The 71,256-nt window shown below is 44.9% G+C and overlaps 4 protein-coding genes across 6 annotated transcripts in view; 3 read left to right on the forward strand and 1 right to left on the reverse strand.

Annotated features, from left to right (window-relative positions):
• The first annotated feature begins 6,879 nt into the window (after positions 1 to 6,879).
• Positions 6,880 to 42,014, forward strand: LOC139424410 (arf-GAP with dual PH domain-containing protein 1). The gene is made up of 11 exons (XM_071176188.1): positions 6,880 to 7,283; positions 15,776 to 15,909; positions 16,446 to 16,537; positions 21,277 to 21,359; positions 21,468 to 21,580; positions 26,194 to 26,340; positions 26,503 to 26,586; positions 26,673 to 26,735; positions 39,411 to 39,482; positions 41,372 to 41,603; positions 41,807 to 42,014. Exons 1-11 carry the CDS (start codon positions 7,196 to 7,198, stop codon positions 41,833 to 41,835), a joined length of 1,137 nt encoding a protein of 378 aa, XP_071032289.1. The 5' UTR covers positions 6,880 to 7,195; the 3' UTR covers positions 41,836 to 42,014.
• A 3,070-nt stretch (positions 42,015 to 45,084) lies between these two features.
• Positions 45,085 to 47,007, forward strand: LOC139424409 (urotensin-2 receptor-like). The gene has a single exon (XM_071176187.1). The coding sequence runs from the start codon at positions 45,903 to 45,905 to the stop codon at positions 46,986 to 46,988; it is 1,086 nt and encodes a 361-aa protein (XP_071032288.1). The 5' UTR covers positions 45,085 to 45,902; the 3' UTR covers positions 46,989 to 47,007.
• A 5,708-nt stretch (positions 47,008 to 52,715) lies between these two features.
• LOC139423758 (galectin-2-like) lies at positions 52,716 to 57,106 on the reverse strand. Its single transcript, XM_071175387.1, has 4 exons — positions 57,024 to 57,106; positions 54,496 to 54,575; positions 53,690 to 53,849; positions 52,716 to 53,224 (listed from the first exon to the last, which is right to left on the reverse strand). The coding sequence occupies exons 1-4, from the start codon at positions 57,024 to 57,026 to the stop codon at positions 53,078 to 53,080; spliced, it is 390 nt and encodes a 129-aa protein (XP_071031488.1). The 5' UTR covers positions 57,027 to 57,106; the 3' UTR covers positions 52,716 to 53,077.
• A 577-nt stretch (positions 57,107 to 57,683) lies between these two features.
• The window catches only part of LOC139424411 (GTP-binding protein 1-like), a 14,953-nt gene continuing 1,380 nt past the window's right edge, over positions 57,684 to 71,256 (forward strand). The window contains exons 1-16 of one of the 3 annotated variants that reach the window (XM_071176190.1): positions 57,684 to 57,730; positions 57,984 to 58,044; positions 58,265 to 58,457; positions 59,296 to 59,407; positions 60,623 to 60,803; positions 61,014 to 61,197; positions 61,401 to 61,565; positions 61,717 to 61,840; positions 62,018 to 62,132; positions 63,903 to 64,047; positions 64,145 to 64,327; positions 64,646 to 64,781; positions 64,976 to 65,154; positions 65,366 to 65,491; positions 69,490 to 69,540; positions 69,876 to 71,256. The exon at positions 69,876 to 71,256 is cut by the window's right edge and continues 1,380 nt beyond it. In XM_071176190.1, the coding sequence (XP_071032291.1) occupies positions 57,712 to 57,730; positions 57,984 to 58,044; positions 58,265 to 58,457; positions 59,296 to 59,407; positions 60,623 to 60,803; positions 61,014 to 61,197; positions 61,401 to 61,565; positions 61,717 to 61,840; positions 62,018 to 62,132; positions 63,903 to 64,047; positions 64,145 to 64,327; positions 64,646 to 64,781; positions 64,976 to 65,154; positions 65,366 to 65,491; positions 69,490 to 69,540; positions 69,876 to 70,004 (2,103 nt within the window). In that variant the 5' untranslated portion in view covers positions 57,684 to 57,711 and the 3' untranslated portion in view covers positions 70,005 to 71,256. The remainder of the gene's footprint in view (positions 57,731 to 57,983; positions 58,045 to 58,264; positions 58,458 to 59,295; positions 59,408 to 60,622; positions 60,804 to 61,013; positions 61,198 to 61,400; positions 61,566 to 61,716; positions 61,841 to 62,017; positions 62,133 to 63,902; positions 64,048 to 64,144; positions 64,328 to 64,645; positions 64,782 to 64,975; positions 65,155 to 65,365; positions 65,492 to 69,489; positions 69,541 to 69,875) is intronic. The other 2 variants (XM_071176192.1, XM_071176191.1) reach the window with 2 other exon arrangements.

Raw genomic sequence — 71,256 nt, forward strand, 5'->3', positions numbered from 1 at the left:
CCGTGAGGTGTTGCTGTATTTGTTTATTGAAGCCAGGTTGTTCACTTGCTCTGTATAAGATGGAAGGGAGCTCCATGCACTCCTGGCTCTCTATAATACTGTGTATAAGATGGAAGGGAGCTCCATGCACTCCTGGCTCTCTATAATACTGTGTATAAGATGGAAGGGAGCTCCATGCACTCCTGGCTCTCTATAATACTGTGTATAAGATGGAAGGGAGCTCCATGCACTCCTGGCTCTCTATAATACTGTGTATAAGATGGAAGGGAGCTCCATGCACTCCTGGCTCTCTATAATACTGTGTATAAGATGGAAGGGAGCTCCATGCACTCCTGGCTCTCTATAATACTGTGTATAAGATGGAAGGGAGCTCCATGCACTCCTGGCTCTCTATAATACTGTGTATAAGATGGAAGGGAGCTCCATGCACTCCTGGCTCTCTATAATACTGTGTATAAGATGGAAGGGAGCTCCATGCACTCCTGGCTCTCTATAATACTGTGTATAAGATGGAAGGGAGCTCCATGCACTCCTGGCTCTCTATAATACTGTGTATAAGATGGAAAGGAGCTCCATGCACTCCTGGCTCTCTATAATACTGTGTATAAGATGGAAGGGAGCTCCATGCACTCCTGGCTCTCTATAATACTGTGTATAAGATGGAAGGGAGCTCCATGCACTCCTGGCTCTCTATAATACTGTGTATAAGATGGAAGGGAGCTCCATGCACTCCTGGCTCTCTATAATACTGTGTATAAGATGGAAGGGAGCTCCATGCACTCCTGGCTCTCTATAATACTGTGTATAAGATGGAAAGGAGCTCCATGCACTCCTGGCTCTCTATAATACTGTGTATAAGATGGAAGGGAGCTCCATGCACTCCTGGCTCTCTATAATACTGTGTATAAGATGGAAGGGAGCTCCATGCACTCCTGGCTCTCTATAATACTGTGTATAAGATGGAAGGGAGCTCCATGCACTCCTGGCTCTCTATAATACTGTGTATAAGATGGAAGGGAGCTCCATGCACTCCTGGCTCTCTATAATACTGTGTATAAGATGGAAGGGAGCTCCATGCACTCCTGGCTCTCTATAATACTGTGTATAAGATGGAAGGGAGCTCCATGCACTCCTGGCTCTCTATAATACTGTGTATAAGATGGAAGGGAGCTCCATGCACTCCTGGCTCTCTATAATACTGTGTATAAGATGGAAGGGAGCTCCATGCACTCCTGGCTCTCTATAATACTGTGTATAAGATGGAAGGGAGCTCCATGCACTCCTGGCTCTCTATAATACTGTGTATAAGATGGAAGGGAGCTCCATGCACTCCTGGCTCTCTATAATACTGTGTATAAGATGGAAGGGAGCTCCATGCACTCCTGGCTCTCTATAATACTGTGTATAAGATGGAAGGGAGCTCCATGCACTCCTGGCTCTCTATAATACTGTGTATAAGATGGAAGGGAGCTCCATGCACTCCTGGCTCTCTATAATACTGTGTATAAAATGGAAGGGAGCTCCATGCACTCCTGGCTCTCTACAATACTGTGTATAAGATGGAAGGGAGCTCCATGCACTCTTGGCTCTCTATAATACTGTGTATAAGATGGAAGGGAGCTCAATGCACTCCTGGCTCTCTATAATACTGTGTATAAGATGGAAGGGAGCTCCATGCACTCCTGGCTCTCTATAATACTGTGTATAAGATGGAAGGGAGCTCCATGCACTCCTGGCTCTCTATAATACTGTGTATAAGATGGAAGGGAGCTCCATGCACTCCTGGCTCTCTATAATACTGTGTATAAGATGGAAGGGAGCTCCATGCACTCCTGGCTCTCTATAATACTGTGTATAAGATGGAAGGGAGCTCAATGCACTCCTGGCTCTCTATAATACTGTGTATAAGATGGAAGGGAGCTCCATGCACTCCTGGCTCTCTATAATACTGTGTATAAGATGGAAGGGAGCTCCATGCACTCTTGGCTCTCTATAATACTGTGTATAAGTTGGAAGGGAGCTCAATGCACTCCTGGCTCTGTATAATACTGTGTATAAGATGGAAGGGAGCTCCATGCACTCCTTGCTCTCTATAATACTGTGTATAAGATGGAAGGGAGCTCCATGCACTCCTGGCTTTCTATAATACTGTGTATAAGATGGAAGGGAGCTCCATGCACTCCTGGCTCTCTATAATACTGTGTATAAGATGGAAGGGAGCTCCATGCACTCCTGGCTCTCTATAATACTGTGTATAAGATGGAAGGGAGCTCCATGCACTCCTGGCTCTCTATAATACTGTGTATAAGATGGAAGGGAGCTCCATGCACTCCTGGCTCTCTATAATACTGTGTATAAGATGGAAGGGAGCTCCATGCACTCCTGGCTCTCTATAATACTGTGTATAAGATGGAAGGGAGCTCCATGCACTCCTGGCTCTCTATAATACTGTGTATAAGATGGAAGGGAGCTCCATGCACTCCTGGCTCTCTATAATACTGTGTATAAGATGGAATGGAGCTCCATGCACTCCTGGCTCTCTATAATACTGTGTATAAGATGGAAGGGAGCTCCATGCACTCCTGGCTCTCTATAATACTGTGTATAAGATGGAAGGGAGCTCCATGCACTCCTGGCTCTCTATAATACTGTGTATAAGATGGAAGGGAGCTCCATGCACTCCTGGCTCTCTATAATACTGTGTATAAGATGGAAGGGAGCTCCATGCACTCCTGGCTCTCTATAATACTGTGTATAAGATGGAAGGGAGCTCCATGCACTCCTGGCTCTCTATAATACTGTGTATAAGATGGAAGGGAGCTCCTGGCACTCCTGGCTCTCTATAATACTGTGTATAAGATGGAAGGGAGCTCCTGGCACTCCTGGCTCTCTATAATACTGTACGTTTCCTTGAATTTGTTCTGGACCTGGGGACTGTGAAAAGACCCCTGGTGGCAGGGTAAGGTAAGTGTGTGTGCCAGTGCTGTGTGTAAGTGGACTATGCAAACAATTTGGAATTTTCCAACACATTATTGTTTCTTATAAAAACAAGAAGTGACTCAGTCAGTCTCTCCTCAACTCTTAGCTAAGAGAGACTGGCATGCATAGTATTAATATTAGCCCTCTGATTAGGTCCTATGATTGAGTGTCGTCTGGCCCAGGAGTGTGAAGGTGAACGGAAAGGCACTGGAGCGACGAACCGCCCGTGCTGTCTCTGCCTGGCTGGTTCCCCTCTCTCCACTGGGATTCTCTCTCCACTGGGATTATCTGCCTCTAACCCTATTACGGGGGCTGAGTCACTGGCTTACTGGTGCTCTTCCATGCTGTCCCTAGGAGGGGTGCTTCACTTGAGTGGGTTGAGTCACTGATGTGATCTTCCTGTCCAGGTTGGCACCCCCCTCGTGGTCGTACCGTGGGGGAGATCTTTGTGGGCTATACCTTCTAGTGGTGTGGGGGCTGTACTTTGGCAAAGTGGGAGTCGGACAGGGTATCGTTGGACGGGGCCACAGTGTCTCCCGACCCCTCCTGTCTCAGCCTCCAGTATTTATGGTGCAATAGTTTATGTGTCGGGGGGCTAGGGTCAGTCTGTTATATCTGAAGTATTTCTCCTGTCTTATCCGGTGTCATGTGTGAATTTAAGTATGCTCTCTCTAATTCTCTCTCTCTCTCTTCCTCTCTTTCTCTCTTCTCTCAGAGGACCTGAGCCCTAGGACCATGCCTCAGGACTACCTCCTTGCTGTCCCCAGTCCACCTAGTCGTGCTACTGCTCCAGTTTCAACTGTTCTCCCTGCGGCTATGGAATCCTGACCTGTTCACCAGATGTGCTGCCTGTCCCAGACCTGCTGTTTTAGACTCTCTCCCTCCACCGCACCTGCTGTCTCTAACTCTGAATGATCGGCTATGAAAAGCCAACTGACATTTACTCCTGAGGTGCTGACTTGCTGCACCCTCGACAACCACTGTGGTTATTATTATTTGACCCTGCTGTCTCTAACTCTGAATGATCGGCTATGAAAAGACAACTGACATTTACTCCTGAGGTGCTGACTTGCTGCACCCTCGACAACCACTGTGGTTATTATTATTTGACCCTGCTGTCTCTAACTCTGAATGATCGGCTATGAAAAGACAACTGACATTTACTCCTGAGGTGCTGACTTGCTGCACCCTCTACAACCACTGTGGTTATTATTATTTGACCCTGCTGTCTCTAACTCTGAATGATCGGCTATGAAAAGACAACTGACATTTACTCCTGAGGTGCTGACTTGCTGCACCCTTGACAACCACTGTGGTTATTATTATTTGACCCTGCTGTCTCTAACTCTGAATGATCGGCTATGAAAAGACAACTGACATTTACTCCTGAGGTGCTGACTTGCTGCACCCTCGACAACCACTGTGGTTATTATTATTTGACCCTGCTGTCTCTAACTCTGAATGATCGGCTATGAAAAGACAACTGACATTTACTCCTGAGGTGCTGACCTGTTGCACCCTGCTGGTCATTTATGAACATTTGAACATCTTGGCCATGTTCTGTTATAATCTCCACCTGGCACAGCCAGAAGAGGACTGGCCACCCCTCATAGACTGGTTCCTCTCTAGGTTTCTTCCTAGGTTCTTGAACAGGTCAGAGTCAAACCTCTGTATAGGGAAGACAGAGAAATGGCACTCAGATAGGCCATGGCAGTCTTGAACAGGTCAGAGTCAAACTTCTGTATGGGGAAGACAGAGGGGAGAGTTTTTCCTAGCCACAGTGCTTCTACATCTGCATTGCTTGCTGTTTGGGGTTTTAGGCTGGGTTTCTGTACAGCACTTTGTGACATCAGCTGATGTAAGAAGGGCTTTATAAATACATTTGATTGATTACAATGAAGCGCAAGACGTGTTGCTCTGTTCTGAGCCACCTGCAGCTTAACTAGGTATTTCTTTGCAGCACTCGACCACATGACTGGACAATAATCACAATAGGATAAAACTAGAGCCTGCAGAACTGGCTTTGTGGAGTGTGGTGTCAAAAAAGCAGAGCATCTCTTTATTAAGGACAGACCTCTCCATCTTTACTACCATTGAATCTGTCTGTTTTGACCGTGACAGTTTACAATCTAAGGTAACGGCAAGTAATTTAGTCTCCTCAACTTGTTCAACATCCACACCCTTCATTACCAGATTCATCTGAGGTCTAGAACTTAGGGAAGGATTTGTACCAAATACAATGCTGTTAGTTTTTAGAGATGTTCAGGACCAGTTTATTACTGGCCACCCATTCCAGAACTGTAAGAAGAATTGTTAAGAGTCTGAATCTAAAATCTAAATCCCCTTCTACATTCCAGAGGGCGGCAGCGGCTCGAAGATAAAACGCTAGCCTATACTCAGTCCCGTTTCTCACAAATGAGCTTTCGGTAACGGGCCGTGGTGAACATTAGCGTTTGCTGTCACCGTGGAAATCCGGTGTGGTAGAACAAAGTCACGTCAAGCCCGGTTTGCTCATCTAGCCGTTAAATGAAACCCATTTGTCTCACTTATTGCCATGACGCCTCCTGCTCAACGATAACAAATGTTGCACAACAAATACATTTTTTTCACCACGGCACTTAAAATAACCATTAGTTACTCCAGTGGCTCTGTATAGACACAACAAAACAACTTTCTAGCGTATTGTGCTGTAATGTGCTTTGGCGCATGGGGCAGATTGAACAAAAGCAAGAGGCTAGATTTAATTATTTACTCTCAATACCAATAAAGGCATAAGGTTGTCAGCCAACATAACCATGTATAATACAATTTATTTTTGTTACGTCTTATAATATACCCAATATTATGACTGTCCCTCACATACAATTGTGCATGAACATACATTGGGCTTGGTGGGGCAGATGGCTATGTGAGCCATGGATGCCTCTTGGCAGTGTTGGGGAGAAGTCAACTACATGTAGTTCAACTAGTAACTACATTTGGTAATAGCTTGGTGGTAGTTGAACTAAATTTAAATCTAAGTAGTGTTTTCAGTAGTTAATTAAGCAATATACCACTGCTAAGGGCTGTTCTTACCCACAACACAAGGCAGATATTGGCCATATACCACAAACCCCAGAGATGCAAAATGAAATATGTGTGAGGTAGGGAATCATGTTGTTTATGTTTCAGCATAAGACCTGCCTAAGAACAGTTTTTGTGTTTAATAGACTATGGGAACATTTGACCCCAGAGGGATTTGTTCTTGCAATTTGTAGTCTATGACATTTCAGATTTAGATATGACAATTTTTCAGGAAGTAGTTTGGATGTAAACTACTTTTTCAAAGTAACTTAAGATAAGTATGTCATATTTTTCTTATTAAGGGTAAATTTAGTGAATCTTAACTTTTTCCAGTGGGAAGTAGCCTATTTTGTAGCTTGGTAAATTGTATTTTCAGAGTAGCTTCTCCAACACTGTGTCCTGGGATTCCATCACGCTTGATTCAGCGCCATGGAGAACCCCCCCCCCCCCCCACACACACACACACACACACATCTTCTGACCACACTTTTCGATCGATAGGGTGCAAGGACAGGTCAGAGGAGCAATAGAGAGTACAAGGTCCTGTAATAGCCTACACTCAATACGAAACAGCGACTTAAAAAGACAACGCATCCACACACACTCAACATTATTTGGTTTCCTTGGAGCGCTACTGAGCTATGCGCTGACTTCTCCTTGCTGGTGGACTGCTACCATCTTGCGGTGGAATATGGTACTACAACCTTTAGAGAACAGTCATTTTGTTATCTGATTGAGCACCCTACAATTATGCGGAACAGCAAGTCTGAACAAAACCAGCAGTTCACTTCCGAGTGTAGGTCAGGCTCCCTCCCCTCACACACACCCTCCCTGAAAGGTGTCGGAGAGAGAGGCTCAACCAACAACAAGTTGTGACAAATCCTTTTTTAACAAGGACAGGGAGTTCGCACAAAACTCAGGTTGGGCGGTGAGAACCATGCAAGTGTTTCACTGAATGGACCGAACGAAAGAATCGATTTGAGTGGAAGTTTATTTCTCTTCTTCTTTCAGTTGAGCCTGACATACCTCCTCATCCTCTCGTGTAGGCTACCGCCTGCGTGTGTAGGGAGCCGAGGACCCACCCGAAGACACACTTTTATGCTGTGATTTTTCGGTTGTCTTCCCGGTTCAGGACTGATTTAAAGGATTGGAAATGCCTGGGAACGAGAGAGTTTCTCGTCTCTTGAAAGTGATCATTCAAAAGCCAGGGAACGACGCGTGCGCAGACTGTGGTGCGCCTGGTAAGTTGAAATGTGATGCTGATGTTATAACTTTGCTGCAAAGAACCTTCTAGCCTAGACGTTCTAGATGAGAGAGGGTGGGAGTTGGCATGCAACAAGTCCTGACATGTATAGGTAGAAAAATACCTTTAGCCTATTTTAGGTCTATTTGAGTTGCTCTGGGAATGTTAGGAGCAGAATAGGCCTACTTGCATTTTAAATCGACTTTTCATTTGTAACCTAACGGTGAACCAGAATCTGGGCTTCCACGAAACGTTGATTCAGAAATGTAAGGATATTGTTTCCAAAAGTATGTATTTATGTGGGCTTCAGTCTGCAACGTGGTCTCAGAGCATTTCGTATTATTCTGTACTTAAATCCGAAACACCATTTAGTATGATATGTTATGTTTCGTATGCATTTGTGGATGTCCGTCTCCATTTCGTATGGTATGTTACGCATTGCAATTCGTCAATATGTTCTGAAATGCAATTCGTACAATATTTTACGAATTTGCTAAATTTATGACATGTTACGAATTCCAATTTGTTGTGGCTAATGTTAGCTAGCTCTATTTGTTAGGGGTTAATGTTAGGAGCAGAACAGGTGTTGTGCCGAAAATCTCCCCCCTGCCAGAACCCCCTCCCCCCTTCTATTTTCCTTATTTTTGTGGTTAGAGTCAAAAACTTTCGGTGGCACACATCAGAGTCAAATACTTCTATAGAACCAACTTCACGTTGGCAACCGAAAGGCAACCGAAATAAATAATTCATATATGTGTGTTATATTAAACATAGAGGAGATAGTAGAGCGGCATCTTGACGCCCCGGGGTGTGGGCGGGCGCTGAACGGGGAGTTCTCCCAGGGCGCCATACAAGCTAGAACCGCCACATACACTTGAAACAAATAGCCAAACCCAAAAACCGCAGACAAAACTGCTTTCTGCTACTAAGATCCGTGAAATGTAGGCTAAACTGACAATGGAGTGAAAAGCAGAAATCTCAACTAGCAAGTCGCAGCAATGAAGAACGGGAAGGGGGCAGAATTCTGGCAGGGGGGAGATTTTCGGCACAACACCGGCCCGTTTATTAGGCAGGATTAGGTGGCCGCCTATGCATGGCGATAAGCGAGGGTGGCTTTTCTGAGCTAAACTGACCAAGACCCACCTCCAACAACACATAAGACCTCACATAATTCTGCCCAAAAACAATGACATATTCTAACCAATGGCATAATTATGGGCTTTTTATGTGATCGCTGATGCCTATCTGTGATAGCAGTGCCCACTTTGTCAAAGGCAGGGAGGCAAGATATGTATGTATAGATATGTATAGCGGTAAGAATACTATATCCAGAGTCAGTACATAGGGGTAAACATACTATATACAGGGTCAGTACCATATTATAATGTACAGGGATACTGGATCTATAGAGGTAGATATGTATAGGGGTAAACATACTATATACAGGGTCAGTACCATATTATAATGTACAGGGATACTGGATCTATAGAGGTAGATATGTATAGGGGTAAATATACTATATACAGGGTCAGTACCATATTATAATGTACATTGATACTGGATCTATAAAGGTAGATATGTTTTGGGGTAAACATACTATATACAGGGTCAGTACCATATTATAATGTACAGGGATACTGGATCTATAGAGGTAGATATGTATAGGGGTAAACATACTATATACAGGGTCAGTACCATATTATAATGTACATGGACACTGGATCTATAGAGGTAGATATGTATAGGGGTAAACATACTATATACAGGGTCAGTACCATATTATAATGCACAGGTATACTGGATCTATAGAGGTAGATATGTATAGGGGTAAACATACTATATACAGGGTCAGTACCATATTATAATGTACAGGGATATTGGATCTATAGAGGTAGATATGTATAGGGGTAAACATACTATATACAGGGTCAGTACCATATTATAATGTACAGGGATACTGGATCTATAGAGGTAAACATACTATATACAGGGTCAGTACCATATTATAATGTACAGGGATATTGGATCTATAGAGGTAAACATACTATATACAGGGTCAGTACCATATTATAATGTACAGGGATACTGGATCTATAGAGGTAGATATGTATAGGGGTAAACATACTATATACAGGGTCAGTACCATATTATAATGCACAGGGATACTGGATCTATAGAGGTAGATATGTATAGGGGTAAACATACTATATACAGGGCAGTACCATATTATAATGTACAGGGATACTGGATCTATAGAGGTAGATATGTATAGGGGTAAACATACTATATACAGGGTCAGTACCATATTATAATGTACAGGGATACTGGATCTATAGAGGTAGATATGTATTGGGGTAAACATACTATATACAGGGTCAGTACCATATTATAATGTACAGGGATACTGGATCTATAGAGGTAGATATGTATAGGGGTAAACATACTATATACAGGGTCAGTACCATATTATAATGTACAGGGATACTGGATCTTTAGAGGTAGATATGTATAGGGGTAAGGTGACTAGGCATCAGGATATATGATTAACAGAGTAGCAGCAGTGTATGTAATGATTGTATCTGAGTGGGAGTGTGTAGTCTATAAATGTGTGTATATGTTATGTGTGTTTGAGTAAATGATGGAGGGAGTGTATTTGTATTTATTGTGAATCCCCATTAGCTGCTGACCAAGCAGCAGCTCCTCTTCCTGGGGTCCGACAAAATGAAGGCAATTTATGCCATTTTAAAAACATTACAATACATTCACAGATTTCACAACACACTGTGTGCCCTCAGGCCCCTACTCCACCACTACCACATATCTACATTTCAATGTGTATGTATAGTGTGTATGTTATCGTGTGTGTGTGTGTGTGTGTGTGTGTGTGTGTGTGTCTGTGCTAATGTATCTGTTGCTTCACAGTCGTTGTTCCATAAGGTGGATTCTTTTTCATCTGTTTTTTAAAATCACATTTTACTGCATCAGTTACGTGATGTGGAATAGAGTTCCATGTAGTCATGGCTCTATGTAGTACTGTGTGCCTCCCATTGTCTATTCTGGACTTGGGGACTGTGAAGAGACCTCTGGTGGCATGTCTTGTGGGGTATGCATGGGTGTCTGAGCTGTGTGCCAGTAGTTTAGACAGACAGCTCGGTACATTCAGCTTGTCAATACCTCTCATAAATACAAGTAGTGATGAAGTCAATCTCTCCCCCACTTTCAGCCAGGAGAGATTGATATGCATATTATTAATATTAGCTCTCTGTTTTAGAGGTCGACCGATTAATCGGAATGGCCGATTAATTAGGGCCGATTTCAATGTTTTCATAACAATCGGTAATCTGCATGTTTGGACACCGTTTATGGCTGATTACATTGCACTCCACGAGGAGGCTGCGTGGCAGGCTGACTACCTGTTATGCGAGTGCAGTAAGGAGCCAAGGTAAGGTGCTAGCTAGCATTAAACTTATCTTATAAAAAACAATCAATCTTCACATAATCACTAGTTAACTACAGATGGTTGATGATATTACTAGTTTATCTAGCTTGTCCTGCGTTGCATATAATCGATTCGGTGCCTGATAATTTATCATCGAATTACAGCCTACTTCGCCAAACGGGTGATGATTTAACAAGCGCATTCGTGAAAAAAGCACTGCCGTTGCACCAACGTACCTAACCATAAACATCAATGCCTTTCTTAAAATCAATACACAAGTATATATTTTTAAACCTGCATATTTAGGTAATATTGCCTGCTAACATGAATTTCTTTTAACTAGGGAAATTGTGTCACTTCTCTTGCGTTCTGTGCAAGCAGAGTCAGGGTATATGCAGCAGTTTGAGCCACCTGGCTCGTTGCGAACTGTGTGAAGTCCATTTATTCCTAACAAAGACCGTAATTAATTTGCCAGAATTGTATGTAATTATGACAACGTTGAAGGTTGTGCAATGTAACAGCAATATTTAGACTTAGGGATGCCACCCGTTAGATAAAATACGGAAGGAACTGTTCCGTATTTCACTGAAAGAATAAATGTTTTGTTTTCGAAATGATAGTTTACGGATTTTACCATACTAATGACCTAAGGCTCGTATTTCTGTGTGTTATGTTATAATTAATTCTATGATTTGATAGAGCAGTCTGACTGAGTGATGGTAGGCAGCAGCAGGCTCGTAAGCATTCATTCAAACAGCACTTTCGTGTGTTTTGCCAGCAGCTCTTCGCTGTGCTTCAAGCATTGCGCTGTTTATGACTTCAAGCCTATCAACTCCTGAGATTAGGCTGGCAATACTATAGTTCCTATAAGAACATCCAATAGTCAAAGGTACAGTGCCTTGCGAAAGTATTCGGCCCCCTTGAACTTTGCGACCTTTTGCCACATTTCAGGCTTCAAACATAAAGATATAAAACTGTATTTTTTTGTGAAGAATCAACAACAAGTGGGACACAATCATGAAGTGGAACGACATTTATTGGATATTTCAAACTTTTTTAACAAATCAAAAACTGAAAAATTGGGCGTGCAAAATTATTCAGCCCCCTTAAGTTAATACTTTGTAGCGCCACCTTTTGCTGCGATTACAGCTGTAAGTCGCTTGGTGTATGTCTCTATCAGTTTTGCACATCGAGAGACTGAATTTTTTTCCCATTCCTCCTTGCAAAACAGCTCGAGCTCAGTGAGGTTGGATGGAGAGCATTTGTGAACAGTTTTCAGTTCTTTCCACAGATTCTCGATTGGATTCAGGTCTGGACTTTGACTTGGCCATTCTAACACCTGGATATGTTTATTTTTGAACCATTCCATTGTAGATTTTGCTTTATGTTTTGGATCATTGTCTTGTTGGAAGACAAATCTCTGTCCCAGTCTCAGGTCTTTTGAAGACTCCATCAGGTTTTCTTCCAGAATGGTCCTGTATTTGGCTCCATCCATCTTCCCATCAATTTTAACCATCTTCCCTGTCCCTGCTGAAGAAAAGCAGGCCCAAACCATGATGCTGCCACCACCATGTTTGACAGTGGGCATGGTGTGTTCAGGGTGATGAGCTGTGTTGCTTTTACGCCAAACATAACGTTTTGCATTGTTGCCAAAAAGTTCAATTTTGGTTTCATCTGACCAGAGCACCTTCTTCCACAGGTGTGTCTCCCATGTGGCTTGTGGCAAACTTTAAACAACACTTTTTATGGATATCTTTAAGAAATGGCTTTCTTCTTGCCACTCTTCCATAAAGGCCAGATTTGTGCAATATACGACTGATTGTTGTCCTATGGACAGAGTCTCCCACCTCAGCTGTAGATCTCTGCAGTTCATCCAGAGTGATCATGGGCCTCTTGGCTGCATCTCTGATCAGTCTTCTCCTTGTATGAGCTGAAAGTTTAGAGGGACGGCCAGGTCTTGGTAGATTTGTAGTGGTCTGATACTCCTTCCATTTCAATATTATCGCTTGCACAGTGCTCCTTGGGATGTTTAAAGCTTGGGAAATCTTTTTGTATCCAAATCCGGCTTTAAACTTCTTCACAACAGTATCTCGGACCTGCCTGGTGTGTTCCTTGTTCTTCACGATGCTCTCTGCGCTTTTAACGGACCTCTGAGACTATCACAGTCAGTGCAGGTGCATTTATACGGAGACTTGATTACACACAGGTGGATTGTATTTATCATCATTAGTCATTTAGGTCAACATTGGATCATTCAGAGATCCTCACTGAACTTCTGGAGAGAGTTTGCTGCACTGAAAGTAAAGGGGCTGAATAATTTTGCACGCCCAATTTTTCAGTTTTTGATTTGTTAAAAAAGTTTGAAATATCCAATAAATGTCGTTCCACTTCATGATTGTGTCCCACTTGTTGTTGATTCTTCACAAAAAAATACAGTTTTATATCTTTATGTTTGAAGCCTGAAATGTGGCAAAAGGTCGCAAAGTTCAAGGGGGCCGAATACTTTCGCAAGGCACTGTATATGAAATACAAATGGTATAGAGAGAAATAGTTCTATAATTCCTATAATAACTACAACCTAAAACGTCTTACCTGGGAATATTGAAGACTCATGTTAAAAGGAACCACCAGCTTTCATATGTTCTCATGTTCTGAGCAAGGAACTGAAACGTTAGCTTTTTTACATGGTAAATATTGCCCTTTTACTGTTTTTCTCCAACACTTTGTTTTTACATTATTTAAACCGAATTGAACATGTTTCATTACTTATTTGAGACTAAATTGATTGTATTGATGTATTATATTAAGTTAAAATAAAAGTTAATTCAGTATTGTTGTAATTGTCATAATTACAAATATATATATATAAATCGGCCGATTAATCAGTATCGGCTTTTTTTTGGGGTCCTCCAATAATAGGTATTGGCGTTGAAAAATCATAATCGGTTGACCTCTGCTCTGTGTACATCCAAGGGCCAGCCGTGCTGCCCTGTTCTGAGACAATTGCAATTTTCGTAAGTCCTTTTTTGTAGCACCTGACCACACAACTGAACAGTAGTCAAGGTGCGACAAAACTAGAGTCTGTAGGACCTGACAACACTACTGAACAGTAGTCCAGGTGTGACAATACTAGAGTCTGTAGGACCTGCCTTGTTGATAGTGTTGTTAAGAAGGCAGACCAGCGCTTTATTATGGACAGACTTCTCCCCATCTTAGCTACTGTTGTATCAACATGTTTTGACCATGACAGTTTACAACCCAGTGTTACTCCAAGCAGTTTAGCCCCTCAACTTTCTCAGTTTCCACATTATTTATTACAAGATGTAGTTGAGGTTTAGGGGTTAGTGAGTGTTTTGTCCCAAATACAATGCTTTTAGTTTAAATATTTAGGGCTGACTTATTCCCTGCCACCTATTCTGAAACTAACTGCAGCTCTTCATTAAGTGTTGCAGTCATTTCAGTCTATGTAGTAGCTGACGTGTGTAGTGTTGAGTGTTGCAGTCATTTCAGTCGCTGTAGTAGCTGACGTGTATAGTGTTGAGTGTTGCAGTCATTTCAGTCACTGTAGTAGCTGACGTGTGTAGTGTTGAGTGTTGCAGTCATTTCAGTCGCTGTAGTAGCTGACGTGTATAGTGTTGAGTGTTGCAGTCATTTCAGTCACTGTAGTAGCTGACGTGTGTAGTGTTGAGTGTTGCAGTCATTTCAGTCGCTGTAATAGCTGACATGTGTAGTGTTGAGTGTTGCAGTGATTTCAGTCACTGTAGTAGCTGACGTGTATAGTGTTGAGTGTTGCAGTCATTTCAGTCGCTGTAGTAGCTGACGTGTATAGTGTTGAGTCACCCACATACATAGACACTCTGGCTTTACTCAAAGTCAGTGGCATGTCCTTAGTAAAGGTTGTGTGTGTGTTGGAGCGTCAGTGTGTGTAGTGTGTAGGGCTCTGTGAGGGTGCTTAGAGACAGTACAAAAATAAGAACAAAGGACAACATAGATAGTCTGTGTAGCCATTGTGTTAGCTATTTGGCAGTCTGATGGCATGAGGACAGAAGAATGCTGGTCAGATGCTGGATACTGCAGTAGTCCCTGGACAAGACATGCACTGACTACACTCACACGTTAATATTGGCATCTGCCAAGTCACTCGTGAAGTCACTCATAAAATGTCATTTATGTATGGGGAATAGGCCAGTTTAGTACCCAAAGGTCCCAATACACGGGGCAATAACATGCATTTATAAGTAGCATTCAAATCTTTTTTGAAATTGATTCCCCCGCAGTCTGAAATGAGTGTTGGTTATTCAGGCACATCTAGATGTGAAACAGGCCTCCTCAGCGCTCCAGACATCATCATGTGATTATCAGAATGAAAGAAAGTAGGATATGAAAGGGAACAACAGTAAGACATTCTGTAGGTTAACACTACTGTAGGCTACCAGATCACTTCCAACAGAACAGACCTATAGGCCTACCGCAATGTAGACCAACGCAGGGTTTCTGTGGCCTACGCTGACTTTGTCATAGGGGATACAACGGTGTAGTAGGTTAAAGATACACACACACACACACACACACACACACACACACACTCTGTGGGTTGGTAGCTGGCCCTGCACCAGGCTGTGTCAGGTAGATAAGATGGGTGTGGTCAAGCTAAAGTAAACACAGGTATGAGCCAATCGAGGGAGATGGGAGACATTCAGTACAAATGTTAAATCAAAAGGAAGGTTTCTCTTCCCTGACTGCCTTCATATCTACCCTGAAGGTATGTGGTCCAGCACTTTGTACTGAGTTGTAGTGTGGTATGTTGTTGTACGTCCTATACACCTTATCATTGGATCTTCACAGAGAATCTGCTCCTTGCTCAAGAGGTCAAAGGTCAAAGCAAGCATTCCAAGTGTTTTCGATGTGAAATGTCGACTTTTCTAAAGGTATTGCATTTGATCTAGTACCACAAACTCCCAATGAAACCACATACTTCTCTCTGTTGTTCTCTGTTCTTCTTCTCTCTCTCTCCCTCCTTGCCTCCATCCATCCCTCCATCCCTCCATCAGATCCTAGTTGGGGCTCCTGTTCCTTAGGAGTGTTCATCTGTGTTCAATGTTCCGGGATCCACAGGAATATTCCCGACATCGGAATGAAGGTCAAATCCCTCAGCCTCTCCCGCTGGGAAGACCAGGAAGTGAAGGTGAGCTGCTCACCAATATGACCCAAATCCCAATATTTCTTCAAATCCAATCGGCTCTGGGTTCATCGCTATTTTTAAATCATTTCACATGCTTTATCTGTGATTGATTGAGCTTGCCTGGCTTGACAGACCGACAGAGTCGTCCCAAAATGGCAAACCCCGCCCATCTGTCACTCCAGGCAGGCTAGAGCTGACGCTCAAGGTACTTGAAAGATTTGAAATCGTTTTTGAACCCAGGTCTGAATCCATGACTATACATAGTCATGTATGACTGAGTCATAACTCCGTGATGAACCTGACATGAATATGAAATGAAACAGGCTTTTGTCCCGTCCATCCTGAAGAATAGGACATTATCCTGTAGGAAATGAATGGTCGTGCTGCATATTTCACATTCAAAACAATCCACTGGAAGGAATTGTCTGTGTTTAGCTAATACGTGGTATGACACATGCAATCATGACTCATCCGCCCGTCTGTTCTGTCTCTCTCAACTTCTCTCTTTCTCTGTGTGTGTGGGTGGGTGTGTGTTACAGTTCATGGCGGAGAATGGGAACGAATTGATGAAGCAGAAATATGAGGCGTTTGTTCCTGTCTACTACTACAAACCTACTCACAAAGACTGCCAGTAAGTGTGCCTGTGCGTTTGTGTGCGTGTGTGTGTGTGTGTGTGTGTGTGTGTGTGTGTGTGTGGTGACCATGGCAACGGGACCATTGTAATAATGACATTGTGATGATTGGGATATTTTTGGGGACTCATGGCAAAGAGGCACTGGCTAAGGCAGGATACTGAAAGGAACACACACACACACACACACACACACACACTGTCTATTCTCTATCATGATCAATCCATTAGAAAGACATTAGGATGAAGTGCACATTGTAATAGGTTCCATAATAACATCAGAGGTTGATTTCCTGTGATGTTTAATGTGTAGGAGGAGGAATCATTGAGTTTCAGTCATGTGTTTTAGACTAGTTATAGGATATGTTTCCTTGTTCATTATTTCCTCGCTTTCTCTCTCTCTCTCTCTCTCTCTCTCTCTCTCTCTCTGTCTCTCTCTCTCTCTCTCTCTCTCTCTCTCTCTTTCTCTCTCTCTCTCTCTGTCTCTCTCTCTCTCTCTCTCTCTCTCTCTGTCTCTCTCTCTCTCTCTCTCTCTCTCTCTCTCTCTCTCTCTCTCTCTGTCTCTCTCTCTCTCTCTCTCTCTCTCTCTCTCTCTTTCTCTCTCTGTCTCTCTCTCTCTCTCTCTCTCTCTCTCTCTCTCTCTCTCTCTCTCTCTCTCTCTCTCTCTCTCTCTCTCTCTCTCTCTCTCTCTCTCTCTCTCTCTCTCTCTCTCTCTCTCTCTCTCTCTCTCTCTCTCTCTCTATTCATTTTAAGGGCTTTATTGGCATGGGAAACAAATGTTTAAATAAGGTAGATAATAAACAAAAGTGAAATAAACAATAAAAAATGAACAGTAACATTACACTCACACAAGTTCCAAAATAATAGAGACATTTCAAATGTCATATTATGTCTATCTACAGTGTTGTAATGATGTGCAAATAGTTAAAGTACAAAAGGGAAAATAAATAAACATAAATATGGGTTGTATTTACAATGGTGTGTGTTCTTCACTGGTTGCCCTTTTCTCGTGGCAACAGGTCACAAATCTTGCTGCTGTGATGGAACACTGTGGTATTTCACCCAGTACATATGGGAGTTTATCAAAATTGGATTTGTTTTCTAATTCTTTGTGGATCTGTGTAATCTGAGGGAAATATGTGTCTCTAATATGGTCATACATTGGGCAGGAGGTTAGGAAGTGCAGCTCAGTTTCCACCTCATTTTGTGGGCAGTGAGCACATAGCCTGTCTTCTCTTGAGAGCCATGTCTGCCTACGACGGCCTTTCTCAATAGCAAGGCTATGCTCACTGAGTCTGTACATAGTCAAAGCTTTCCTTAAGTTTGGGTCAGTCAGTGGTCAGGTTTTCTGCCACTGTGTACTCTCTGTTTAGGGCCAAATAGCATTCTAGTTTGCTCTGTTTTTTGTTAATTCTTTCCAATGTGTCAAGTAATTATCTTTGTGTTTTCTCTTGATTTGCTTGGGTCTAATTGTGTTGCTGTCTTGGGGCTCTGTGTGTTTGTGCATGTGAACAGAGCCCCAGGACCAGCTTGCTTAGGGGACTCTTCTCCAGGTTCATCTCTCTGTAGGTGATGGCTTTGTTGTGGAAGGTTTGGGAATCGCTTCCTTTTAGATGGTTGTAGAATTTAACAGCTCTTTTCTGGATTTTGATAATTAGCGGGTATCATTCTAATTCTGCTCTGCAGGCATTATTTGTTGTTGTACGTTGTACACAGAGGATATTTTTGCAGAATTTAGCATGCAGAGTCTCAATTTGGTGTTTGTCCCATTTGGTGAATTCTTGGTTGGTGAGCAGACCCCAGACCTCGCAACCATGAAATGCAATATGACTGATTCAAGTATTTTTAGATCCTAATTGGTATGTCAAAGTTTATTTTCCTTTTGATGGAATAGAAGGCCCTTCTTGCCTTGTCTCTCAGATCGTTCACAGCTTTGTGGAAGTTACCTGTGGCGCTGATGTCTAGGCCGAGGTATGTATAGTTGTTTGTGTGCTCTCGGGCAACGGTGTCTGAATCATTCTTGCGCCTGTCTCCCGACTCATTCATACCAGCGTGACTGAAATAGTGAGATAACAGTCTCAGGTGTCAGTGTGGTTTGTGTCTTGGCCCCTTTCACCAGGGTTTTAGACAAAAAACATCTGCTGTTATGTGGCAGGTAATCTTGGAACTATCTTGAATCCTTATGTTATGTTTTAATGTGTCAGAGATACCTGATGTTTTCTGTGTGTGTGTGATGGTTTGTTTGAATGCGTGTCCTGTGTTGTGTTTATCTCACGCTGGGACCGATGGCTTGTCTCGTCCGTTTTGTCTCACCGTCGTCTCGTCTTCGTCTCGTAATCAGCAACGCTAATCCTTTCATCAGCTCTCTGGGCTTCCCAGCAGTCATCAGACAGCACTCAGCATGGACACACACACACACACACACACACACACACACACACACACACACACACACACACACACACACACACACACACACACACACACACACACACATAGACATAGACACACGCACACGCATAAACGCACACACCTCCCATCTGGTTATTATGTAGTCTGGCTGATTGCAGTACTTGACATGGACGGTTGTGTCTGAAGAGATGGAGGGAGGGAGGAGGGAGGGAGAGGGAGGAGGGAGGAAAGAGGGGGGGAGGAGGTAGAGAGAGGGGGGAGGGAGAGAGAGGAAAGAGGGAGAGTGCTTCTCTTTGTCTCTGAAGCTGTACACTGATCCCAGCTCTAATGTTAATGAACACTTCACATTTTCCTTGCTGCCAAATGTCACATATTACACACACACACACACGCGCACACACACACACACACACACACGCACGCACGCACGCGCGCGCACACACACACACACACAGACACACACTGGAGTGATAGAATCCAACCTGATCTGGGAATTTGCAGTAATATGGATGAATGTTTATTTTTGACCTATTAATTCCACGTGGTTACAGATAATGAGCTGTTTCCATCAGTATCATCAATAACTCTCTCTGATTGTTAGATCATTGTGATCTGCTGTGGTACAGTGGTATCAGTAGTGTTCTCTGAGCCTCGTGAGGACAGGCCCAGTGCTGTGGTACAGTGGTATCAGTAGTGTTCTCTGACTCTGATCCTCGTGAGGTCAGGCCCAGTGCTGTGGTACAGTGGTATCAGTAGTGTTCTCTGACTCTGAGCCTCGTGAGGTCAGGCCCAGTGCTGTGGTACAGTGGTATCAGTAGTGTTCTCTGACTCTGAGCCTCGTGAGGTCAGGCCCAGTGCTGTGGTACAGTGGTATCAGTAGTGTTCTCTGACTCTGAGCCTCGTGAGGACAGGCCCAGTGCTGTGGTACAGTGGTATCAGTAGTGTTCTCTGAGCCTCGTGAGGACAGGCCCAGTGCTGTGGTACAGTGGTATCAGTAGTGTTTTCTGACTCTGAGCCTCGTGAGGTCAGGCCCAGTGTTGTGGTACAGTGGTATCAGTAGTGTTCTCTGACTCTGAGCCTCGTGAGGTCAGGCCCAGTGCTGTGGTACAGTGGTATCAGTAGTGTTCTCTGACTCTGAGCCTCGTGAGGTCAGGCCCAGTGCTGTGGTACAGTGGTATCAGTAGTGTTCTCTGACTCTGAGCCTCGTGAGGTCAGGGAGTATCTGTCCTACACCTGGCCTACAGAGAGTATCTGTCCTACACCTGGCCTACAGAGAGTATCTGTCCTACACCTGGCCTACAGAGAGTATCTGTTCTACACCTGGCCTACAGAGAGTATCTGTCCTACACCTGGCCTACAGAGAGTATCTGTCCTCACAAATGGTCACGATAACACTCACTGTAACACTCACTGTAACACTCACTATAACACTCACTATAACACTCACTATAACACTCACTGTAACACTCACTGTAACACTCACTGTAACACTCACTGTAACACTCACTGTAACACTCACTATAACACTCACTGTAACACTCACTATAACACTCACTGTAACACTCACTGTAACACTCACTGTAACACTCACTGTAACACTCACTATAACACTCACTGTAACACTCACTGTAACACTCACTATAACACTCACTATAACACTCACTGTAACACTCACTGTAACACTCACTGTAACACTCACTGTAGCACTCACTGTAACACTCACTATAACACTCACTATAACACTCACTGTAACACTCACTATAACACTCACTATAACACTCACTATAACACTCACTGTAACACTCACTGTAACACTCACTGTAACACTCACTGTAACACTCACTGTAACATTCACTATAACACTCACTGTAACACTCACTGTAACACTCACTATAATACTCACTATAACACTCACTGTAACACTCACTGTAACACTCACTGTAGCACTCACTGTAACACTCACTATAACACTCACTATAACACTCACTGTAACACTCACTATAACACTCACTATAACACTCACTATAACACTCACTGTAACACTCACTGTAACACTCACTGTAACACTCACTGTAACACTCACTATAACACTCACTGTAACACTCACTGTAACATTCACTGTAACACTCACTGTAACTCTCACTGTAACTCTCACTGTAACTCTCTGTTCTGCTGTTCTCACAGTGACCGTAATTAGTTAATATATGTTTGTGTGTAGAGCTTTCGTGTAGTTTGGTCGTCTGGGGATTTTGAGAAGTTTTCCTGATTTTTAATATATCATATCTGTGTGTGTGTGTGTGTGTGTGTGTGTGTGTGTGTGTGTCCAGGGTCCTGAGGGAGCAGTGGATCAGAGCGAAGTACGAGAGGAAAGAGTTTACAGGGGAAGGGAAGAAACAGACCTATGAGGAGGGTGAGGACACACACACACACACACACACACACAGACACACACACACACACACACACACACACACAGAGATATGCACTGATGAGAAACTTGTCACTGTGTCACTGACAGGAACGAGGGATGGAATGTTGATGAAAAGGGGGCGGGACAACGGCCAGTTCCTCAACCGACGATTCGTTCTCTCAGAAAGAGAGGGGACACTGAAATACTTCACCAAGTATGATGTAAGTCTGACTATTTATTGCTGTCTTCATCTCACAAACACTCTCTTCAACATACAGAAAGTATTCATTCCCCTTGACTTTTCACATTTTGTTACGTTACAGCCTTATTCTAAAATGGGTTCAATTAAAATGTTTCCTCATCAATATACACACAATACCCCATAATGACAAAGTGAAAACAGGTTTTTAGAAATGTTTGTAAATTCATTACAAATAAAATACTGAAATACCTTATTTACATAAGTATTCAGACCTGTTGCTATGATACTCAGGTGAATTTTGTTTCTTGTTTTTCTACAACTTTATTGGAGTCCACCTGGGGTAAATTCAATTGATTGAACATTATTTGGAAAGGCACACACCTGTCTATATAAGGTCACACAGTTCACAGTGCATGTCAGAGCAAAAACCAAGCCATGAGGTCAAAGGAATTGTCCATAGAGCTCCGAGACAGGATAGTGTCGAGGCACAAATCTGGGGAAGGGTACCAAAAAATGTATGCAGCATTGAAGGTCCCCAAGAACACAGTGGCCTCCATCATTCTTAAATTAAAGAAGTTTGGAACCACCAATACTCTTCCTAGAGCTGGCCAGCCAAACTGAGCAATTGGTGGAGAAGGGCCTTGGTCAGATAGGTAACCAAGGATCCGATGAGTTCCTCTGTGAAGATGGAAGAATCTTCCAGAAGGACAACCATCTCTGCAGCACTCCACCAATCAGGCCTTCATGGTAGAGTGGCCAGATGGAAGCCGCTCCTCAGTAAAAGGCACATGACAGCCCGCTTGGAGTTTGCCAAAAGGCACCTAAAGGACTCAGACCCTGAGAAACAAGAAGCTCTGGTCTGAATGCCAAGCATCACATCTGGAGGAAACCTGCAGTGAAGCATGGTGGTGACAGCATCATGCTGTGGAGATGTTTTTCAGTGGCAGTGACTGAGAGACTAGTCAGGATTGAGGGAAAGATGAACAGAGCAAAGTACAGAGTGATCCTTGATGAAAACCTGCTCCACAGTGCTCAGAAACCTCAGACTGGGGGAAGGTTCACCTTCCAACAGGACAACAACACCAAAGCACACAGCCAAGTCAACGCAGGTGTGGCTTCGGGACAAGTCTCTGAATGTCCTTGAGTGGCCCAGCCAGAGCCCGGACTTGAACCCGATTGAACATCTCTGGAGAGACCTGAAAATAGCTGTGCAGCGAAGCTCCACATCCAACCTGACAGAGCTTGAGAGGATCTGCAGATAAAATTAGGAGAAATTCCCCAAATACAGGTGTGCCAAGCTTGTAGCGTCATATCCAAGAAGACTCGAGGCTGTAACAAAGTCCTGAGTAAAGGGTCTGAATACTTATGTAAATGTGGTATATTGTATTTTTTTTTAATACATTTACAAACATGTATAACAAACAGTTTTTTCTTTGTCATTATGGGATATTGTGTGGAGATTGATAAGGTAAAAAAGTAATTTAATTATTTTTATAATAAGGCTGTAACGTAACAAAATGTGGAAAAAGCCAAGGGGTCTGAATACTTTCTGAATGCTCTGTTATAATCATACAAATACTGAGACAAACTCTTTTAGCTTTGATACTTTTCTGCAGCCTGCCCTACCCTGTAGGACACACAACACACACACCTTCCTAACCACTGAGTCACAGGAAGGCCTGCAGCCTGCCCTACCCTGTAGGACACACAACACACACACCTTCCTAACCACTGAGTCACAGGAAGGCCTGCAGCCTGCCCTACCCTGTAGGACACACAACACACACACCTTCCTAACCACTGAGTCACAGGAAGGCCTGCAGCCTGCCCTACCCTGTAGGACACACAACACACACACCTTCCTAACCACTGAGTCACAGGAAGGCCTGCAGCCTGCCCTACCCTGTAGGACACACAACACACACACCTTCCTAACCACTGAGTCACAGGAAGGCCTGCAGCCTGCCCTACCCTGTAGGACACACAACACACACACCTTCCTAACCACTGAGTCACAGGAAGGCCTGCAGCCTGCCCTACCCTGTAGGACACACAACACACACACCTTCCTAACCACTGAGTCACAGGAAGGCCTGCAGCCTGCCCTACCCTGTAGGACACACAACACACACACCTTCCTAACCACTGAGTCACAGGAAGGCCTGCAGCCTGCCCTACCCTGTAGGACACACAACACACACACCTTCCTAACCACTGAGTCACAGGAAGGCCTGCAGCCTGCCCTACCCTGTAGGACACACAACACACACACCTTCCTAACCACTGAGTCACAGGAAGGCCTGCAGCCTGCCCTACCCTGTAGGACACACAACACACACACCTTCCTAACCACTGAGTCACAGGAAGGCCTGCAGCCTGCCCTACCCTGTAGGACACACAACACACACACCTTCCTAACCACTGAGTCACAGGAAGGCCTGCAGCCTGCCCTACCCTGTAGGACACACAACACACACACCTTCCTAACCACTGAGTCACAGGAAGGCCTGCAGCCTGCCCTACCCTGTAGGACACACAACACACACACCTTCCTAACCACTGAGTCACAGGAAGGCCTGCAGCCTGCCCTACCCTGTAGGACACACAACACACACACCTTCCTAACCACTGAGTCACAGGAAGGCCTGCAGCCTGCCCTACCCTGTAGGACACACAACACACACACCTTCCTAACCACTGAGTCACAGGAAGGCCTGCAGCCTGCCCTACCCTGTAGGACACACAACACACACACCTTCCTAACCACTGAGTCACAGGAAGGCCTGCCACGTTACAATACAGCAGGTTCAGACAACTCTCCCCCCCTCCAACTCTCCGTCTCAGTTTAACAGGACTAAACAAATTAGAGACCAATCCTGTGCTGAGTACTGCAGTTGTCACATTAAACTTTGTTAAGTAACTTTGTGTCTAATACCTAACTCTTCTGGCTTCCAGAAAGTATTTCACTTTGTATTTTACAACAGTGAAAGGGGATTGAGTGTGAATGTGTGAGTGAGTGTTTGTGATGCAGTGTGGGTGCTACTGTGAGTCGAGGCGATTGCCTGGGGGAAGGCAATGCCTACTTACACAGTCAGCCGAGGAAGTGTTTAGTTGTCGTTCTCATGGAAACCTACCAATTGGGTTGAACTTGGAGAGTTCTGAAGTCTATCAGATGTCCAGGTCTGCCTCCTGGGGATTTGAAAGGGGATTAAGCCAACTTGTCTAAATTACTCTTGTGTTCGTTCCACTTAAGATGTTGGAGCCCATTTGTTCCCCTTCTAAAGTGCTAATTCAACCCCCCCAATGAGTCCTTGGCACATACAGTAACTACTGTTGGCAAAGTATTATTCATAATATGCAAAGGCAGTGCTTGTGTCAACAAAGATGTGCAGCTCCTCCACCGGGTGCACCCTACCCCTCTCCCCCTTACCTCCACTCCCCCTTCAGCCTCCCATCCCACACCTTACCTGCCACCTTACCCTCCAATGTCCCTCCACCACCCCTCTGTCCTCCTCTTTCCATCCCCCTCTCACCACCCCTAACTCTCCCTCCCCTCTCTCCCCTCTCTCCACCCCTAACTATCTAACTCCTTCCCCTCTCTCCACCCCTAACTCTCTCTTTCCCTCCCCTCTCACCCCCCTAACTCTCTCTCTCCCTCCCCTCTCACCCCCTAACTCTCTCTCCATCCCCTCTCACCCCCCCTAACTCTCTCTCCCTCCCCTCTCACCCCCTAACTCTCTCTCCATCCCATCTCACTCCCCTAACTCTCTCTCTCTCCATCCCCTCTCATCCCCCCTAACTCTCTCCCTCCATCCTCTCTCACCCCCCCTAACTCTCTCTCTCCCTCCCCTCTCACCCCCCTAACTCTCTCTCTGTCCCTCCCCTCCACAACCTCTAACTCTCTCTCTCCCTCCACTCCACCACACCTAACTCTCTCTGTCCCTCCCCTCTCACCCCCCTAACTCTCTCTCTCCCTCCTCTCTCACCCCCTAACTCTCTCTCCATCCCCTCTCACCCCCCTAACTCTCTCTCCATCCCCTCTCACCCCCCTAACTCTCTCTCCCTCCCTTCTCACCCCCTAACTCTCTCTCCATCCCCTCTCACTATCCTAACTCTCTCTCTCTCCATCCCCTCTCATCCCCTCTAACTCTCTCTCTCCATCCTCTCTCACCCCCTAACTCTCTCTCTGTCCCTCCCCTCCACCACCTCTAACTCTCTCTCTGTCCCTCCCCTCCACCACCTCTAACTCTCTCTCTGTCCCTCCCCTCCACCACCTCTAACTCTCTCTCTCCCTCCCCTCCCCTCCTCAACCTCTAACTCTCTCTCTCCCTCCACTCCACCACCCCTAACTCTCTCTGTCCCTCCCCTCCACCACCTCTAACTCTCTCTCTTCCTCCCCTCGACCACCTCTAACTCTCTCTCTCCCTCCCCTCCACCACCTCTAACTCTCTCTCTCTCTCTCCCCTCCCCTCCACAACCTCTAACTCTCTCCCTCCCCTCCACCATCCCTAACTCTCTCTGTCCCTCCCCTCCACAACCTCTAACTCTCTCTCCATCCCCTCTCACCCCCTAACTCTCTCTCTCCCTCCCCTCCACCACCCCTAACTCTCTCTGTCCCTCCCCTCTCTCTAGGCCAAGGAGCCTAAAGCGGTGATCAAGGTGGACTCTATCAACGCAGCCTTCCAGCCAGAGAAGATAGGTAACCCCAACGGACTACAGATCACCTACCTGAAAGACTACAACACCAGAAACATCTTCCTCTACCACGACAACGGCAAGGTAGCTGTGTGGGGGTGTCTGTCACTGTATATGGAGGTGCATGGATCAATTCAGCAAGGTAGCTCACTCCTCCCCCCTCTCTCTCTCTCTCTCTCTCTCTCTCTCTCTCTCTCTCTCTCTCTCTCTCCCTCTCTCTCTCTCTCCCCCCCCCCCCCCCATCAGGATATTGTAGACTGGTTCAACTCTATAAGGGCCATCCAGCTCCACTATCTAAAGGTGGCCTTCCCAGGGGCTAATGATGCGGAGGTGAGTACACACACACACACACACACACACACGGACGCATACAAGTACACACACAATATCACTCTGTATTTAATCATATTTTTCAGCTGATGCCCAAATTGACCCGCAACTTTCTGAAGGAGGGGTATATGGAGAAAACAGGACCCAGGGTAAGTTTAAACACCCATGTGCGCGAGAACACACACTCACACGTTGTGGGAACCAAACAAATGATTCCCATTCAATATCCTATTTTACCTAACCTCTCCTCTTTGGTATGTGGTATTATATTAAGATCCCCATTAGCTGTTGCAAAAGCAGCAGCTCCTCTTCCTGGGGTCCAACACAGAACATGAAACATGACATAATACAGAACATTAATAGACCAGAACAGCTCAAGGACAGAACTACATGAATTTTAAAAGGCAAACGTAGCCTTCATATCAATACATACACACACTCTATCTAGGTCAAATAGGGGAGAGGCGATGTGAGGTGTTGCTTTATCTGTTTTTTTAAGGTTTGCTGTTCATCTCAGCAATATGAGATGGAACGGAGTTCCATGCAATAATGTCTCTGTATAATACCGTACGCTTTCTTGAATTTGTTCTGGATTTGGGGACTGTGAAAAGACCCCTGGTGGCATGTCTGGTGGGGTAAGTGTGTGTGTTAGAGCTGTGTGTAAGTTGACTATTTATTTTATTTATTTTTTATTTCACCTTTATTTAACCAGGTAGGCTAGTTGAGAACAAGTTCTCATTTACAACTGCGACCTGGCCAAGATAAAGCAAAGCAGTGGGACACAAACAACAACACAGAGTTACACGTAAACAATTAACAAGTCAATAACACTGTAGAAAAAAAGAAAAAAAAAGAGTCTATATACATTGTGTGCAAAAGGCATGAGGAGGTAGACGAATAATTACAATTTTGCAGATTAACACTGGAGTGATAAATGATCAGATGGTCATGTACAGGTAGAGATACTGGTGTGCAAAAGAGCAGAAAAGTAAATAAATATAAACAGTATGGGGATGAGGTACGTAAATTGGGTAGGCTATTTACCGATAGACTGTGTACAGCTGCAGCGATCGGTTAGCGGCTCAGATAGCAGATGTTTGAAGTTGGTGAGGGAGATAAAAGTATCCAACTTCAGCGATTTTTGCAATTCGTTCCAGTCACAGGCAGCAGATAACTGGAACGAAAGGCGGCCAAATGAGGTGTTGGCTTTAGGGATGATCAGTGAGATACACCTGCTGGAGCGCGTGCTACGGGTGGGTGTTGCCATCGTGACCAGTGAACTGAGATAAGGCGGAGCTTTACCTAGCATGGACTTGTAGATGATCTGGAGCCAGTGGGTCTGGCGACGAATATGTAGCGAGGGCCAGCCGACTAGAGCATACAGGTCGCAGTGGTGGGTGGTATAAGGTGCTTTAGTAACAAAACGGATGGCACTGTGATAAACTGCATCCAGTTTTCTGAGTAGAGTATTGGAAGCTATTTTGTAGATGACATCGCCAAAGTCGAGGATCGGTAGGATAGTCAGTTTTACTAGGGTAAGTTTGGCGGCGTGAGTGAAGGAGGCTTTGTTGCGGAATAGAAAGCCGACTCTAGATTTGATTTTAGATTGGAGATGTTTGATATGAGTCTGGAAGGAGAGTTTACAGTCTAGCCAGACACCTAGGTACTTATAGATGTCCACATATTCTAGGTCGGAACCATCCAGGGTGGTGATGCTAGTCGGGCATGCGGGTGCAGGCAGCGAACGGTTGAAAAGCATGCATTTGGTTTTACTAGCGTTTAAGAGCAGTTGGAGGCCACGGAAGGAGTGTTGTATGGCGTTGAAGCTCGTTTGGAGGTTAGATAGCACAGTGTCCAAGGAAGGGCCGGAAGTATACAGAATGGTGTCGTCTGCGTAGAGGTGGATCAGGGAATCGCCCGCAGCAAGAGCAACATCATTGATATATACAGAGAAAAGAGTCGGCCCGAGAATTTAACCCTGTGGCACCCTCATAGAGACTGCCAGAGGACCGGACAACATGCCATCCGATTTGACACACTGAACTCTGTCTGCAAAGTAGTTGGTGAACCAGGTACGGCAGTCATTAAAAAAACCGAGGCTACTGAGTCTGCCGATAAGAATATGGTGATTGACAGAGTCGAAAGCCTTGGCCAGGTCGATGAAGACGGATGCACAGTACTGTCTTTTATCGATGGCGGTTATGATATCATTTAGTACCTTGAGTGTGGCTGAGGTGCACCCGTGACCGGCTCGGAAACCAGATTGCACAGCGGAGAAGGTACGGTGGGATTCGAGATGGTCAGTGACCTGTTTGTTGACTTGGCTTTCGAAGACCTTAGATAGGCAGGGCAGGATGGCTATAGGTCTGTAACAGCTTGGGTCTAGGGTGTCTCCCCCTTTGAAGAGGGGGATGACTGCGGCAGCTTTCCAATCCTTGGGGATCTCAGACGATATGAAAGAGAGGTTGAACAGGCTGGTAATAGGGGTTGCGACAATGGCGGCGGGTAGTTTCAGAAATAGAGGGTCCAGATTGTCAAGCCCAGCTGATTTGTACGGGTCCAGGTTTTGCAGCTCTTTCAGAACGTCTGCTATCTGGATTTGGGTAAAGGAGAACCTGGAGAGGCTTGGGCGAGTAGCTGCGATGGGGGCGGAGCTGTTGGCCGAGGTTGGAGTAGCCAGGAGGAAGGCATGGCCAGCCGTTGAGAAATGCTTGTTGAAGTTTTCGATAATCATGGATTTATTGGTGGTGACCGTGTTACCTAGCCTCAGTGCAGTGGGCAGCTGGGAGGAGGTGCTCTTGTTCTCCATGGACTTTACAGTGTCCCAGAACTTTTTGGAGTTAGAGCTACAGGATGCAAATTTCTGCCTGAAGAAGCTGGCCTTGGCTTTCCTGACTGACTGCGTGTATTGGTTCCTAACTTCCCTGAACAGTTGCATATCGCGGGGACTATTCGATGCTATTGCAGTCTGCCACAGGATGTTTTTGTGCTGGTCGAGGGCAGTCAGGTCTGGAGTGAACCAAGGGCTATATCTGTTCTTAGTTCTGCATTTTTTGAACGGAGCATGCTTATCTAAAATGGTGAGGAAGTTACTTTTAAAGAACGACCAGGCATCCTCAACTGACGGGATGAGGTCAATATCCTTCCAGGATACCCGGGCCAGGTCGATTAGAAAGGCCTGCTCGCAGAAGTGTTTTAGGGAGCGTTTGACAGTGATGAGGGGTGGTCGTTTGACTGCGGATCCGTAGCGGATACAGGCAATGAGGCAGTGATCGCTGAGATCCTGGTTGAAGACAGCGGAGGTGTATTTGGAGGGCCAGTTGGTCAGGATGACGTCTATGAGGGTGCCCTTGTTTACAGATTTAGGGTTGTACCTGGTGGGTTCCTTGATGATTTGTGTGAGATTGAGGGCATCTAGCTTAGATTGTAGGACTGCCGGGGTGTTAAGCATATCCCCGTTTAGGTCATCTAACTGAACAAACTCTGAAGCTAGATGGGGGGCGATCAATTCACAAATGGTGTCCAGGGCACAGCTGGGAGCTGAGGGGGGTCGGTAGCAGGCGGCAAACAATTTGGGATTTTCAACACATTAATGATTCTTACAAAAAGAAGAAGTGATGCAGTCAGTCTCTCCTCAACTCTTAGCCAACAGAGACTGGCCTGCATAGTATTTATATCAGCCCTCTGATTATAATGAAGAGCAAGACGTGCCGCTCTGTTCTAGGTCAGCTGCAGCTTAACTAGGTCTTTCCTTGCAGAACTCGACCACAAGACTGGACAATAATCAAGATAAGACAAAACTAGAGCCTGCAGGACTTGCTTTGTGGAGTGTGGTGTCAAAAAGCAGAGCATCTCTTTATTAAGGACAGACCTCTCCCCATCTTAACAACTATTAAATCTATATGTTTTGACCATGACCAACATCCACACAATTTAGTCTCCTCAACTTGTTCAACATCCACACCCTTCATTACCAGATTCATCTGATGTCTAGAACTTAGGGAAGGATTTGTACCAAATACAACACTCTTAATTTTAGAGATGTTCAGGACCAATTTATTACTGGCCACCCATTCCAAAACAGACTGCAACTCTTTGTTAAGGGATTCAGTGACTTAATTAGCTGTGGTTGCTGATGTGTATATGGTTGAATTATCAGAATACACACATGCTTTTTTAAATGCCAGTGGCAGGTCATTGCTAAAAATAGAAAAGAGTAGAGGGCCTAGAGAGCTGCCCTGCGGTACACCACACTTTACATGTTTGACATTATAGAAGCTTCCATTAAAGAAAACCCTTTTGAGTTATATTAGATAGATAGCTCTGAATCCACAATAAGGCAGAGGTTGTAAAGCCATAACACATACGTTTTCTCAACAACAGGTTATGGTCAATAATATCAAAGGCTGCACTGAAATCTAACAGTACAGCTCCCATAATCTTCTTATTTTCAATTTATTTCAACCAATCATCAGTCATTTGTGTCAGTGCAGTACATGTTGAGTGTCCTTCTCTATAAGCATGCTGAAAGTCTGTTGTTCACTTGTTTACAGAGAAATAGCATTGTATTTGGTCAAACACAATGTTTTCCAACAGAGCTGGCAGCAAGCTTATAGGTCTGCTGTTAGAACCAATAAAGGCTGCTTTACCACTCTTGGGTAGCGGAATTACTTTGGCTTCCCTCCAGGCCTGAGGACAAAGACTTTCCTCTAGGCTCAGATTAAAGATATGACAGATAGGAGTGGCTATAGAGTCAGCTACCATCCACAGTAGCTTCCACCTCTCCCACACTAACTTTACACAATTCAAACTTGCAATGCTTTTCTTTCATTATTTGTTTTTTTATGCATGAATACGATGGTTAACTGTTCGTTGTTGTAATTTCCTGCCTAAGTTTGCCCACTTTGCCAATGAAGTAATCATTAAAATAATTGCCAACATCAAATGGTTTTGTGATGAATAAGCTATCTGATTCGATAGAAGATGGAGTTGAATTTATCTTTCTGCTCATAATTTCATTTAAAGTACTCAAGTTGTTTTCCTTCATTCTTTATATAATTGATCTTGGCTTCATAATACAGTTTCTTATTTTTTGTTGTTGAGTTTAGTCTCATAATGTATTAATTTGCCGTAAGTCAGCCAGTCAGATGTGCAGACAGACTTATTAGCCATTCCTTTTTCCCATCTCTTTCAACCGTACAGTTTTTCAATTCCTCATCAATCCATGGAGCCTTAACAGTTCCAACAGTCAGTTTCTTAACAGGTGCATGTTTATCAAAAATTGGAAGAAGCAATTTCATATATTCATCAAGTGCAGCGTCTGGATGCTCCTTGTTAATCTCAACAGACCAACAAATATTTTTAACATCATCCACATAAGAGTCACAGCAAAATCTTTTGTATGATCTCTTATGCACAATTTGTTCTTGTAGTGTTTGTAAACACCCTGGTAGGTTGATTGATAACCTAAACCAGATTACAGGCACTGGTTACAGTAAGAAGCTTCCTCTTGAGCGGACAGCTTGAGGAAAACCAATCAATATTCAGGTCCCCCAAAAAGTAGACCTCTCTGTTTACATCACATACACTATCAATTATTTCACACATATTATTTAGATACTGACTGTTAGCACTTGGTGGCCTATAGAAACACCCCAAAATAATAAGCTTTACATGAGGCAGATGAACCTGCAACCACAGCACTTCAATAACACTTGACATAAGATCTTCTCTAAGCATTACAGGGATATGGCTCTGAATATATACAGAAACACCTCCCCCAAAAACATTCCTATCTCTTCTAGAAATGCTATATCCTTGTATTGCTACTGCTGTATCATCAAATTAATTATCTAAGTGAGTCTCGGAAATGGCTCATGTATTAATGTTATCTGATATTAATAAGTTATTGATTTTGTGAACCTTATTTCTAAGGCTACATTTATTAATATGTGCTATTTTCAGCCCTTTCCTGGGTATCTTCTCAGAGATAGACATAATATGGAAAAGATCAAACAAATGAATCAATCATTAATCAATTGGTGTGTGTGCGCTGCGGGGTTGAGGCTACGAACCCATAGGCTTGGTTCTCTCATCCCTTCCAGGCTTCTGGGAGGGAGGGTGGATAATGAGCCTGTCATAGGGAGGGTGGATAGTGAGCCTGTCATAGGGAGGGTGAATAATGAACCTGTCATAGGGAGGGTGGATAGTGAGCCTGTCATAGGGAGGGTGGAAAATGAGCCTGTCATAGGGAGGGTGAATAATGAACCTGTCATAGGGAGGGTGGATAGTGAGCCTGTCATAGGGAGGGTGGATAATGAGCCTGTCATAGGGAGGGTGGATAGTGAGCCTGTCATAGGGAGGGTGGATAGTGAGCCTGTCATAGGGAGGGTGAATAATGAACCTGTCATAGGGAGGGTGGATAATGAGCCTGTCATAGGGAGCGTGGATAGTGAGCCTGTCATAGGGAGGGTGGATAGTGAGCCTGTCATAGGGAGGGTGAATAATGAACCTGTCATAGGGAGGGTGGATAATGAGCCTGTCATAGGGAGCGTGGATAGTGAGCCTGTCATAGGGAGGGTGGATAATGAGCCTGTCATAGGGAGGGTGAATAATGAGCCTGTCATAGGGAGGGTGGATAATGAGCCTGTCATAGGGAGGGTGGATAATGAGCCTGTCATAGGGAGGGTGAATAATGAGCCTGTCAAAGGGAGGGTGGATAATGAGCCTGTCATAGGGAGGGTGGATAATGAGCCTGTCATAGGGAGGGTGGATAATGAGCCTGTCAAAGGGAGGGTGGATAGTGAGCCTGTCATAGGGAGGGTGGATAATGAGCCTGTCATAGGGAGGGTGGATAGTGAGCCTGTCATAGGGAGGGTGAATAATGAACCTGTCATAGGGAGGGTGGATAATGAGCCTGTCATAGGGAGCGTGGATAGTGAGCCTGTCATAGGGAGGGTGGATAATGAGCATGTCATAGCAGATATAAGACATGTCTCTACGCGCTCTGGCAGCTTTCATGGCTGGGATCAGTTCTTTCCCCTTCTGACGTACAGCTTCAGGATGGTCCTCGTTGAGGAAAATATATGTTCCTTTCTAGTTCTTGGCTCTTTCCAGGACAGCTACCTTGTCATTGAACCTCAGGAACTTGACCACTATCGGTCTGGGCCTGTCACCTGGGCCGGTGGTGGGTTTTCCAGTCCTGTGGGAGCGCTCCACCTCAATCTTCCTGTGGTCCATCTTCAATTTCTCAAAGTTCATTTTCCTCACGTTGTCCTCAGACACCGTCCAGGTCTCATGTGGATATTCTGCAATTCTGTCCACAACCATGTTGTTCCGCCTTGATTGTCCCTTGAGGAAGTCTGATTTATCCGTCATTGTTATCATGGATTCACACACAGAACTGATGTCCTCTCTCAGTGACTTACAGATTGCTGTCATCTGCCATTTTCCTGTTTAAACTCATCGAGCTGAGACCCTGGGAGAACTACAAACTGGTTTCAGGTCCTGGACCTCTCAGGTCAGGTCATCCATAATTTTATTCATTGAATTGACCCCGTATTTGGACAAAACACTTGAAGCTGTTTTCTTGTTGTTTGTAACAACTGGTTGTAGAAGTATTTTTGTTTGTTTAACGGTCCTCCAGCCGGCTTTGGTCTTTGTAGCTAGCAACAAATGTTAGGCTGTTACTCCTCACAGTTCCAGACAGGACAGGTCACAGGGAAGATTGAACACAACAAACAGCTTTTCCAGTCCCACAGGACTAGGCTGCTTTCAAGCCCTCAATAATTCCCGTTAGCTTGATAGGCAGCTGGCTAGCAGCTAGGGTAGCTGCTACGCCAAATAGCTCCTCAGACCCGGCCTTGGTGTGCAGGATCACTGGACAGAGAGTAGCAGTCCCAGCAACTGATGCCAAGGATCCGTACTAAAAAGTTAGCTAGCAGCCGAGGGCGGTCTGCAGCAGCCGAGGGCGGTCTGCAGCAGCCGAGGGCGGTCTGCAGCAGCCGAGGGCGGTCTGCAGCAGCCGAGGGCGGTCTGCAGCAGCCGAGGGAGGTCTGTAGCAGCCGAGGGCGGTCTGTAGCAGCCGAGGGCGGTCTGCAGCAGCCGAGGGAGGTCTGTAGCAGCCGAGGGCGGTCTGTAGCAGCCGAGGGCGGTCTTCAGAAGCCGAGGGCGGTCTGTAGCCACCGAGGGCAGTCTGTAGCCACCGAGGGCGGTCTGTAGCAACCGAGGGCGGTCTGTAGCAGCCGAGGGCGGTCTGTAGCAACCGAGGGCAGTCTGTAGCAGCCGAGGGCAGTCTGTAGCAGCCGACGGCAGTCTGTAGCAACCAAGGGCGGTCTTTAGCAGCCGAGGGCGGTCTGTAGCAGCCGAGGGCGGTCTGTAGCAGCCGAGGGCGGTCTGTAGCAGCCGAGGGCGGTCTGTAGCAACCGAGGGCGGTCTGCAGCAGCCGAAGGCGGTCTGCAGAAGCCGAGGGCGGTCTGTAGCAGCCGGGGGCGGTCTGTAGAAGCTGGGGGCGGTCTGTAGCAGCCGAGGGCGGTCTGTAGCAGCCGAGGGAGGTCTGTAGCAGCTGACTACAGTAATGTGGGAGTTCTTATATACGTTCACTTTAACCGCAAGCCATTCAAAATGTTTGGTTTTGGTAATCGAGAGAATTTCAGAGGTGTTAAACTCAGATTTAACATAAATTGTAACCCCTCCTCCTTTGTTCACCCGATCTGTTCTAAAAACCGTGTGCCCATCAATAGAAATTAAGTTTCTTTAACCAAGTTTCTGATAAAACCATTATGTCTTCATTTGTTGTTTTGGCCCATATTCTCATCACGTCTATTTTTGGAAATAGACTTCTGACATTAACATGCAAGAGGCCAAAACCTGCTCTGTTTTTAAAATCATAGGGAGTCGGTAGAGATTACATGGTATCTACCGGCCCAGGGTTTGGTTGAACATTAGCAGAGATCAACAATAAAAGCATAACAATATCTCTCAGTTGCACAATGCGTGAGGGCTTGGTGGAGCCAGCACCATTGTCAATACAACGAAGTGAGTCTTTCGACACAGAAAAATAGGCATTCAGCAGTTTGAGATTTTGGAAGTATGTCATCAAGTGTAGGTCCAGTTGTGTTTGAGAGTGGTACAAATGTAACTGCATAGAGAGACCACGTTCCTGGTGGTATTTTCAGAGTCAAACTAAGACTAAGTAACATGGAGATATTCAGAGTTAAACTAAGACTAAATAACATGGAGATATTCAGAGTTAAACTAAGACTAAATAACATGGAGATATTCAGAGTCAAACTAAGAATAAATAACATGGAGATATTCAGAGTCAAACTAAGACTAAATAACATGGAGATATTCAGAGTCAAACTAAGAATAAATAACATGGAGATATTCAGAGTTAAACTAAGACTAAACAACATAGAGATATTCAGAGTCAAACTAAGACTAAATAACATGGAGATATTCAGGGTTAAACTAAGACTAAATAACATGGAGATATTCAGAGTCAAACTAAGACTAAATAACATGGAGATATTCAGAGTTAAACTAAGACTAAATAACATGGAGATATTCAGAGTTAAACTAAGACTAAATAACATGGAGATATTCAGAGTTAAACTAAGACTAAATAACATGGAGATATTCAGAGTTAAACTAAGACTAAATAACATGGAGATATTCAGAGTTAAACTAAGACTAAATAACATGGAGATATTCAGAGTTAAACTAAGACTAAACAACATAGAGATATTCAGAGTTAAACTAAGACTAAATAACATGGAGATATTCAGAGTTAAACTAAGACTAAACAACATAGAGATATTCAGAGTCAAACTAAGACTAAATAACATGGAGATATTCAGAGTCAAACTAAGACTAAATAACATGGAGATATTCAGAGTCAAACTAAGACTAAATAACATGGAGATATTCAGAGTTAAACTAACCTGTCGGTTGCTCTATTTCTCCATTTCAAAATGTCTCCATCGACTCTGTTTGATTGACAGCTGAATCACTGTGTGGCGAGGCCTGCCAGGGAGCAGAACAGGAACACACACACGCACAGACACACCGACACACACACACACACACACTGTGTTTAATCACTGTGTGGAGAGGCCTCCCAGGGACTAGAGGGAATAAAGGGCTGGTACACTGATAAACTTAATAACTTAGGGAGAGATACACACACACACACACACACGCACACACATGCATACACACATGCATACACACACGCACACACATGCATACACACACACTGTGTTTAATCTGTCACTGTCAGGTTACCACATGAAAGAGTTTTCTAACCTGCTGCGTTTGACTCATTCTACAATAGAACCCATTTCCCCACATATTTGTAAAGAGAAAGAGACACTCCCTAAATGAATCAGGAACACTTTTACACACTCTTGACATAAGGATATGACAACATTTAAAGAGGACAATTTGTCAGTCAGTGGGGACTGACATGTCATCATTATTTGAAGCATGACTGGCTCAAAGGAGATGAAAGTGGCTGCTCTGTGATGTGTCTTGTCCCTAGGACCAGAAGAAAGACTCCTGGGTCATATTCAGTAGGTGGAAAAGTATCAGAAAAGACCACCTGAACCAATAAGAACGCAGATTATGTTATCTGTTGCAAAGAAAATTGCTACCGTGTGCCTTTCTCAACAGGGCCCTTTGTCCTAGTTTTCTATCTGCTGTGTGAGTTGATAGTTGTGGCTGATCTGGGGCCTGTATCCACAAAGTGTCTCAGAGTAGGAGTGTCCACAAAGTGTCTCAGAGTAGGAGTGTCCACAAAGTGTCTCAGAGTAGGAGTGTCCACAAAGTGTCTCAGTCAGAGTAGGAGTGTCCACAAAGTGTCTCAGAGTAGAAGTGTCCACAAAGTGTCTCAGAGTAGGAGTGTCCACAAAGTGTCTCAGAGTAGGAGTGTCCACAAAGTGTCTCAGAGTAGGAGTGTCCACAAAGTGTCTCAGAGTAGGAGTGTCCACAAAGTGTCTCAGAGTAGGAGTGCTGTTCTAAGACCAGTTGTGCCTTCTAAATCATAATGGAAAACAGGGAGGGCTGATGGTAGATCAGCATACCTACTCTGAGATGCTTTGTGTTGTTGCTATATGAGGTCCTGGTGCAGCAGATAGCCTAGCGCTTAGAGCGTTGGGCTAGTAATCAAAATGTTGTTGGTTCAAATCCCCAAGCTACTCATGTGCCCTTGAGCAAGACACTTAACCGTAATTGTTCCTGTAAGTTGCTCTGGATAAGAGTATCTGCTAAATGACAAAAATATATAGATTTAGTCCTGGTGGTGTCTTATCCTTCTGTAGTTGCCATTAGAGGTCCTGGGGTGTCTTATCCTTCTGTAGTTGCCATTAGAAGTCCTGGTGGTGTCTTATCCTTCTGTAGTTGCCATTAGAAATCCTGGTGGTGTCTTATCCTTCTGTAGTTGCCATTAGAAATCCTGGTGGTGTCTTATCCTTCTGTAGTTGCCATTAGAGGTCCTGGTGGTGTCTTATCCTTCTGTAGTTGCCATTAGAAGTCCTGGGAGTGTCTTATCCTTTTGTAGTTCCCATTAGAGGTCCTGGTGGTGTCTTATCCTTCTGTAGTTGCCATTAGAGGTCCTGGTGGTGTCTTATCCTTCTGTAGTTGCCATTAGAAGTCCTGGTGGTGTCTTATCCTTCTGTAGTTGCCATTTGAAGTCCTGGTGGTGTCTTATCCTTCTGTAGTTGCCATTAGAAGTCCTGGTGGTGTCTTATCCTTCTGTAGTTGCCATTAGAAGTCCTGGGAGTGTCTTATCCTTTTGTAGTTCCCATTAGAGGTCCTGGTGGTGTCTTATCCTTCTGTAGTTGCCATTAGAGGTCCTGGTGGTGTCTTATCCTTCTGTAGTTGCCATTAGAGGTCCTGGTGGTGTCTTATCCTTCTGTAGTTGCCATTAGAAGTCCTGGTGGTTTCTTATCCTTCTGTAGTTGCCATTAGAAGTCCTGGTGGTGTCTTATCCTTCTGTAGTTGCCATTTGAAGTCCTGGTGGTGTCTTATCCTTCTGTAGTTGCCATTAGAAGTCCTGGTGGTGTCTTATCCTTCTGTAGTTGCCATTAGAAGTCCTGGTGGTGTCTTATCCTTCTGTAGTTGCCATTAGAAGTCCTGGTGGTTTCTTATCCTTCTGTAGTTGCCATTAGAAGTCCTGGGAGTGTCTTATCCTTTGTGTAGGTCCTGGTGGTGTTCTGTAGTTGCCATTAGAGGTCCTGGTGGTGTCTTATCCTTCTGTATTTGCCATTAGAAGTCCTGGTGGTGTCTTATCCTTCTGTAGTTGCCATTTGAAGTCCTGGTGGTGTCTTATTGTTCTGTAGTTGCCATTAGAAGTCCTGGTGGTGTCTTATCCTTCTGTAGTTGCCATTAGAGGTCCTGGTGGTGTCTTATCCTTCTGTAGTTGCCATTAGAAGTCCTGGTGGTGTCTTATCCTTCTGTAGTTGCCATTAGAGGTCCTGGTGGTGTCTTATCCTTCTGTAGTTGCAATTATAAGTCCTGGTGGTGTCTTATCCTTCTGTAGTTGCCATTAGAAGTCCTGGTGGTGTCTTATCCTTCTGTAGTTGCCATTAGAAGTCCTGGTGGTGTCTTATCCTTCTGTAGTTGCCATTAGAGGTCCTGGGGGTGTCTTATCCTTCTGTAGTTGCCATTAGAAGTCCTGGTGGTGTCTTATCCTTCTGTAGTTGCTATGTGTTAGCTTATCCATCTATACACCTGCTGTGTGTCCTTGATGCCAAACAGAGGACAACAATCTCTCAGTGGGGGAGGAGCAGACATATACTGACTTTCTGTCTCTCTCTCTGCAGCATACAGAAGGGTTTAAGAAGCGTTGGTTCACCCTGGACCACAGACGTCTCATGTACTACAAAGATCCCCTGGTAAGACTGGTTTCACACACACACACACACACACAGGCACACACATAGGCACACACACCGGCACACACACACTTCTCCCAGATAGGCTCTTATAGGCCAGTTACTAGAGAGGACCTCATGTTTTATATGCATCTGATTGATATCAAAAGGTTTGAAAGGACTTCATAATGACGGATGAAGTTTCCTCTTGCTGTATCAGGTCAGTACAACATGTTCTCTGTTAGTTTTAACAAGGAGCTGCTATGTAGAGGAGACTCGCTAGACAGTAATCTGATACTTCTATTAGAAGACCATCAAACCACACACACACACGCACGCACGCACGCACGCACGCACGCACGCACACACACACGCGCACACTCTCTCTCACACACACACACACGCACACTCTCTCACACACACGCACACGCACACTCTCTCTCACACACACGCACACGCACACTCTCACACACACACACACACACACCCCAAACCACGACTCCAAAGAGGCAGAGAACTCACTAGCACCCTCTCTCAAGTCACCTCACATCAACACCTAAACTAATATTGGCTAGATGTAACACTATGGAGATTCTGTAGAGTGTGTATGAGGGTGATGTCGTGCTCTACTTAGCGTGCCTGGTTTGAATCATTACACACAACGATGGAAAGTGAAAGCCCAGGGGAGCGTACTAGGGAGGGCCAGACCTGGCCACATGAGATAGAACAGACGAGGGGAGCCTCACACTACAGGCTCAGATGCCATATGTTGAATACAGCAACGTTAGGACAGCTGCCTTCATCAAGGTTTCACACTGGGGCTGTTACAGAGAACCATACACAGGCTGTAGTGAGGTGTGGAGCCCGTATGGAAATAAAGAGATTGAAGACTTCTTCTCCATCCTAAATGGCCCCCTATTCCCTTTATAGTGCACGGCAGGGTAGCCTAGTGGGTAGTGCGTTGGACTAGTAACCAAAAGGTTGCAAGTTCAATTCCCCGAGCTGACAAGGCACAAATCTGTCATTCTGCCCCTGAACAGGCAGTTAACCCACTGTTCCTAGATCGTCATTTGTTCTTAACTGACTTGCCTAGTTAAATAAAGGTCAAATAAAAACTCCTTTGGACCAGGGATCTTAAGGCTCTGGCCAAAAGTAGTGCACTATAAAAGGCATAGGGGGCCATTAGGGATGCAGCGTTGTCTGTTTGATGAAGTAGACCAAGTTGTGTAGCCAGCCAATGCAGCCAGCCAGAGACAGGCTTTGACCAGCAGAATATAAATACATGAGCAGTGTTAGAGATAAATGCTGTAAAGGTTTGAAGGAAGCGGGTCAGTGAATGGCAGTTTGAAGAAGTAGAGTGTGAGAATAAGTCACCGCTACAATGTAACAGTATGTATGTACTGTACAGAATGTAACGTGGCAGGTTAAGTTGTGTGTCGACTGTATATTGTTATGGTGCCTGTTCTCTAACCTCACCCCTCTCACCACACCCCATTTAACTCATCCTCACCCTGTCTACCTCACCCTACCTCACTCTCACCTCACCCTCCCCTACCTCACTCTCAACTCACCCCCTCTACCTCACCCTCCCTCCTCTACCTCACCCTCCCTCCCTCACCTCCCCTACCTCACTCTCACCTCTCTACCTCACTCTCACTTCACCCCCTCTACCTCCCTCTCACCTCACCCCCTCTACCTCACCCTCCCTCCCTCACCTCCCCTACCTCACTCTCACCTCTCTACCTCACTCTCACCTCACCCCCTCTATCTCACTCTCACCTCACCCCCTCTACCTCACTCTCACCTCACCCCTTCTACCTCACTCTCACCTCATCCCCTCTACCTCACCCTCCCTTACCTACCTCACTCTCACTCTCACCTCACCCCCTCTACCTCCCCTACCTTGCCAGGATGCCTTTGCCAAGGGTGAGGCATTCCTAGGGCACCAAGACCATGGTTACAGAGCTAGCCCTGGCCTTCCCGCCGGAACCCACTGCAACGGCGCCTGGCAACACGGCATCACCATAGTAACACCTGAGCGCAGCTTCCTGTTTACCTGCGAGACGGAAGTTGAGCAACAGGATTGGCTGAAACACTTCAATGATGTCATCAGCATCCAGATGTCCCCTCAGGAGTACTCCAGTAAGAGATTACAACCTCTTATTAAGGGTTTATATTTATTAACATCTATGTGTGTTTATAAGCATGCCGATGTCCCCTCAGGAGGACTCCAGTAAGAGAGGACCATGTTTTACTATTTATAAAGGGTTTATAAACATATATTGCTGTTATTGTTTGGTTATAAAGTGTTTATTAACATCTGACCTCATGTTTGTGTTTTGCAGTGGAGGCTATGTTCAGACACAAGCATTGATGGACCCTTCCTTCCCCCATCCTCCTCTCCTCTACCTGTCTTCTGTTCCTCCTCTCTCCTCCTCTCCTCTACCCGTCTTCTGTTCCTCCTCTCTCCTCCTCTCCTCTACCCGTCTTCTGTTCCTCCTCCTCCTCTCCTCTACCCGTCTTTTGTTCCTCTCCTCTCCTCTACCTGTCTTCTGTTCCTCCTCTCTCCTCCTCTCCTCTACCTGTCTTCTGTTCCTCCTCTCTCCTCCTCTCCTCTTCTGTTCCTCCTCTCTCCTCCTCTCCTCTACCTGTCTTCTGTTCCTCCTCTCTCCTCCTCTCCTCTACCCGTCTTCTGTTCCTCCTCTCCTCCTCCTCTCCTCTACCCGTCTTCTGTTTCTCCTCTCTCCTCCTCTCCTCTACCTGTCTTCTGTTCCTCCTCTCCTCCTCCTCTCCTCTACCCGTCTTCTGTTCCTTATCTCATCCTCTCCTCTACTTGTCTTCTGTTCCTCCTCTCTCCCTCTCCTTCTCTCCTCTACCCGTCTTCTGTTCCTCCTCTCTCCTCCTCTCCTCTACCCGTCTTCTTCTGTTCTCTCCTCTCCTCCTCTCCTCTACCCGTCTTCTGTTCCTCCTCTCTCCTCCTCTCCTCTACCTGTCTTCTGTTCCTCCTCTCTCCTCCTCTCCTCTACCCGTCTTCTGTTCCTCCTCTCTCCTCCTCTCCTCTACCTGTTTTCTGTTCCTCCTCTCCTCTACCCGTCTTCTGTTCCTCCTCTCTCCTCCTCTCCTCTACCCGTCTTCTGTTCCTCCTCTCCTCTACCTGTTTTCTGTTCCTCCTCTCCTCCTCTCCTCTACCTGTCTTCTGTTCCTCCTCTCTCCTCCTCTCCTCTACCTGTCTTCTGTTCCTTATCTCATCCTCTCCTCTACCCATCTTCTGTTCCTCCTCTCTCCTCCTCTCCTCTAACTGTCTTCTGTTCCTCCTCTCTCCTCCTCTCCTCTACCCGTCTTCTGTTCCTCCTCTCCTCCTCCTCTCGTCTACCCGTCTTCTGTTCCTCCTCTCTCCTTCTCTCCTCTACCCGTCTTCTGTTCCTCCTTTCTCCTCCTCTCCTCTATCCGTCTTCTGTTCCTCCTCTCTCCTCCTCTCTCCTCCTCTCTACCTGTCTTCTGTTCCTCCTCTCCTCTAACTGTCTTCTGTTCCTCCTCTCTCCTCCTCTCCTCTACCCGTCTTCTGTTCCTCCTCTCTCCTCCTCTCCTCTAACTGTCTTCTGTTCCTCCTCTCTCCTCCTCTCCTCTACCCGTCTTCTGTTCCTCCTCTCTCCTCCTCTCCTCTAACTGTCTTCTGTTCCTCCTCTCTCCTCCTCTCCTCTACCCATCTTCTGTTCCTCCTCTCCTCCTCTCCTCTACCCGTCTTCTGTTCCTCCTCTCTCCTTCTCTCCTCTACCCGTCTTCTGTTCCTCCTTTCTCCTCCTCTCCTCTACCCGTCTTCTGTTCCTCCTCTCTCCTCCTCTCCTCTAACTGTCTTCTGTTCCTCCTCTCTCCTCTTCTCCTCTACCCGTCTTCTGTTCCTCCTCTCTCCTCTCCTCTACCCGTCTTCTGTTCCTCCTCTCTCCTCCTCTCCTCTACCCGTCTTCTGTTCCTCCTCTCCTCCTCCTCTCCTCTACCCGTCTTCTGTTCCTCCTCTCCTCCTCCTCTCCTCTACCTGTCTTCTGTTCCTCCTCTCTCCTCCTCTCTACCTGTCTTCTGTTCCTCCTCTCCTCCTCCTCTCCTCTACCCGTCTTCTGTTCCTCCTCTCCTCCTCCTTTCCTCTGCCCATCCTGGAGATCACCAAGACGTTTGAGTTAGATTAGGCTGTCCTTGCCTAAGTAAGACAGATGTACAAACACACTAGACTGCAGCAGGACCTGTCATCATGGTCAACCACTGTGCCTTACACTATGTCATTACTTTAATCTCTCAGATCAATGTGATTTAAATGTGTACTTTTAAAGTTCCCTATTAATATCTTAGAAATTGACATTTTAGATGGGTGAGTTTGGTTAGGAGATATGTAAAGATATACATTTGAATATAACTATGGATAATGTTCAACTCTCTTATGGGTGTGTATAAACAGATAGTGGGGTTTTTTGATAGTGCCATTTTGTGGTGTTTCAAGAATATGACAGATCTCTCTTTCTACATATCCTGTATGACCGAAGATATTTTAAGGTATTAGACAACCTATTTAGACTGAGGAGACATGCAAAGAACATCATTGATTGATACATACTTGTCATTCCTCCCATGTCGTGCTTTTATTTGTGTTATCAAGGGTGTTTTCCAATATAGAAGAAGATTGGTTGTAAATGTTCATGTTTGAGGTACTACAAACTATTTTTTATAAATCCGTACATTGGTCTCCTCTTGTTTTAAATATGTAAATGATTTGAAAATGACATCTAAAGAGTTCATGTGTAAAATATAGAGATCGAATGATATGTCAGTGTGTGTGTGTGTGTGTGTGTGTGTGTGTGTGTGTGTGTGTGTGTGTGTGTGTGTGTGTGTGTGTGTGTGTGTGTGTGTGTGTGTGTGTGTGTGTGTGTGTTTTAGCGCCAGCGAACCAGGGGTGTTTAAAACTGCACCCAGGTGTTTAAAGAGAGCAGGACCGGGGCTGAGGTGAATCACTCATAAATCCAAAGAGTCATCCTGGGTTACACCTATATGAGAGAGAGAGAGAGACGGGGAGAGAGAGAGAGAGTGAGGGGGACGGGGAGAGAGAGTGAGAGAGAGGAGAAACAGAGCAAGAGAGAGGTAAAGGGGACAAAGAGGAAGAAGGAAAGGGGTCAGAGGACAGAGAGAAGGAAAGAGAATAGAAGACTGCAGTTGAAGGAAAGAAGAAGACGGACACAACAAGACGCCTATGAAGAGCTCTGGAATTAAACACTAGAAGGGGCCCCAGTTACTCTATTGGAACAGCCCAACATTGACCTTTTGAGAGGTACCAACAATGACCATCCACCGTGCCAGTTGAGAACACAAGACAACCTAACCTCTGGATACAGTCTGAGAGCTTCTGAATCACCACAAACTGACCAATGACAACACACTGTCAACACAGGACATCAAGCTACTCCCAAGTCACCGCTGCGGTTCAAGTCCACTAGAAACTGAAGCGTCTGTCTGTTCTTCTGTATCGCCTGGGCTTCGTCCGGTACCCGCAGGAAGGAAAGGATCATGGGAGCTTGGAGGAGCTGGAGTGGGGACGTGGAAACATCGGGAGATAAGAGACACTCGATGAGGTGGACTTGTCAGCCATGTCCTGGTTCACCTTAAAGCTGCAGGTTAACAGTCGTAGTGGAACTGAAGCCACTGTTGAAGCATCACTACACACGGCCTGTTTTCCTATTGGATTTAGATTCAATTTAGATAAAGAGTCAGAAGGCCAAAGACGATTTATGTGTTTTCAAGTCAAATGTTACTTGTCACATACACAGTTTCCAGCAGGTTTAAAATGTGCAGTGACATGCTGACGTGCTATCTCCCTCAACAATGCAGAACAACGTGCTATCTCCCTCAACAATGCAGAACAACGTGCTATCTCCCTCAACAATGCAGAACAACGTGCTATCTCCCTCAACAATGCAGAACAGTTGTTGTTTTTGTCTGGTTCTGTCTGTTTTTCACTGGATCTTATGCAGTGCGCAAAGTCACTTCACATTCTTTATGATTCTCTATTCACTCCAACATGGAGCACTTTAAAATCCGTTTGGAATCCATAAGCAATTCTTTAAAATCAGTTTGGAATCCATAAGCAATTCTTTAAAATCCGTTTGGAATCCATAAGCAATTCTTTAAAATCCGTTTGGAATCCATAAGCAATTCTTTAAAATCCGTTTGGAATCCATAAGCAATTCTTTAAAATCCGTTTGGAATCCATAAGCAATTCTTTAAAATCCGTTTGGAATCCATAAGCAACTCTTTAAAATCCGTTTGGAATCCATAAGCAACTCTTTAAAATCCGTTTGGAATCCATAAGCAACTCTTTCAAATCTTTCTGAATACTAATAGTAATAACAGTTTATCCCAGTAAAGTGATCACTTCATTGTAGGGACGTGCTGGCCTTATTTATGAACTCAAACCTTTCCCCAACGATGAACCAGAGCCAGACACCCATCGTGACCTCCATCTCACCCCAGTCAGGGCATGGTTCTGGGGGCTCGGGCGGTGTCTCTGGAGGGGGTAGCTCCGGGGGTGGGGGTTTGTGGGTGACCTCTCTCCTCGGCGCTACCCTCCTAATCATGCTCGCCATGGGGGTGGCGGGTAACATCTACACCCTCTTCATCATGCGTTCCGCGGCTCTCCGCCGATCCGGCTCTATGTACGTCTATATACTCAACCTTGCCCTCGCCGACCTCCTCTACCTCTCTACGATCCCATTCGTCATCTGCACCTACTTTGCTCACGATTGGTTGTTCGGCGAGGCCGGTTGCCGGGTCCTCCTGAGTCTCGATCTCCTCACCATGCACGCCAGCGTCTTCGTCCTGGTCGCCATGTCGTTGGAGCGCTACCGGGCCGTGGCGAAGCCGTTTGACGCCCGGCGATCCAGCACGCGGGGACGGAAGGTAGTGGCGGCCGTCATCTGGTTCGCGGCGTTTGTCCTGACACTACCCATGATGATTATGATACGGCTGAGGGAAGGGAAGTGGAACGCGGCCGGGAACGCCAAGCGGATCTGTTACCCGACGTGGACCCAAGAGGCCTTCAAGGCCTACCTCACCGTCCTGTTCCTGACCAGCGTCCTCGTACCCGGTTTAGTCATTGTTGGTCTCTACGCTGGCCTAGCACGTCGCTATTGGACTGCTCAGGCTAGCTTGGGACGAAGCAGCCGTTCAGCGAGAAGACGAGGCTTAAATCAAAAGGTTGTAACAATGATTTTTTGTATCATTGTAGCGTACTGGGTGTGTTTCCTGCCTTTCTGGGGGTGGCAGTTGGCACAGTTATTTTCCCCGCAGTCCCTCGGGGCTCTGTCTCCTGCCACTCACAGTTACATGAATTTCTTTGTAACGTGTCTGACCTATGGGAATAGCTGCATTAACCCTTTGTTGTACACCCTCCTGACCCGGAACTATAAGGACTATCTGGCTCAGAAGGGTCAGAGCACAGGGTCAAGTAGGGGAGACCCGGCAGCCGGAGCACCCCTACAGGATCTATAATCAGAGTAGAGGTGACCTGGGGTCAGCAGCCGGAGCACCCCTACAGGATCTGTAATCAGAGTAGAGGTGACCTGGGGTCAGCAGCCGGAGCACCCCTACAGGATCTATAATCAGAGTAGAGGTGACCTGGGGTCAGCAGCCGGAGCACCCCTACAGGATCTATAATCAGAGTAGAGGTGACCTGGGGTCAGCAGCCGGAGCACCCCTACAGGATCTGTAATCAGAGTAGAGGTGACCTGGTGTCAGCAGCCGGAGCACCCCTACAGGATCTATAATCAGAGTAGAGGTGACCTGGGGTCAGCAGCCGGAGCACCCCTACAGGATCTATAATCAGAGTAGAGGTGACCTGGGGTCAGCAGCCGGAGCACCCCTACAGGATCTATAATCAGAGTAGAGGTGACCTGGGGTCAGCAGCCGGAGCACCCCTACAGGATCTGTAATCAGAGTAGAGGTGACCTGGGGTCAGCTGCCGAAGAACCCCTACAGGAAATATAGGAGAAGAGGGGGGAAAGTATTTTGACGTGACACAAGTAGGACCCATTATATTTGACTTAAATCCTTTTTATCCTGGGGAGGATAGGTCATCCATGCAGGAACTATAAAAGAGGGGGAGTTATTCTGACAAGAGCACTATTGCCAAAGCATTTCTGATACAGCATTTTTATCTTTTCACTCTGAGGAGTACCTTGGATTTGGTGAAAACATGAGGACATTTCTTTATAGCTGTTGGGGCAAGAGCAGCCTCCAAAACAAACAAATCGTTTTGTGAGTAGTTAGTGCAGCATAAACTTGCCCTAACAACATGGCTTACTCTAAACTCAGTAGTTTTTGTATTTTTACATCATCTGAATATTATTGGTATATAGTTAGTTATACAGGTGTTGGATCTTAATTTGTGCCAGTTTGCTACAGCAGGAAAATAATCCTGCAGCAACAGGAAAAGTGAATTATTATGTGGATTATAATTAATGGACGTTTTCTGTGGGGATTGATAGTTTTTTCGTAAGGGAAAATCAAGTTTGAAATGTCAAAGTGGAAATTACAAATTTAAGAAACATTTTTATGACTCAAAGGCTTGTTAAACCTCAAACCTCTAATTGTTTAATTTCACACATTACAGGAAAGTTGTCCTGCAACAGAGTGATCAGATTAAGATCCTACATCTGCAGCAATAGCTGTTTGACATATATTTTGCCAGGGGATTCCAGTTTGCATTCATCATGTCGGCTGCAGTATTTCTTGTGACATATTGACATGACATTTAACCAGTCACTATGTATTTCTGGTGACATATTGACATGACATTTAACCAGTCACTATGTATTTCTGGTGACATATTGACATGTCATTTAACCAGTCACTATGTATTTCTGGTGACATATTGACATGACATTTAACCAGTCACTGTGTATTTACTTCTTACTTCGACGTTGTTGTCATATTGCCAAAAATGTGTCAAGTTAATGTTCTTGGTTGGTTTTTCTCATCTTGTATTCTTTTATTACATGATTGTTCTAATAAAGTTTTGACAGATTGATTTAGAGGTAAAATGACTACGATATTGCCCTCTGCTGGCAAAGGTTTTAGAGTAAGTTAACTTTCACATACAAGTGTAATGTGTGGCAATCATGCCATCACATTTATCAGCGATTGTAAGAATGCACTGTGTGTCCTGTTGGTGGCTAGTTTCCTCACTCTAGGTGTCTATGATGGACCCCACTGACACACACACACACACACACACACACACACACACACACACACACACCTACCCCTACCTCAGCCCCCCCCAACACACACACACACACATTCCCTATCCCCCCTACACACACCTACCCCTTATCCCCCCCACACACACACACACACACACACTCCAGACCGCCGCCTCTCACCAGGGAATGTGGTCCCACCATGCAACATTCCAAAGCCTTGAGGCAGGTCTCTTCGTGTTGTCCTGTAAATTGTCTCTCAGGAATGTCTAGTGTTATTCATCCTGCCAAAATAGACTAACAGGACCTACAGAACCACAACACAGACTGGACAGCGTGGATACAGATTATATGAGCCATTTGGTCTGAATAACTTGAGTTGATTGATGTTAATACTAACAGGACCTACAGAACCACAACACAGACTGGACAGCGTGGATACAGATTCTATGAGCCATTTGGTCTGAATAACTTGAGTTGATTGATGTTAATACTAACAGGACATACAGAACCACAACACAGACTGGACAGCGTGGATACAGATTATATGAGCCATTTGGTCTGAATAACTTGAGTTGATTGATGTTAATACTAACAGGACCTACAGAACCACAACACAGACTGGACAGCGTGGATACAGATTATATGAGCCATTTGGTCTGAATAACTTGAGTTGATTGATGTTAATACTAACAGGACCTACAGAACCACAACACAGACTGGACAGCGTGGATACAGATTACAGTTGAAGTCAGAAGTTTACATACACTTAGGTTGGAGTCATTAAAACTCGTTTTTCAACCACTCCACAAATTTCTTGTTAAACTATAGTTTTGGCAAGTCGGTTAGGACATCTACTTTGTGCATAACACAAATAATTTTTCAAAACATTGTTTACAGACAGATTATTTCAATTCACTGTATAACAATTCCAGTAGGTCAGAAGTTTACATACACTAAGTTCACTGTGTCTTTAAACAGCTTGGAAAATTCCAGAAAATGATGTCATGGCTTTAGAAGCTTCTGATAGGCTAATTGACATCATTTGAGTCAATTGGAGGTGTACCTGTGGATGTACTTCAAGGCCTACCTTCAAACTCATTGGAAAATCAAAAGAAATCAGACAAGACCTCAGAAAAAAAATGTAGACCTCCACAAGTCTGGTTCATCCTTGGGAGCAATTTCCAAAGCAATTTCCAAACTGAAGGTACCACGTTCATCTGTACAAACAATAGTACGCAAGTATCAACACCATGGGACCACGCAGCCGTCATACCGCTCAGGATGGAGAAGTGTGCTGTCTCTTAGAGATGAACGTACTTTGGTGCGAAAAGTGTAAATCAATCCCAGAACAACAGCAAAGGAACTTGTGAAGATGCTGGAGGAAACAGGAACAATAGTATCTATCTCCACAGTAAAACTAGTCCTATATCGACATAACCTGAAATGCCTCTCAGCAAGGAAGAAGCCACTGCTCCAAAACCGCTATAATGTCACGCCCTGGCCTTAGTTATCTTTGTTTTCTTTATTATTTTGGTTAGGTCAGGGTGTGACATGGGGATTTATGTGCTTTGGCTTGTCTAGGGGTTTTTGTATGTTTATGGGGCTGTTTCCTTTCTAGGTAGTTGTGTATGTTTATGGGGCTGTTTTCCTTTCTAGGTAGTTTTGTATGTTTATGGGGCTGTCCCCTGTCTAGGGAAATTGTATGTCTATGGTTGCCTAGATTGGTTCTCAATTAGAGGTAGCTGTCTATCGTTGTATCTGATTGGGAACCATATTTAGGCAGCCATATTCGGGTATTTTGTGGGTGGTTGTTTCCTGTGTGGAAAGCTTGTGGAAGGCGACCTGAAACGTTTGACCCAAGTTTTAAACAATTTAAAGGTAGTGCTACCAAATACTAATATAGTGCATGTAAACTTCTGACCCACTGGGAATGTGATGAAAGCTGAAATAAATCACTACTATTATTCTGACATTTCACATTCTTAAAATAAAGTGGTGATCCTAACTGACCCAAGGCAGGGAATATTTACTAGGTTTAAATGTATTTGGCTAAGGTGTATGTAAACGTATGACTACAACTGTATACGAACCATTTGGTCTGAATAACTTGTTGATTGATATTAATTGTCCTTCAACCGACAGTTACTTAATTAAGTTAACGTTACTTAATCACTTTAACTGAAAGTTAGTTACTTGAGTCCAGTTTATGTCAATCAATATCTAATCAAAAGCTGGTCCTCTGTTAACTGAATTATATTTGTCCTATACACATGTGTGAAATGGATAAGTGTTTTTTTACCCAACTCCCCCTGAGACACTCAGAGAGACACCTATCAGAGAGGGAGGTCACAGCCAATGATCAACGACAACCCTGGAGCAACTAGGGTTAAGTGCCTTGCTCACAGCCAATGATCAACGACGACCCTGGAGCAACTAGGGTTAAGTGCCTTGCTCACAGCCAATGATCAACGACGACCCTGGAGCAACTAGGGTTAAGTGCCTTGCTCACAGCCAATGATCAACGACGACCCTGGAGCAACTAGGGTTAAGTGCCTTGCTCACAGCCAATGATCAACGACGACCCTGGAGCAACTAGGGTTAAGTGCCTTGCTCACAGCCAATGATCAACGACGACCCTGGAGCAACTAGGGTTAAGTGCCTTGCTCACAGCCAATGATCAACGACGACCCTGGAGCAACTAGGGTTAAGTGCCTTGCTCACAGCCAATGATCAACGACGACCCTGGAGCAACTAGGGTTAAGTGCCTTGCTCACAGCCAATGATCAACGACGACCCTGGAGCAACTAAGGTTAAGTGCCTTGCTCACAGCCAATGATCAACGACGACCCTGGAGCAACTAGGGTTAAGTGCCTTGCTCACAGCCAATGATCAACGACAACCCTGGAGCAACTAGGGTTAAGTGCCTTGCTCACAGCCAATGATCAACGACGACCCTGGAGCAACTAGGGTTAAGTGCCTTGCTCACAGCCAATGATCAACGACGACCCTGGAGCAACTAGGGTTAAGTGCCTTGCTCACAGCCAATGATCAACGACGACCCTGGAGCAACTAAGGTTAAGTGCCTTGCTCACAGCCAATGATCAACGACGACCCTGGAGCAACTAGGGTTAAGTGCCTTGCTCACAGCCAATGATCAACGACAACCCTGGAGCAACTAGGGTTAAGTGCCTTGCTCACAGCCAATGATCAACGACAACCCTGGAGCAACTAGGGTTAAGTGCCTTGCTCACAGCCACATGAACAGATGTTTCACCTTGTCGGCTCTGGGATTAGAACTAGTAACGTTTTGGTTACGGGCCCTACGCCCTAACCGCTAGGCTGCCAGCCATCCTTGATAGCTTGTTGCTCAGCCTTAGTCATGACTCAGCATAGAATAACATATTTCGTAAAGAGAGTTAGCATTGAATTGGTATCAACCACTACCACTACTAAAAAGATACTAAAATTCCTAGAAGGCCAAGTGTGAGTTCACTCCACTGATGTTCTAGTTCACCCAGGAGACAGACAGACAGACAGGAGGCAGGCAGGCAAACAGGCAGATAGACAGGCAGGAGGCAGGCAGGCAGACAGACAGGATGCAGGCAAACAGACAGACAGGCAGGAGGTAGACAGACTGACAGGCAGGACAGTGACAATAGACTGTATAAGTGAGTACACTGACCTAGTGAGTTCACAGTCAATTATTTTATGGTGGGAGACCATGGTTAACACCCAGGCTACACTAGTGTGTGTGTGTGTGTGTGTGTGTGTGTGTGTGTGTGTGTGTGTGTGTGTGTGTGTGTGTGTGTGTGTGTGTGTGTGTGTGTGTGTGTGTGTGTGTGTGTGCAGAAGAGGATTAACACCCAGGCTACAGTCTAATAAACAGTAATGTGTCTCGCTCTGATGATGTCATGCCTGACCGCTGTACGAGTATGGGGGGGGGGGGGGGGGTGAGAGAGAGAGGGAAAGAGAAAAAGAGAATACACTAAATCAAATCGAAGTTTATTGGCTGCGTACACAGATTTGCAGATGTTATTGCAGGTGCATTGGAATGCTTGTGATTCTATCTCCAACACTAGTGAGTAAGGAAATAAAGATTCAGCCTCTCGTTAAGGACATACCAAAAGTATTCAAAGATTATACAAAGGCCACATAAAGATATTGAAAACATTGTTTGCTTTCACGGAGGTTTTATTAACACATCTGGAATGGTCTCTCCACAGGTTTCTGGTAGAAGTGTGTTTGACAGTGGCGCCACCTAGTGGATTTTCCTCTCACTACACAACGTACACAATAAGAGCTCAGAGTTGGTATAAATAAATTCACAGGTATTGTTTCAAAGGATTTAGACAACTGTCAGAGGTTAAAGGTCAACCTCTATTTGATCTTGAAGCTGATGACCTTGACATCTCCGTCAACCATGATGTGTTTGTACTTGCAGTCGCCAAGGCGATTGGGGAAGTCCATCATGTGACCGTCTGGCAGCTTGATGTAGAACTGCTCATTGGTGAAGTTGAGGACCAGCTGGACGGAGGGATGAGAGAGAGAGAGAAAGAGAGAGAGAGAGAAATGTTTAGAATCTAATTTACCAGCCATGTGTCTTGTAGTCTGCAGTCTGTAGCAGTCAGGCACGGGAGGCTAGAATCTTTGAGGCAAGTTATAATGATCTACTGCTTCATTTCTGTAGACGTTATTTGAATGGCTCCTGGTTAAGGACTTATTTGTAATGATTCAATTCAACAGTTAGGCGGGCTTACACTGGCTTCCTAGTGAGCCAAATCTATGAGCCATTGAGATGACTCTATCAGATGTACTTATACAATAGATGCTGTTATAATCACCAGTGCAGACTAACTGTGGACTCTATAACTGTTACATATTATATTTGCAGTTAGAGTCAACAGACTGTGTGACCAGACTGACCTATGACCAAATGTTAGACTGGTGATTATTACCTTATCACACACACACGCGAGCACACACACACACCTTGAACTGCTCTCCATCCTGGAAGGGGAAGTGACCTTCCTTGAGTTCGTCTCCCCAGCTTCCTCCAGACAGAGAGTTACACACGATGTGCCCGTGGCTGAAACGAGGGTTGAAGTGGAGGGCGTAGTTGTCACTGTCGTGGCCGATGTTGATGGTGAAACTATGGGGGGGGGTAGAGATGGAGGAGGGGGGAGATTTAGAGAGAGTGAGAGAAAGATAGGGAGAGATGGGGGGAGATAAAATGAAACAGGAAATGAGATATGATAATTCAGTCCAAAAAAAGTAACACAATAAGTTCTCCATGAGCGTGGTTTGTTTTTGCTTAGCCAAATTGAATTGAAACCATGTCAATAACCATGACAACCTTTTGGTATGTATATTGTGGGCTGCAAAGGCCCCCAATGTGACATCCAGGGCTACAAACACCGAAACCAGTAGTTGAAACCAGTAGTTGAAACCAATAGTTGAAACCAGTAGTTGAAACCAGTAGTTGAAACCAATAGTTGAAACCAATAGTTGAAACCAGTAGTTGAAACCAGTAGTTGAAACCAATAGTTGAAACCAATAGTGACTTGTACGTGCACTGTTTGCAGTGTTTCCCATATACACTTGGTGGGCTGCGAAATACCCGAAAAGTACAATCAGGGCTACAAGCACCAAAACATTGAATTGAAACCAAGAGTGTCAGGGTTCTGCTAAATCTTGGGAGTGAGAAGTGAGTGAGGCACTAGGAGTGTCTCAAGGACTAATGCTAGGGGAAACACTGTGTTGGGTTTGGGTTGAATGGTGAAGTGTCAGGATCTTACTTAGAGGCTCCAGACTTGGTCTTCCCTGTGAACGTCATCTCCTGACCCTGCTTGAAGGACATGTTTTCCACACGGAACGTCTAGGAAGGAGAAATTAGACAACTAAGGGGTTAACAAATGGGATAAATGCACAGTAATAAGCGTCTTACTGCACTGAGCTCATAGAAAACAGTTACCTTGCCAAATGAACAGTGCAAATAGCAGAGACTAAGAGTAAATGAGAAGTGGGGAAAATAAATCTCATTGGTCTGCAGAGTTTGGTTCCCATAACAGGGATAATGTTCATCTCGGCCCAGTTGATATGACGATGGAGTTGACATGACGATGGAGTTGACATGACGATGGAGCAATTAACCTTTAGTTGATCATCCTTAAGTGTCAATGACATCAGTATGAACGTTGTATGACCTTTGTGTTTTTGAAAACGTTGTTCCCCATAACGGACATGTACTACCTCATAAACGTTACAGCTCAGGAGGCTGCTGAGGGGAGGACATCTCATCATTACGGCTGGAAAGGAGTGAATGGAAAAGTATCAAACACGTGGAAAACCATGATGAGTTCCACACCACTCCATTCATTCAGTTCCAGTCATTACTATGAGCCCGTCCTCCCCAATTAAGATGCCACCAGCCACCTGTGTTTTCCAGATTCGTATCAGCATGTCTGTGGTGCACATGGAACCACGGTAACAGAACCTACGGTCAGGTTATCTTGTTCAGTGTTAATGATCAACCTTATTGGGGTAGTGAGTGAAACACCCATGGGCAATAAAACCATATCCTGGTCCCAGATCTGTTTGTACTAGACGACTCCTACGGTCATTGTCACGCCATGTTTGCACAATCATATCTGGGATCAGTCATAAAATACCGAACACAGGGTCATAAAAGCAGCGAAACAGGACCTAAACGTTGTTTGAATGCTGTTTGACCGTTGAGATGGTCAGGAAGTGGTCACAAGGAGACAGTGAAGTCATAAATGGTTTACAACAGTGAGACTAAAAAAAATAGAGGATGAAACTGGTGATTCAAAGACGAGCTAAGACCCTACCACACCCTCTGTCTGTACTACAATCCGTGGTGTGTGTGTGTGTGTGTGTGTGTGTGTGTGTGTGTGTGTGTGTGTGTGTGTGTGTGTGCGTGTGTGCGCGTGTGCACGTGTGTGCGTGTGTGTGTGACACTGCATCGTCAATGATGCTATTGACATTCACATAATACCTCCCTTCAAACAATCATTGATTGGATCTAATAAATGGTAGTCATTGTGTCCTCTGTATCAGTGGGTCAATGTCCCTGGTATCACATGGTAATAGTCACGTAGAAGATATGGTAGTTAGACCCTGGGCCGCACCTTGGAACACTGCATCACCTGTCTCTGTATCTCAGATCAATAATGACGTTAATCATCAAACAGGTGGAGTCTCCAGTCAATTCTCAAAAACTCTGTAATTCGTTGGGGATAGAATCCATTGACGTTGTACATTTCTTGTGGTTCAAAGCAACAAAGTTAGACACATTTATATTGTGACACAGAATATTTCTAGACTGCTGAACTATTGGGTATCCTACGGTCTACAACCCTAATCTAGCTCACCTGATTCTAATAATTAGCTGGTTTATAAGCTGAATCAGGTTAGTTACAACTGGGATTGGAGTGAAAACCTACAGGATGGTAGCTCTCCAGGAACAGAGTTTGAGTAGAAACCTACAGGAGGGTAGCTCTCCAGGAACAGGGTTGGAGTGAAAACTTACAGGAGGGTAGCTCTCCAGGAACAGGGTTGGAGTGAAAACCTACAGGAGGGTAGCTCTCCAGGAACAGGGTTGGAGTGAAAGCTTACAGGAGGGTAGCTCTCCAGGAACAGGGTTGGAGTGAAAACCTACAGGAGGGTAGCTCTCCAGGAACAGGGTTGGAGTGAAAACCTACAGGAGGTTAGCTCTCCAGGAACAGGGTTGGAGTGAAAACCTACAGGAGGGTAGCTCTCCAGGAACAGGGTTGGAGTTAAAACCTACAGGAGGGTATCTCTCCAGGAACAGGGTTAGAGAGCCCTGATCTAAAGGCTGTAGAATATACAGGTGTCATCCTCTTACTTTTTACAACCTTGAATCCAACTAATCTCCAGACTCACCTCTCACAGTAATTCAAAGTACATCAAGATAAGGAACACTATTGTAAAAGACTACAAAGAATCACATTTGGATTTTATGGACTGCCCCTGTAGTAGAAAGATAATATTGGCAATGAAAGTAATTTAATCACAGACTCATGTTAAATTCCAGTTGTCCCAAGGTTATGTGTACTGTGATAATAATAATAATCATGATAACACAGTATCAAGGCAAAACATCAATTTCAGGAGCTGCACACAAACTTTACCAGCTAACTCCCTGTCCCTCTACCTTGTATTGATGTGCCTTTGAAAGGGAGGTGTTTAAACAATGTATCTGATATGCTGTAGTGTGTAGATAGTTTGAAAGCAGAGAAAGTTGATAAAATAATAGTTCTGAATGAATTACAGTCATACATACCATCTTGGCGGACTTCTCAATGAAATCTCAGCAGAAAAAGCCTGAAAAGTGACAAAGTTTTCATTTTACAGTCTGGTATTGTAGAAAGGGCAGGGTTTAGAATTTTGTACTGGCGAATAAGAGAAGGAGTTGTAAAAGTGGTGACCAATCAGGGCCAATAATATCACTAGCCTACATTTCCAACCAAGCAATAGAAGGAAGCAGTGAAGGCTGCTGAGGGGAGGACTGCTCATAGTAATGACTGGAATGGAGTCAATGGAATGGTATCAACCACATGGAAACCATTCCAGACATTATTCCAGCCATTAACATGAGCCATCCTCCCCTTAGCAGCCTCCACTGGAAGATAGTCACATGTATTTGGAGTGAGTTGCCAGAGAATGTACCAAATGGCACCATATTCCTTATATGTTGTTTTTTATCGGGGCCCATAGAGCTCTGATCAAAAGTAGTGCACTATGTAGGGAATATGGTGCCATTTGGGACATATTTCTCAACAGGGTGGAGGGCTCTATCTATTAGATGTTTTTCCCTTTTCTTTTTTCATTCTTTCTCATTTCATTCTTCTCCCTTCCAGCCTGTAGTAGGGTGTTTCTGAGTCTTACACAACAAAACTGGACATTTTAGTGATTCATTTGATCCTTTCGAGTACAGTCAATGTAGGTGTCCATGCACTGTATTTTGACCAATGAAACTGCGATCTAGTGGTAAATATAGTTACTACACACATTACTTACCATACAGTATTATAATACTTTATTCAAATATTTGCTGTAAGGCGTTTCTATAATCGTGCACACACTATATTACGTGTGCATATGACTCATTGAAAGAGAGTCAAAACTCTAAGCGAAAAATGTATTGATTTTCTGTTTCAGTGAAATAATTCCATTCTGTGTTGAACACCTGTCAACGTTCAAGAACGGAGGGTAGCCAATCCTGTTTCTGTATTTAACATAGGGGCGGGCCACACTCATATAGGCTACCTAAAGCAAACCTTCTATGTACACTGCTACTTCTGGTATGTGGAATTTATATGTTTACTTAACATTACTAATACAACATGAATTGCTACGTAAAGAACGTTTTAGCCTAATTTAAACCGTAAGCAGTTGCTGTACACAATTGTTGCATGCATTGCATCATAATATGTTGGTGTCAGTAGCAAGCTTGATTTGTGAGCTAATGTTAGCTTAGCTATGTTATGCTAGCAGTTTGCAATTTAATTACTTTTTCTGAAGGTTTGGGGAGATGGCGTCGTTGGCAGCAATAGAGCCAGGGCTAAGCCCGGGGACATTACCGAAAGAGGAATCAGTAGTACCAGTTTCTATATTCGCACCGGACTGTGGGGATGACCTTTCAGGGACAGAGTGCTTCGAAGACGGAGAGAATGTTAACGGCGAGTCCGAGGATCATTTAGACTTTACTAGCAAGGTAGGCCCTGCTCTCGACTCAGCTAAAGCTAGCTACATGGCATATGCATGCGTAGATTTCAATTTTACATCAGCTTTAACAAAAATATGTTGCTATTTTTTTTATGAAAATGACAATTTTATAATGACATTTAATATGGTTGAAGTATGACCGGACATGTATCTTTTCGAGTGACCAGTACCCACCAAAACATGCAATGGTGAATGAATGACACGTATATAGGTGCCACTCTGTGTAGACACAACAGTTGGCGAAAGAACCAAGGATGATTTGACCAGATCATCCAGTCCTCGGGGGCCTGATTTGGTGTCACACTTTCCTCCACCCCTAGCAAACACAGCTGATTTAAACTAGTTTTATTCTAAACTGAAGACCATTATTAGTTGATTATTGGAGTCAGGCCTGAAACCTGTATTTATCTTGCAAATATAATTTATTTCAAATAATAAAGTGTGGATTAAACATCAGTATGTTCATAATTGCATGAATCATCATGCATGTGCACATTTACAACCTGGTCAGGCTTGCCAGAAACTAGGCTACGTCATTGTAACGTCAACAAACGACCCAGGCCTAGCTTCTAGCTACTTGCTTCAATATTTGAATGCTGTCTGTCTGGCCGTTCTTACTTTGTTTTGGTAGTGTTATTCTGCCCTGTCCTCTACTGGACATAAACTGTAATGTTTTTTTATTTTATTTACATTGTAAATTTAGATGTATCACAGAGTCCAGTTTACAATAAAATGTTGTTGTAAACACTTATCTAAGTTTCTGTCAATTATCAAACAACCATAACACCAGTGAATGAACCTAAACATATATTTTCTCTCTTTCCTAGCTGACTCTGGTCAGCCCCACAGGAGAACAGTATGACTCGTTACTACGGCAACTCCGAGAGAGGATGGATGAAGGATGTGGGGAGACCATTTATGTGGTGGGAGTGGGCTCAGGTGAGAAGGGATAACCTACTTTCCTACCTTATATCCGGGCCATATACCTAAACCACACAACAGAACACATGGTGCTCATGTGTAAACATCTCCAATAAACACAGATCAATGGTGACCCCCTTACAGAACACAGACCTGATGTCCCAGATCAGTTGTGCTTTTTGTCAGTTGTTTAAACACAAACAGATCTGAGACCAGTCAGGCTGGTCCCAGATTGCAGGTTGACTAGGCTACTCGTGCGCAGGTTGACTAGGCTACTCGTGCGCAGGTTGACTAGGCTACTCGTGCGCAGGTTGACTAGGCTACTCGTGCGCAGGTTGACTAGGCTACTCGTGCGCAGGTTGACTAGGCTACTCGTGCGCAGGTTGACTAGGCTACTCGTGCGCAGGTTGACTAGGCTACTCGTGCGCAGGTTGACTAGGCTACTCGTGCGCAGGTTGACTAGGCTACTCGTGCGCAGGTTGACTAGGCTACTTGTGCGCAGGTTGACTAGGCTACTCGTGCGCAGGTTGACTAGGCTACTCGTGCGCAGGTTGACTAGGCTACTCGTGCGCAGGTTGACTAGGCTACTCGTGCGCAGGTTGACTAGGCTACTCGTATTGCCTGGGGTTAGTTGGCCTGGGGTTAGTTGAACCTACATGCAGTTCAACACAGAGAGGGTGCATCAGTTGTCACAATATAAGAGGTATTTTCGTATTATGTATTATAAGTGTATTATAAGCAACAACAACAAAATGTTTTAATGGTTTTTCTTTACCGATGCATGCTACATTTGGATCGGTCTGGAGTCCACTGAGCGATGTACTTGTATCGGTCTGGAGTCCACTGAGCGATGTACTTGTATCTTAAACACTTGAATTGGGAACCAAGGCATATCGGTGTATGTAACATCCTTAGCCAGTTAAGTCTGAGAAACACTAGCTAACTTGTTTATCTTGATTTAACCCTTTAATGGTCAGTTGGCAAAACGACAAGCCTCCACCTTCTCAGCTTCTGCTCCATTGTTCCTTTAATTTGCCCAAACTTTAATGGAACTACTATAGCTACATTACCTGATGTAAACTGGGAATGCAGTCAAGTGCCCTGTAATTAAGGCCTTATGTCTGGGTAAAGACACAGCATGGGCGTTCTCAGAGTAATGGGCCGTGTGGTTAGTGTGACTTTCTATCTCCTTACATCCACCCTCTCTCCTGCTTCCCCCCGTTTCTTCATCAGACGGAGGTGACTATGGTCTGGACGAGGGGGACATGGAGGCGTCAGTGGCCACGGTTCAATCCCTGTGTGAGCAGATAGAGGCAGACATGATCCTGCTGAGAGAACGTAGCGACGCAGGGGGGAAAGTACGAGACTACCTCATCCGCCGACGGGTCGGAGAGGAGGACTTCCTGGAAGTGAGGTGAGGGTGGGGAGTTAAAGACGACCTCATCCGCCCGACAAGTCGAGAGAGGGAGAATGGGATGCCAGGAGGGGGGGACATTCGTCAATTTATTATTAGGTCTCAGAGGGAGAAGAAGTTGGTTTGCTGTCAGGATCAGTGTTCTGCAACATTTGGTGTTGCACATAACAGCTCTCTGTCCTTTAACTTCTCTCTCCCCTTCCCATACAGGGTGGCGGTGGTGGGTAACGTGGATGCCGGTAAGAGCACCCTGCTGGGGGTGTTGACCCACGGGGAGCTGGACAACGGCAGGGGGTTCGCCAGGCAGAAACTCTTCCGACACAAACATGAGATGGAGAGCGGCAGGACCAGCAGTGTGGGGAACGACATCCTGGGCTTCGACCAGGAGGGACATGTAAGATAATGACTTGGGGTTGACTTAGGAGTCTCTAAGGACATTTAAGTTAGATACGGATGACATAGGCAGGAGACGGAGAGTGACAGGACCAGCAGTATTCAAAACGTAAACAAAGCTGACTTAGAGCCGGGTCCATTTTGACCCTAGCGTGTTGTCCAGCACTCTGATTTAAACCAACCTCTCTCGGTCTCTGCTCCTAGGTGGTGAATAAGCCAGATAATCACGGGGGCAGTCTGGACTGGACTAAGATCTGTGAGAGGTCCTCTAAGGTCATCACCTTCATAGATCTGGCCGGCCACGAGAAGTACCTGAAAACCACTGTGTTTGGAATGACCGGACACCTACCAGACTTCTGTATGCTCATGGTGAGAGACGGGGGTGGTGTGTTTGTGTTTTCGCTCACACATGGTCAGTTGCTTATCACCACAGACATTTACTGTGTCAGTGACTTTGCTCATCCTCTTTCTCTCGTTCACTCTTCTACATCTCTCTCCTTCCTTTCCTCTCTCTCTCTAGGTGGGCAGTAATGCAGGTATTGTAGGGATGACCAAGGAGCATCTAGGTTTGGCTCTAGCCCTGAATGTACCAGTCTTTGTAGTGGTCACCAAGATAGACATGTGTCCAGCCAACATCCTAGCAGGTGAGAGATGGACTGTGGAACCTGGCCCTGTTCAGATCATTAAAACATGATAATCGTAGTGAAATGTAACTTCTTTTTTAATTTTTTTTGGAAAGCACCAGTTCCTCCCCGTTAGTCTGTTTGTTTAACAAATGAACACACACAATGTGTGTTAATAATTGTGTGTGTATTTCCCAGAGACACTGCATCTGTTACAGAGGTTACTGAAGTCCCCAGGATGTAGAAAGATCCCCGTACTGGTTCAAAACAAAGATGACGTTATCGTCACTGCATCCAACTTCAGCTCAGAGAGGTAAATAGCACTGAATTAACAGTTTCCTTGTGGTTTTGGTGGTCCTTTTCCTCATTTCATCTGAACAGTTTGTGTGTAAGATGGCGCCGACAGGCATGGCAGCTCTGCTTCTAGCTCCTAAGCAAATTTGCAGTATTTTTGTTGGGATGTGTGTTATTTCTTACGATATTGGCCCAGAATGTTTTTTGTGTTATTACATACAGCCAGACAACTTTTGGATATCAGAGCGGCGGTAACTCCCCAGCGACCCAAACAGAAATGAGACTTTTCTGAATTGCATCCTTTGTTTGCAACCCCCAAGGCAACTAAATGTATCCCAGAGGCTGCTCCAAAACATCACCGGGCAGAAGAGGTGTTTGGAGTGGACTTCTATATTCTAACACGGGAGGCGTGCACACCATCCACCGACTCCGAGTATATTACTCGCTAATGTTCAGTCCCTGGACAATAAAGTAGATGAGCTCAGGGACTGTATGTTACTCGCTAATGTTCAGTCCCTGGACAATAAAGTAGATGAGCTCAGGGACTGTATGTTACTCGCTAATGTTCAGTCCCTGGACAATAAAGTAGATGAGCTCAGGGACTGTATGTTACTCGCTAATGTTCAGTCCCTGGACAATAAAGTAGATGAGCTCAGGGACTGTATGTTACTCGCTAATGTTCAGTCCCTGGACAATAAAGTAGATGAGCTCAGGGACTGTATGTTACTCGCTAATGTTCAGTCCCTGGACAATAAAGTAGATGAGCTCAGGGACGGTAACATACTCTGTTTCATGGAATCATGGCTCTCCATATAGACTGTCCCTGTCCATACAGCCAGCTGGGTTCTAGGCACATCACGCAGATGGGAATAAGGAACTCTCCTAGAAGAAGAAAGGCGGAGGTGTATGTTTCATGAGGAGGAGGTGAGGGCCCTGGCGGAGTGGTCCTAGGGAAATCACCTCAACGTCAACAAAACAAAGGAGCTGATCGTGGTCTTCAGGAGACAGGGAGCACACCTCCCATCCACATCAACAGGAATGCATTGGAGAAGGTGAAAAGCTCTCCCTGCTCTCTGTCCTCGGTTCCTTAGCGTACTCATCACTGACAATCTGAAATGGTCCACCCACACAGATAGTGTGGCGAAGGCATTGTAACAGCACCTCTTCAAACATAGGAAGCTGAAGAATTGTGGCTTGTCCCCTAAGAACCTCACAGCTGCACTGCCTGCAACCGCAGAGCTCTCCATAGGGTGGTGCGGTCTGCCCAACGCGTCACTGGGGAACCACTGCCTGCTCTCAGGACACCTACAGCACCCGATGTCACAGGAAGGCCAAAAAGATCTTTCCTGAACTTCGTCACTGTCACTAGCTGGCTACCACCCGGTTACTCAACCCTGCACCTTAGAGGCTGCTGCCCTATACACATAGACATGGAATCACTGGTCATGTTAATGTTTACATAATGTTGTACCCATTTCATATGTTAATATACTGTATTCTTGTCAATGCCACTCTGACATTGCTCATCCTAATATTTATATATTTCTTAATTCCATTCTTTTATTTTGAGGTTTGTGTGTAATGTTGTGAATTGTTAGATACTACTGCACTGTTGACGCTAGGAACACAAGCATTTCGCTACACCCGCAATAACGATCTGATTTTTTTTTTGTATGTGACCAATAACATTTGAATTGATTTATGGGTAACGTATGTTGTCTTAATCCTCCACTCTTTCCTTTCTCTTCTCCCTCCTCCCCTCTCTCTCTCTCTGTGTCTCTCCCCCTAGGATGTGTCCAATCTTCCAGGTCTCCAATGTGACAGGAGACAACATGGATCTTCTGAAGATGTTCCTCAACCTACTGTCTTCTAAAACCTCCTATAGAGAAGATGAGCCTGCCGAGTTCCAGATCGATGACACCTACTCAGTACCGGTTAGTACACACCACACACACACAACCATCAGCACCACACACACACACTAATCATTTAACAAGCTGTGTTGTATTGACGTCTCCTATCTGTCCTCAGGGTGTGGGCACAGTAGTGTCCGGCACTACTTTACGTGGATTGATACGACTGAATGACACGCTGCTGCTCGGCCCAGACCCCCTGGGCAGTTTCCTCTCCATCGCTGTCAAATCTATCCACCGCAAGAGGATGCCTGTCAAAGAGGTCCGGGGAGGACAGACCGCCTCCTTCGCGCTCAAAAAGGTGTGTTTTTACGCGTCTGATTGTAAGGCTACAACCACACAGAGACACAATAACACAGATGAAGTGGTACATGCATTCATAAATTGTCTGCTTTTGTGTCAAAAGATGAAGTCAGCAACTTTCAAATAAGTTGCAGATGTAAAAAGATGGACCATTTGTTTTTCTCCAGAAAATTCTCTCCATAATCCATTAATGGATGACTCCCATTGGGAAAAAACATCCTCAATCAGCACATTTCTGACAGTCTGTCCTAATGTTTCTCTCCTCTTCCCCTCTCCGGCCCCTTTTTCACCCCCCTCCCTCTTTCTTCTCCTCCAGATCAAGCGTTCCTCCATCAGGAAGGGGATGGTGATGATCTCTCCCAGACTAACACCTCAGGCTACCTGGGAGTTCATGGCTGAGATACTGGTCCTGCACCACCCCACCACCATATCCCCACGATACCAGGCTATGGGTGAGCGGCTTTCAAACGTGTGGGTGTGTTCATGGTTGCTTGTATACTGTGGCGATGCTCAATTTAGCATTAAAGTTTCAGCTATATTCATATTAGGCCTTTGTCTTGTCACACAATCACACAAAAATGGGACCCGTCCAGTTGCTATGCCACTGGTATGTCAATAGTTATTTTTCTGACTTTCTCTCCCTCAGTGCACTGTGGCAGCATCAGACAGACAGCCACCATTCTGACCATGAACAGAGACTGTCTACGTACCGGGGACAAGGCCTCAGTCCACTTCAGATTCATCAAGACCCCCGAGTACCTCCACACAGACCAGAGACTGGTGTTCAGAGAGGGACGCACCAAGGCTGTGGGCACCATCACCAAGGTCTGGGGTTATGAATGGTCATACGTTTATAAAAGGTCATGGAGCATTAAACCCCCTTAGAAACATTTCACAATGTTACAATAACTCACTGTCTCTTCACCAGCTTTGTCGTGTGTGTGTGGGGTCAAGTGTTATGAAGGGCTTATACCTTTATTCTAAAGCGTCCCAGACTACCTCCTAACTAACTCCACCTGTACGTGTGTCTCTCCAGCTGCTCCAGTCAGTCACCAAGGCCCAGCAGGCCAAGATGCAGTCCACTAAGAAGGGCACCACGTCAGCCAATGAGGAGGCAGGATCGGCACCGCGGCCTGACAGCCCCAGCGCAGGACAGCTACCGGTGAGCTACCGGGGTAGGGAGGGGCTTAGACTGAACAACTGGTTAAGAAAGGGACTACCCTGCGTTCATAACCAAGATGGAAGGTGGTATTTACCACATAGGACTGGGAAAGATCCACTTGAACGACCCTCCTACTGGTAATTACTAGTGGGGAAACTCATCTATCATCCCTGAGCTCTGACTTCTCCCACATCCTGACCTCTGTCACCTACTAAGGAAATGACCTATAACAGCATTTTTGTCAGTTAAAGGCAACAGCAAAACATTATTTATAAAAATAGTTTATCTATGAATATGTTTTTTTTAATATGACTTGGTTTACAAGCAAGATTATGGTGGATGCAGCTTGTTGGCCATTAGCCAATCAGCTTTTCTCAACAAGTTCAAAGCACGTGAATGCATCCAACTGGTATTCACGACTTCACAACTGGCAATTAACGCCTTCCCACTTGGTTATGAATGCAGCATTAGACATGAAGGAGGGGCTTAGACAGAACACTTGTGTACAGCCACGACACAGGACAGCTACTGCTCAGCTACCTGGAGGCCGAGGCTTAGAAACAACACCTGGAGGAGGGAGGGTCTTGGACAGAGATGTAATTCCCAATTCTACATGTCAGACAATCATCTGTTCTACACAAACTATTTCTAACTAAGGGAGGGGGTTAGAGAACATCCTGAAGTAAGAGGTCAAAAAATGACTTGCTAGAAGAGTAGGAGGAAAGTTAAACTCTGCATTGTGTGTTGAGTGACTGAATGGTGTGTGTGTGCAGACCTGCCAACATACAGCATTCTCTGTCCATGTAAGAGATCTGAGTTAATAGTACACAGAAATGAAAGTGGCCTGAATTTTATTTTTTAAATTTGAAATAAAAATACATCCACTGAGTGACTCTAACATCCTGATTCTCGAGCTGCACCACACAGACATGTACGGAGTTTGTGTCAACGGACATGGAGATTAATACATTGTTATTGGATGTACAGTTGAAGTCAGAAGTTTACATACGGTTAGGTTGGAGTCATTAACTTATTTTTCAACCACTCCACAAATGTCTTGTCCTAACCGACTTGCCAAAACTATAGTTTGTTAACATCTACTTTGCATGACACAATTCATCCAACAACTGTTTACAGACAGATTGTTTCACTTTTAATTCACTGTATCACAATTCCAGTGGGTCAGAAGTTTACATACACTAAGTTGACTGTCTTTAAACAGCTTGGAAAATTCCAGAAAATGATGTCATGGCTTTAAAAGCTTCTGATAGGCTAATTGACATCATTTGAGTCAATTGGAGGTGTATCTGTGGATGTATTTCAAGGCCTACCTTCAAACTCAATGCCTCTTTGCTTGACATCATTGGAAAATCAAAAGAAATCTGCCAAGACCTCAATGTTTTTTGTTGTAGACCTCCACAAGTCTGGTTCATCCTTGGGAGCAATTTCCAAACTGAAGGTACCACGTTCATCTGTACAAACAATTGTACGCAAGTATAAACACCATGGGACCACGCAGCCCTCATACCGCACAGTAAAAATAGTCCTATATCAACATAACCTGAAAGGCTGCTCAGCAAGGAAGAAGCCACTACTCCAAAACCGCCATTAAAAAAAAAGCCAGACTACGGTTTGCTACTGCACATGGGGACAAAGATCATACTTTTTGAAATAAAAATAGAACTGTTTGGCCATAATGACCATTGTTATGATTGTAGGAAAAAGGGGGAGGCTCGCAAGCCGAAGAACACCATCCAAACCGTGAAGCACGGAAGTGGCAGCATCATGTTGTGAGGGTGCTTTGCTAAAAGATGGCCTGGTGCACTTCAGAAAATAGATGGCATCACGAGGTAGGACAATTATGTGGATACTTGAAAGCAACATCTCAAGACCTCAGTCAGGAAGTTCAAGCTTGGTCGCAAATGGGTCTTCCAAATGTACATTGACCCCAAGCATACTTCCGAAGTTGTGTCAAAATGGCTTAAGGACAACAAAGTCAAGGTATTGGAGTGGCCATCACAAAGCCCTGACCTCAACCTATAGAAAATTTGTGGGCAGAACTGAAAAAGCATATGCGAGCAAGGAGGCCTGTTATTCAGTTATTACACCCACACTGCTCGCCCTCGTCAACAAGCGTCTGTGTTACCAAGGGCTAAAATAGAACTCCTTTCTATTTCTGATGCAGATCACGCTTCAAGTCCTGCCTCTCCCATCTCCTCATTGGTTTATAGAAGCAGGTACCCACGTGCCATCTCCTCATTGGTTATACCCACGTGGGTGATTGAAAGACCAAGCAACGCAGGTGTAGAAGCACGGTGGCTAGGAAAAACTCCCTAGAAAGGCCAGAACCTAGGAAGAAACCTAGAGGAACCAGGCTATGAGGGGTGGCCAGTCCTCTTCTGGCTGTGCCGGGTGGAGATTATAACAGAACATGGCCAAGATTTTCATAAATGACCAGCATGGTCAAATAATAATAATCACAGCAGTTGTCGAGGGTGCAGCAAGTCAGCACCTCAGGAGTAAATGTCAGTTGTCTTTTCATAGCCGATCATTAAGAGTCTCTCTACCGCTCCTGCTGTCTCTAGATAGTTGAAAACAGCAGGTCTGGGACAGGTAGCACGTCCGGTGAACAGGTCAGGATTCCATAGCTGCAGGCAGAACAATTGAAACTGGAGCAGCAGCACAGCCAGGTGGACTGGGGACAGCAAGGAGTCATCATGCCAGGTAGTCCTGAGGCATGGTCCTAGGGCTCAGGTCCTCCGAGAGAAAGAAAGAGAGCATACTTAAATTCACACAGGACACCCGATAAGACAGAAGTACTCCAGATATAACAAACTGACCCTAGCCCCCCGACACATAAACTACTGCAGCATAAATACTGGCGGCTGAGACGGGAGGGGTCAGGAGACACTGTGGCCCCATCCGATGACACCCCCGGACAAGGCCAGACAGGAAAGATATAACCCCACCCACTTTGCCAAGGCACAGCCCCCACAGACATGCTGAGTGCCATTGTTACCAAGAAGGTTTCAATGATTGCCAGAAGAACTGTTTGCCACAGAGAAGTCTACCCTGATGCCCTGCTGCGTAAGGCTAAATCTGCTAGCTACCAGGCAAATCTGTCTAGGAAATGACTTCCTGAACAGATTTGTTCTCACTCGCTGTTTCCTATCATAGCTTTTCCGTTTTTAATTATGGAGAACATGTTTATTTCATGCTCTGCTTCAAACATTTTTCATATCAGTCATTTTTTTTTATTGTGGATGAGACATTTGTAAATTTTGTACCTAAACAACTTGTTATTTGTTTAATAAAATTACTCCAAGAATAATGGTCCTTTTGTGTTCTTTCTAATCAGATATTGTTAGTGACTTTTACCATGTGTGTAAATGGAATGCTGTCAAGAGTATTCCACACTTTTTATAGACCTGATGTGGTACAATTCTATACTTGCGATCAGACTCACAAACAGCGGGGGGGGGGGGGGGGTAACCCCAATTTGGCGCGTGCGTATGGTACTCTAAAATATGCTGTGTGCGTATTGTACTCTAAAAGTTGGACAGGTTGGTGTGTGTCGTACCAGCAGCTTTCTTCTCTTTTCCAATATGCTGGCTAATCTCTCTTCCGATGCCCCTCCATCTCGTTTCACTCTTTCTTTATCCTGCGCTTTTATGATTGTTCATCACCCGGTCTTTCACAATCCCTCTTTTCAAAATGTCCTCCCTTTCCTTGACCCTCACACTCGTCTGCCAATATCCCTCTCTGCCGCTCTCAATTTTCATTCCACTTACCGGTACATCTTTTTTCCTCCTCATCCCACTTTCGTTCACTCCTCTCCTCCATTATCGTCGGCCCCATCACTCGTTCCTCTCATCTTTCCTGACCTCCGTCCATTAAACTTGTCTCCCCGTCCCCTCCTTAACACTTTGCCCATCCGTCACTCTTTCGTTCTCCTTCACTCTCTCTCCCTCGTCTGTCTGGTTGTCTGTCTGCGTCAGACAGTGGGGGAGGAGGAGACGCTATGTAAAGACGGCAACAAAGAGAACCAGGTAAACGGAACGAGGGAAGGAAACACCAGTTTGTCTTAAATGGAAGTCATGGCAGTACTTCTTTATCCCAACACTAAAGAGTGTTTTCCTGTGCAGCATGAACTTCGACTTCTAAAAGTACTGAAAAGGTTATTTACTTGAATGAAAACATTAAAATGATGTTTAAGCCTGAACTAATGTTGTGTAATAAAAAAAGTTAAATTAAATTTTCAATGAGAATTTCTCTTTTTTTTTTTTTAAGTAAAAAAAGTTTCTAAAAGTTAGAGGTGGTCATAAATTGTGTGCTTGGCTTAACATTTAGTAACACTTGTTCTGTTGTGACTGTTCTCCTCCAGCCCAAGTCAGGAGGTGGAGGCAGGAGGAGAGGGGGTCAGAGACACCGAGGAAAAGCCCTGAACAGCACAGCCTCACCAACATCACAACAACACACACCAGCTGCAGCAGGAGTGGGCACCACTGCCTAACCCCCCCCCCCACACCATCTCCTCTCCTTCCTCTCTCGCTACTCTCGTCTACATCCACTCTTCTATATCTCCTCCTCTACATCTGGTTTTGTAATCATTCTTGTTCCAATTAGGGGAGAAGGAATGAATGTAGCAAAGAAAAGGGGGACGAGAAGTGAAACATGCGTTAATCCTAAATGACACAGCTTACCATGTCCATCCCAGTTAGATCACCATTACAGAGTAGTTCTAGAACATCGTTAAAAGTCACTATGGCTTCTATGGCAACTAACGACTGAACTGGCTCCTGGAAAATAGCAGAAAGAAGCAGTTGACTCAATCTAACAGACACGGTGTAGTAATAGAAACGAACAAGGTTTTTATTACAGATTCATTATGTAGACAGGAAACGAATGGTGTTCAGGCACTGAGATCTGTTGTCTTAAGGGGTCGTCATCCAGTAATAATGACTGACTCCTGATTCAATCTAACAGGAAATAAATGGTGTCGTTCACAAGGTTTAGATGAAATCTAACAAACCGGACATGGCATAGGAGTCATAAGGTTTATATTTGTTATTCCATTCGTCATTATTTAGACAGGAGAGGAATAGTGTACTCCAAGGTCTCCATTCAATCTAATAGAACAGGATAGGTGTAGTTCAGACACGGGATAGTCCTACCTAACCAACCCCAAGGACAATGTTCACTAGGCTCATACACTGCCATCTGACTATACATAAAACAGTGGTTCTGAAACATTTGGATCAGGACTCACTGTAGGTCATGTTTTGTTCTATTTTTGCCCTGGCTGTATTTTAATAGGAAAAACAACTAATTTGGGCCTTGGAAAACCTGGTATACAAAACCTATCATTTAGATGTGTGCCTTTTAGATATCTGCCCAAAAAAAGCATTGAGTGGAAACGATGAAAGCTGTGTTTTTAAATAGTGGATTTTGGTCTTGTAGCTCACTTCATTTCTCCATTGTTCAAATGGGTGCAAAGTTCGTTCAAAGTTCTGTCCATCTTTTGCAGTCAGAAATGTTGACGCGTGCTGAAAAACACAGACCGCATATCTGTTCTATAATTAATTTCAATAGATTTGGGAATCGTTGCTCCGCTACCCTTGTAGCGTGTTCTGTGTTGGATCATTTATTTGGCTTTCATAGATGAAAGGGTTTGGAAAATCCAAGAAGGCTAATGCGGCTTAAAAGTATTTCAGGAGGATTTAGAAGTTTTCCATGTTATCCTCCATACCCTCTCAAGGACATTG

This window comes from Oncorhynchus clarkii, chromosome 13, assembly GCF_045791955.1.
Source record: "Oncorhynchus clarkii lewisi isolate Uvic-CL-2024 chromosome 13, UVic_Ocla_1.0, whole genome shotgun sequence".
Classification (NCBI taxonomy): domain Eukaryota; kingdom Metazoa; phylum Chordata; class Actinopteri; order Salmoniformes; family Salmonidae; genus Oncorhynchus; species Oncorhynchus clarkii.

Coding starts and splice junctions, on each gene's coding strand:
- LOC139424410 (XM_071176188.1), top strand. CDS start 7,196: ATGCCTGGGAACGAGAGAGTTTCTCGTCTCTTGAAAGTGATCATTCAA. Junction 7,284..15,775: donor CGCAGACTGTGGTGCGCCTG/GTAAGTTGAAAT, acceptor TCCCTCCATCAG/ATCCTAGTTGGGGCTCCTGT. Junction 21,581..26,193: donor AATACTTCACCAAGTATGAT/GTAAGTCTGACT, acceptor CCCTCTCTCTAG/GCCAAGGAGCCTAAAGCGGT.
- LOC139424409 (XM_071176187.1), top strand. CDS start 45,903: ATGAACTCAAACCTTTCCCCAACGATGAACCAGAGCCAGACACCCATC.
- LOC139423758 (XM_071175387.1), bottom strand. Junction 53,850..54,495: donor ACCAAGTCTGGAGCCTCTAA/GTAAGATCCTGA, acceptor CCCCCCCCATAG/TTTCACCATCAACATCGGCC. Junction 53,225..53,689: donor AGGATGGAGAGCAGTTCAAG/GTGTGTGTGTGT, acceptor CCCTCCGTCCAG/CTGGTCCTCAACTTCACCAA.